At 37.6% G+C, this 69,188-nt stretch overlaps 1 non-coding gene across 1 annotated transcript; it reads right to left on the reverse strand.

Annotated features, from left to right (window-relative positions):
• Positions 1 to 38,758: 38,758 nt before the first annotated feature.
• On the reverse strand, positions 38,759 to 38,865 carry LOC131406688 (U6 spliceosomal RNA). The gene has a single exon (XR_009220314.1). It is a non-coding gene; the product is annotated as a U6 spliceosomal RNA (small nuclear RNA).
• Positions 38,866 to 69,188: the final 30,323 nt, after the last annotated feature.

Genomic DNA, 69,188 nt, shown 5'->3' on the forward strand with positions numbered 1-69,188 from the left:
TTCTTCTGAAATTCTTTGGAGCACTGTAGTAGCCAATGAATAATTGCAATTCGATCTTGTGTGCCTCTCCCTTTTCGAAATCTAGCTTGTACATCAGGCATTTCTTGCTCCGTACAAGGTAAAGGCCTTTGCTGCAGCACCTCAAGCATCACTTTTCTTGCCTGGGAAACTAGAGTAATGGGCCTGCAGCTACTGCCCTCTTTGCCATCTTCTTTCTTGGGATTGAGATAGACATCAAGGGATTCCAGTCTGTAGGCCATTGTTTTGTTTTCCATATTTGTTGGCATATCCTTGTTATTCTTTGAGAGGTTATCTTATCTAAATTACTAGTTACAGTTGAGGCTTTCTTTTGAAGAAATGCATCTCCTTGATCCTATAAATTGATGCAAATCCACTTATCAAGATTTTTCTAGTTATTACTCATTGTTTCTCAAGTCCTACTCTTTGAAAATGGCCAGAGGTTCCCAAGACTCGCCATGCATTAAGTATCAGGTCAGGAAGGCTTTTAAAAGATAAAGATTCCCCACCCCTGACAGGAATTAGCATTTACAGGATGTGGGTCAAGTACTGATAATTTTAACAAAGCTTTCCAGGTGATCCGTGTAATTTCAGCCTGGTCCTGACCCTCAGTTTAGCACTGAGAATCACTGAACTAGAACAGGTAACCTATTGTCCTTGAGAATTTTGGCAAAATCAGGTAAGTGTTCTAAAATTAGAGCTATTCTATGGACTTAATATATCCTGGTATAATGTATTCTTAAATGAACAGAGGAACTATGGCTTAGAGGAAAGGAATCAAAATTACTACTGTCGGAAAAGGTTCCAATCACTAAAGAAAAGTAAATTGTTTAGATGAAAAAACTTAAGGGAAATTTTAGACAGAGTAGTTAATTTGCTGTTTGTTTATCTCTACAGCAGTGAGACTTTAAGAAAATCATTTTAAATTAGATAAAAACGTAAGGCAAAAATACTTCCCTAGAGTAAAAGATTTGGGTTAGTGTCCATCCATTTTTGTATGATCAAGCTGGTTTCATATGTGAGCACGATGTATGCATTTCATTTTAGAATTAAAAGGTTTTATTTTTTTCTTTGTTTTTAATTGAGGTATAACCAATATACATCAACTGCACATATTTAAAGTTCAAATTTGATCTGAGATCCGTTTAACATACAACACGTAAGTCTAAGGTGTACAACATACTGACTTGATACATCTATATTGCCACGTGATTCCCTAGAGGAAGCTCCAGCAAGTGCCGATTAGACCAGTAGAACTAGGAAATCTCTCTCAAACAGGAGAAAAGGCTGAGAGCATTAGCACCGTGAATGACTTGGCAGGTATTAATTTAATAACTGGACAGAAATTTAGGAACATGCGTGTTGGATTAAGCTATGAGAAAACTCAAGAAAGAAAAGCAGGGAAATGAGGACGGGCTGACAGAAATGGATCCTAGAAGAAGATCTGGAAGAACATTGTAGTATTTTTAAATGGTCAGTAAGATTTTTGGTTCTGTCCTTTCCTAGGAAAGGGCGAAGAAAAACTTGGGTAATTCTCAGAAGTTCCTCAAGATATCTAAATGACGTTATTCACAAAATTGCACAGACATGTTCCACAATATGCATAATTTACAAAGTATTGTAACATTTCCTTACTTCCTGCTTGACATCACAAGATTATTTTGAGCTAGGAATATTCAAAATTACAAGCATGGCGTTAATTACAGATTCACATAGCCATCTGATATTATGTTTCAACCCTACACGGACACACTTTAGAAATAGAATATTATTTTTCATTTAAACAAATTCTGAGTTAATCGATTCCTAGGAAAAACCATCTGTTCATGGGCTGAATTGTTGGATGACCACTACAATTGTTTCCTGTTAAATGAAAAGGAGGCTCTATCATATGATTGATTCATTCTAACTAAACTTTTTATGTAGCAAATATTCAACATATTCACGCCATTAACTTTATTCATTGTCTTTAATTTTTCTTTATCTTTATATTCCACATAACCATTTTAACTATAATAATTCTTTTTTCCTCAACTTAGTTTTTCTCATTGAAATAAATGGTCATATAGAGATCCAAACAACACTGAAAAATATAAAGAAGAAGGTTAAATATATAAATACAAGATATAACATTAAAATCACTCAAAATCTCATAAGACAGAAGCCAAGTTTTTAACGATTTTTCTATATACAGTGTAAAATCTGTCCAGAGCCAAACTTCTTTCAAATAACTTGGCCTTAGTGTTAAGTCTGGCTGAAAATGTGGATGTCTTCCTTTACAGTAATTTTCTTCTTAGCGGCCTCTTGAATTTCCCTGCAATCAAGCACATGTCATTACAACTCTAAATATCAAGTATAATTTAATATATTTGAGCTTCTACTGGCATGCTAAGGAGTGTCCATTTCTCAGACAAGTCTTTTGACCTTCACAGATGCATAGAGACAAATGAGAAGAGGAATGTCTCCATATTGCACAGTAGGACCAAAGTCACCTACACAGAGCGTGTCTAAACCATGCCTGGCAGCCGTGGGCAGGGGGACCGTGGGGAGGGGCAGGCGCTGGAATCACTGTTCTCTCTTCCATTGCCCATCTCGCTCCACTATTGACAGTGCCTGAATTTAAGTCTCTTGGAGCATCTTTAATGACTTTGAGAGCGAATGTATCTGTACGTTGCAAATTTATTTATTTATTTATTTATTTATTTATTTATTTTTATAATTTTATTTATTTATTTTTCCCCCAAAGCCCCAGTAGATAGTTGTATGTTATAGTCGCACATCCTTCTAGCTGCCGTATGTGGGACGCAGCCTCAGCGTGGCCAGAGAAGCAGTGAGTCGGTGCGCACCCGGGATCCGCACCGGGGAGCCACACCCGGGCCGCCAGTGGCGGAGAGCGCACGCTTAACCGCTAAGCCACGGGGCCGGCCCAGTAGGTTGCAAATTTAAATCTTACATTTAACTAGCATTTTCGTGAAAGACATCCCAGTGGAGCCATCTTTATTTTCTTTGACTATCTTTGGACAATAATTTTGAAAATCAAAAGAAAGAAGCTCTCTGTTTTGTTCTTTAATTATAACCTGAAGGTTTGGCCAATTTTCCCTAAGGATATTGATTTCCCTAGGAAAATAAAATGAAGGGGTCTTTCTCTTTAGCTATTCACATAAAATCTGTTATTTAATTTATGTTGAATTTAATGAGGAATTAGCCAATGTGTTATAACGTAGTGTCCCATTAATGGGGAATGGCAATTCTGTTTAATGATTATTAAATAGGTTTATTGCCAAAATGCATCATTAGTACACATTATTAAATTGGCATGGAAAGTGAAACACAAGCTGCATTAATCATTTCCTTTTGTCTTCCCCACACTTTCCCTTTTCACCATTGCACAAAAGTGACACCTACAGAGAGCTGGTTGCAAAGTCGCCACCTTCCTTGAAGCAGATGCCCACACAGTTTGGGGGGCACAGCATCCCTCAGGTCCTCCATGTATCCCATTCCAGAAATTAATCACAGAGAATGGGAAAGCAGATTATGTGTGTTTTTTCCTCCCTAGAAAATTTAAGTTCAGAAAGAGAGCCAATACTAACTTTTCACATCATCCTCTCAAATGAACAGGGAAGGCTAATAACTAAATAGAATTGAGAAAGTGAGTTGAGTCTGACCTGCAGCATAACTGCTTCCAAGTTGCAGGAAACTGTTTCCAAAATGTGAGAGTCAGAACAAAATGGAGTTGCAATACTAATTCCTTTCTTTTTCCTGGTACATTATTGGTCCTCTGTTAGAATTCTCAGTATTTTTTTCCCAGGGCTGTCATACTTCTGTATAATGAAAGCAAATAAGAGTCAGTCGAAATAAAACAAGCACAGCCAAAGAGGGTAGCTAAAATGACACGTCAGGAGTGACATGGAGATGTGACTTAAGAAAAAAAAACTTGCTTGCTTTTAAGCAGTCATTGCAGAACAGATTAGCAAACGATGACAGCTCTCCAGTCCTTTCCACGACTCCCACTATGAACTTGATCTGAGCCCCCAACACTCTCAGTGGCTGTTCCCAGGTACGCTTACTCAGGGTATTTCTTTATAATGGGACAGAGGTTTGAATGTATACCCTTCTTATTTTTTTCTAAGATACAAAAGTGCAATAATAAAGTTATATTATAATTCTTTTACAGAAAATAATATATATAAAATTGAGAAACGTTTCCTTTGAGGATCTGAACCTGAAATCTTAGACAGGTCGAAAAAAGCAGTCTGAAATTGATTGCTGGATAATGGTGAATTATGAGCTACTCCTCTGTGTGTATATGATATATAAAATTGTTTATAGCTTTGTTTTCTTTTCATTTCCATATTTCCTTAAAAATGAAGTAGTAGTTTCCCAGAAGACGCTATAGTTTGCTAAAAACTCATAAAGTTAGTGACTAGAAGAACTGAAAACGAAATACAGAGAATCACATTTAGCTCCTCTTTATTGCCTATAACAGCACCGCATAATAACAGTGAGGAAACAGCAGCTCTCATTCTGATCTTTTGAAGTCCTATATGTGCACTGTATCTCAGCTTTAGCAATCAGAGTTGTGTTTGCTAAGGATTCGTTATGTTCTTTTGAGTAAATAAATACTATAATTTCACCTAAAATGTTATTTTATTTGTATCCAATTCTTACTGTCTTCAGTGATATTCTAAAGCCAAAATGGGAAGCTTATTTCTGGGTCAACTGTTGCCCAAATGATAGGATAAAAATACTAGGTATATTTGGCGTGATCTACAGCTCAGTGGTTATCATTGTGTCTCTGATTGCAGCACACCGTTTTGTACATGAGACAACTCATAACTTACAAATGTTGTGAACATTTTACATGTTGGTAGCTTGAATAACTGCTATTTTAGACCACAGACACAAAGAGACACGTTTCTATCTAAAAAACTAAAATTTGTCTCCTGAATAATAGCAACTTACTACCATAAAGTATTGGAGAAAAACTAAAACGTCCTTTAAGATTAATAATATAGATAAATGAGTTGGATTATATATATATACACGTATAGATCTAATTCAGTCTCTCAACCTGGTGACTCTACCTTGCTTTGTAACTTTCTACCTGGGCTAAGCAATTGACCAATGTATCGAGACGACTTGCCATCCAGTGATCAGAGACCGCTTACTTGCCCCTGTCTGCTTTGTTTCTGACTGGTACCCACTGAGTGAGAGCCTGCCTCAGCCCCAGGACACAGATGCCGTCTTGAAAGCACAGTTCCATGACTGAGTACCCCTGTGCCTGCTGCAAGTCTCTCGTGGTCTACCACATGCCCTTCCCCTCAGGTCCTGCCATGCTCTTCTCCACCCATTTTAGGAAGATGCTTATTGCCTGCTAGGATTTGGCCAACCCTAACAGCGGAGATTCTGCCTAGAGCTGGGAGCTCTCTTCCCCACAGAGACTTCTGTGTGACATCCATATTACCGTCCCTGATTAAGTGCCCTGGAGGTGGTGAGAGTTCTGTCTAGACTGTTTTTTAGTGATTTCTACCCTATACCTTTTACCACTTGAGCCAATTGGTAAATTGTCAATTGAGCCTCAATTCTGAAAGAATGTTCGTTTTTTGGTGGAATTGTGACTATGCTGGTCATTATAGTCCCTTATCTTACAAAGATGTTTGTGTTAGCCCTTTTGTTTTAAATTATAATTTGTTTTGGAAAAAGAACTTTTTCAAAGGTATAATCCCATTGCAGAAACCTGTCCCATATTGTTACGCTTTGTCTCCATGTTGTTCTTCCCCAATTTAAATATAAACACCTGTAAAGAAGAGACCACAGCAGATGAATATGAAAATGTACATAGGTTTTGAGTTGGGTCATATGGAAAGGCAGATTTCAGCTCACAGAAGAAGGCACTTTTAAACAGCTAGAGCTACTCCAAACCGAATGAGATGACTCAAGAAAAAGTGAGTGACCTTGAAGGTATTAAAATATAGATTAGCCAATCACTGAATGGTCATGCTACCTGCGAGTTTTAAAATAGCAGAGCTAGGGCCCGGCCCCATGGCATTGTGGTTAAGTGCACGCACTCCGCTGTTGGCAGCCCGGGCTCGGATCCCAGGCGCGCACCGACACACCGCTTGTCCGGCCATGCTGTGGCGGCATCCCACATGAAGTGGAGGAAGATGGGCATGGATGTTATCTCAGGGCCAGGCTTCCTCAGCAAAAAAAAGAGGAGGATTGGCATGGATGTTAGTTCAGGGCTGATCTTCCTCACAAAAATAAATATCAGAGCTACAATGGTTTAGGACATGATCTCTAAGATAACTCCCAACTCCATGATTTCATAATATTGTACACTGGTGAAAGTGTAACCAAGGTTATAACCTAGCTCTTTCCACATGTCATAGGCACAAGAGTTTGGCACAATCTGCCAAACTCTTCTCATCCTCAATATTCTCATGTGTAAAACTAACAACACTTTTGCTCAGGTCTGTGGTGAGAAGTAAAGAGAGAATCTGTAAACTTCTTGGACACTTTATTTGTAGGCAACGTTATAATTTCATTAAAATTGTTATTAAAACAGTGTTCGATGAGACTTTGAAGGCCACCGATTCAAACACTCCTTCAAGCTTAAATTCTCTTTACTGCCCAACAACCAGCTGGTTTTATAATTCAGTGGTTGTAAAATTTTAAAACAGAATTTTTTTCTTTTAATCTTACAAAAGCTGGATACATAAAATATATAAATGGGGAGTTGTTTTTACTGAGTTAGGAGTGGAGGTCTTTTGTCCTACCAACTTGCCTCCTGAGCCCATGTAACATCCACTGAGCTTGAGAATCACTGATTATTAATACATTTTCACAGCAGCATAAGCCTCACTACGTTTTAAGATAGTCCTTTCCTTACTTGAATAGCTACCAGTATCAGAAAACTCTTCCTTATAGTGAAAAAAAAATCTGCCTCTCTGGCACTTCCTCTCCATGATGGCAGTTCAACAATTTGGGGCCGGACAGAGCAAGTCTACATGTTCCTCCAATGGACATTCTCAAATGTTTGAAAACAAAATTAGTTTTCCCCCAAGTCTATTTTTCAAAGGTAAAATTCCCCAATCTTAAGGAACATACTTCATATACATTTTCAAATGTCTTCAAATCTATCAACACTATTTTGCTTTACTTATCTTAATGTTGTCACTCTAACACCCCAGGTTATTTTGAGAGAAAGTATAACAAGTCTTTGTCCTCCCTCATTCTCAAAATATAACCTAAATGTGTATATTTTTAGCAACCATATACCACTATTGACTAATTTTGAGATTTCTGTCAACTAAAAGTCCTAAGACTTTTTTAATACACTCTGCTGCTAAAATCCAGCTCTCATCCTAAATAGGCAGGTTATTTTTTTCTTCTGACCAAAATCTATTTGATTTTTCTCTTGTTAAATCTGTAACTAGTGTAATAAATATGACAACTAATCCAATTTATTGATTAAAAATGTTGAACAAGATGTAAAATGTTGAACAAGTTAAATACATGTTCAACATGAATGTTAAACACAAAGCTGATGGTGGCAACCTTCTCCAGGTTGACAAAGAATGATTCATTTGATGTCTTTGAACAGCATTATTTCAGCCAGTCCAAAGCTGCTATGAGCACTCAGCTTCTGCTTCTTCATCTTGTGCACAAAGGACAGGGAGGACACGTTTACAAGATGATAAAAAAAAGTTCCTATATTAAATTCGCTGTGCCTTCATCTACTGGTGCTGTGATAGCTGATGACAAGAGCAAGAGGTCAGCCCAAGGAAAATCTCCTAACCATTGTTAAATATTCATATCTTGGACTAGCGCAGCGTCAGCACATTGATTTTATGAGTAAAAAGTAAGGATGCTGAGCTTTTGACATCTGCAGGATCTGAGGCATGATCACTGGATGACGTACAAGTGCGTACTTCACATTACAGCACAACATTCAAGTTTAGCTCTTTCTTCTTATATTAATAGTTACAACAAGAAAGGGATGCTGTTTATCATATAAGGGAATGATTTTGCAGTTTCTGTAACTGTCATAAAAGCTTCATGTAAGACAATTGACTTGTTAAAAAGATGTCTATCAAATAAAGTCAGGAATAAAATTTTTACCAGAACAAAAGGATTAAAAACTATAGACAAGATGGTCAATGTCATATACAAAACAGCCTTCGAGTTAATTCTAGGACTGATGAAAATATTGGAAATGTCAGCTCTCAATTTTTGAGCAAGATAGCAGGCTGTGAGAACAATGGTCAATCACTTGAATTTGGATAAATACAGTAGTTCAAAATGCTTCACATTTTGAGTGATAAACATTCATTCTCTTCTAAGGGAAGTAGAGCAAAGCATTTCTAAGGAAAATAGTTGTCAGGATGGAAACAGGTGTCTGGGCTTACTCAAAAGTGTATGTCAAAAATCCAGAAAGAAAAACTGAAAGCATCTGATGCCCCAAAGGATATATGTTTTAAAATCACAAGTGAAGCCATGGAGTTTATTTCCTTCATTAATGATGATCTTTATGCATAATTCATTTCACAAGATCAAAATGTCAGTCAAGCTGTCAGTATGTAGAAACTATACATTATTTCTAAAATTCAGAATGATAAATCTTCACTATCGTTGAATGGTGAAGATTTTAAATCCCATTTTTGAAAAGAATAAGTCACATGTTCTGAATATAATTTCAAAGACAACATTTAAAATGGTTAGATCAACATCATTCCATAAATGTACTTATGTGTAAATACATATGTTTAATCTACTCCTGTTTCCTTTTCCAAAAAGCCTTCAAATGCAGGAGCAGCATATTTTGAAGAAGTGAATTGTCTCTCAAAATACCTTGATACCTTGAAAAACAGTTCTTTTTTAATTGTTCAAGCTTCTGGAAAGTTTGTTTTTAAAAATCATTGGCATTATTTCATGAAAATAATTACTTTAAATACAATTTAAAAATAGTAAACTCTATAGACACAATTTTTTATGGTTGATACACATCCACTCTTCTCTCTTATTATATGCATCAATTTATATTGTCACTAATTTACTTGCTCTTATATTATTATGAAATTAAAGAGTTTATGCCATTTAAAAATTATGGGGCTTTGATAACTATTTATCTCTCTTTAGTTAAATAATTCCTAAAAGGAATTATTTTAATAGACTTCTGTAAAATTAGCTTTTAATGGTCTATTTTTTAACTAGAACTAAAAAGTTTTATTTTTCATTTTATTTTTTAATAATCCATAAAACAGACACAAGTTTCAACATAGTAATTATTCATCTGGCATTCCATTATAAATTCCATTTTATAAGAACTGGCCATTTTATTCTGATGGGCTATTACCATTAGGACAGATAAATTGAGTGTTATTAATAAAAGTGTGTATCTCCATGGAAATAGGGCAGATTAAGGAAAAAAATGTTGCGACATGAATATTTGATGTTTTTATGCAATAGGTCTAAGTAAACTATTTTAGAACCAGAGTGTTTTAAACTGCTCTACTTTGTGGTCTGTCTTTTTTAACCCTATAAGTTACAATATAGTATAATGGGACCTAGAATAATATTTGAACATCAGAGTTCACTTCTCTTGAAATCATACAGTATTTGTTAATTGTTTTGTTTTAATAATCAACAAGATTATGTTTTTAATTCACTCAACAAATCTTATCACTATCTACTACGTGCCAGGCAATGTTTATGGTCTGCAGATACCCCAGTGAAGAAACACTTAACAGCACTCTTGCCGTCAGTCTTACGTTCTAGTGTATATGTGTGAACACACGGGCAGGAAGCGGATGGCACGGTCCTCGTCCACGATGAAGGCTCTGATGCCGCTGACAATCGCACCTTCCTGATGGAGTCTCTCTGGCCATCACTTCTCTGCCAAACCCCATTCGTGGTTCTTTTCTGCCTGCTCGGTATTAGTCTCCCTTGCTAGTCCTTCTTTTAGTTCTTTAAAAATGGGTGTTTCTAAAACAATGTCCCTTGATTCCTTTGTCCTTTCTATTCTTGCCCTGAATATTTCCATTCACTCCCACGGCTTCATCTCCCAGCCTCACGTGTGTGACATCCTCTTCTAATCCCCGCTCTCGCCCGTGTGCTTGAATTCCAGACCATTACTTTAACTGCTTCCTCATCATAATCTCGTCTGTATTAAAAAGTAAAGGTCAAGGCGTAAGCATTGTATGAGGCAAATAGAGTAACTCGACAAATGTAAATTTAATAGAACCTTAGGTACCTGATAACATAGTTTCAAATGTAAAATGCAAGAATTGTTAGAAATATATACATTTATTAACAAACACATGGCAGTAAAGATAGCCTTTAAACATCCCTCAATCTGTGATAGGCTAGATTTATAAATGATCAAAACAATTACAAAACATCTGAACACATTAATTAATTACTGGAAAGATATAGATTTGTCAAATATTGTAATCAAAAGAGTCTAGATTTTTTTCAAGAATTTGCTGTGCTTTTACAAAATTTCAAATGTAGAAAGTGTGCTCAGGCAAAAATCTGTAACTACAACACAGCAAAAACAGAAATTATATGTGAAAATTAATAACAAAATTCTGTTACTTAGAAAGTTTTAAATATTTTCCTAAACAACATCAAAATCATGATTAGAAATCCAAAACCACTAATATACAGTTACAAATTGAATACTACCAAATTTAACTCAACAATAACTTAAAATATTATGATAACATTACTAATTAGAGTTCATTAGTGAAGTCAAATATATTAATACTATTCATCATATCTAGTGTGAAAGTAGAATAATTATATAATTTTTAAAATTCTGAAAATGAATTTGATTAAATTTATTGCCTATTCCTGATAAAACTCTTCATAAACTTGAAGTGGAAGGACACTTCCATAAAATGTAAAAGGATAACATTTCAGACAAATTATTAACCTCATACCAAATGGCAAAAATTTTAAGACATTTTCGTTAATATTAAGAGAAAATAGAGCTCCTGGAGTTCTACAAGAAAATAAAATAAGGCATACAACTAGAAATAGAAATGAAGCTAGCTGATTTTGTCTTTTCTCTTTTTCTTGCCTTTTTTTGGGTTGTCTTTTTGCTCTTAGTAGAACCGTCTATATGAATCAGACAAAATAATCAATTTTAAAGTATTAAGGTAATTATGGAATTCTGTAAAGTATCACTGAAAGCAAATATATAAATGTAAACACTTTCCTTATTATCAGCAATAATTTGATAGAGGATCAAGATTAAATATGCATTTATAATAGCAAATAAAATTTTTAAATACTTAAGAATAAAATACTTCAAAAAAAATTGAGTGAGATCTTTATGAAGAAAAATCTAAACTTAATATGAAAAATATTAAACGAAGATGGTGCAATGGGTTTACTAGGCAGAGATTTGGCTTTCTCATAGGACCAACCCCTTCCACTCCTGGGCCGTCTCTAGCTAACACTAACCACGAGGCCTGTGCTCCTCTCTTTGCCTGGGTCACCTCATCTCTATCACATTAGAAGCTTCATCTTGGAAATTGGGTCTGGCCTCAATGATATCTTCCCAAAGAGGCTTTTCCCAACCACCCAATGTGACCTAGGAACTCCAAATCTCACCCTTACCCCAAATTGCCAGCAGTCACTCTCTAGTTTTCTAGTAATTACCAATATCTACAATTATTCTGAGTCTAAAGTTATTTTCTGGCTTACTATTTGTTTCATGAATATTATTTTTGAGTTTCCCCCAATTAGAACATAAGTTCTGAGAAAGCAGGCTCACACAGTCTTGTCTTCTGCTGCACCCCCAAACCTAGAGTAGTGCCCAACCCCAAGTAGGTTCATAATAAAATCTACTGTTGTAATTGTTGATCAGTACATCTAGACACATCTCATTTCGTGACTGGTTGGTGCTGATCTGCAAATTCACTAGTTGAAGGAATATCCAAGCCTGGGAAGGAAAAGCAGAGACTGGAGAAGAGCAGGGTCTGTTTTGGAAACTGCCCCCCGGCCAGTCCTCATTTCTGCTGGAACCTTAAGGAGACAGAAGCTGAAAGCTGAATCTGAGACGTCTGTTGCTTTGTGGGACTCTGAAACACAGGCCTAGGCACCAGTGCATCAATATTGTGGTGAAAATGTGTGTGTGAGAGAGGAGCTGTCCACGTGTATGCAAAAATATATATATTATGTGTCTTTGGCAGACTGAGAACTCTCAGTATTTGAAAACTGTTTTAGTAGCTTAAGATTTTAAATTTTGCAAGGAATAGTAGACAACATTCCTGGCCTGGAAGTCAATGTTATCAAAGCAAACTTTAGTCAAAATAGGAGTGAGCGCAGGTAGCAGTTAACAGCCACCAAGAGCTTCCAGTGAAGTAGAGCTGGGCAAAGAACCCAAGAAAGCCGAGAACATTATGCCAAAACATCTTAAAAGGTAGATGAAATTAACAAATTCCTAGAAAAAGTCAAGTTAACAAACCACCTTGAAAAGAAATAGATAATTTGAATTATCTATAACTACTAACAAAACTAATTCAGCAAGTTAAAATTTTCCCGCAAAAATACACCGAGCCTACCTGGTTTTACTGGTGAGTGATACCAAATATTAAATAATAGGTGATAAACTTTTCTCCAGAAGAGAAGAGGGGGAAATATCTCATAACTCATTTATGGGGTTAGTAAAATATTGATACCAAACCAGATTCGGGCAGCATGAAAGAGACAATTTTCAGGCTCAATTTCATTTTTGAATATAGATGCAAATATCCAAAAGAAAAATCAGCAAACAATATACAGCATGATCAAGAATTTGATGTTAATATAGAATTTCAGAGTTGGTTTAACACCAAAGAGTCTATTAATGTAATTCACCACATTAAGAAATTAAAGGAGAAAATATAAATAATCATTCTGATAAATGCAGAGAGAAAAATGTAAAATAAAAATCTATATTCTTTCATGTTAAGTCCTTTAATGTAAAGAAAAGGAAACTTTCAAAATATGATAAAGAATACCTACCCAAACTTACACATGAAATATATTAAAGTAATTTATTCCTTTTAAAATCCAGACTAAGACATTATAAATCCAGACTATGTGTGCCAGTTGTGAACAATTTTATTTCATCTTTTACAGAAGGGTCTAGTTGGTGTGAGAGGAGAAGATAAAGAAATAATATGTAAGAATTTGAAAAGATAAAACAAATGTTTCATAATGGGCACATTATGATTGTCTAAATAGAAAACCTCAAAATCTATAGGTAAATAATTATAATTAATACACAATTCAAGGTACAGTCAAGAAAGCAGAAATGACAGAGAGGGATTTCATACCAGTAATTAGTTACTAAATTATAGGATGGACTAGAGAAGCGAAGGGAAGGTGCCCAGCATCATGGAGAGACTGGAAAGACCAGGGACTACAGGAAGCCGCCACTGCTCCAGAAGGAGATCAGATGACCTACCTCAGGGGCAGGCACTATGCAGGAGACTCCAGGCCTTTGCTGGTCACCTGCTCTGTCAAAGCCTACCTTCTTCTGAGCCCACGTGCCTCTGTCCGCAGGCTACTACCAAGTCTCCACAGAACCAGCACTTGCTTCCAGTCACCACCACCACACTGCTAGAATCCTCAGCTCCCTAAAGCCACTGCTCCTGTCTGTGGCTGCTGCCCTTGTGAAAGCCCATAGAGCTACCTGCCAAAGCCAGAACCTGTACAACCCAGTTCTCAAGGCATTCTGGGAAATGTAGTTTTCAAGCATCTACTCCAGCAGCAGAAGGCTAGTATAGAAAGGTGAGGGCGGGTCTCAGAACCAGCAGAAAACAACAGGTGAAATTACTAGGAGAGATGAGGAAGTTTACTAGATTTAAAATCACTATACAAAAATAAATTGAATTTTCATATAAATCATCAATCAGAAATTAAACTTTAAAGTACCATTTATAATATTAATAAAAATAGTATAACTATGAGTGACTCTAAAACATTTAAAATAATAGGACTAAAACTAAAATTACAAAACTTTATTATAAGACATTAAAGAATATCTAAATGAATTTCAAATTATGGCAAGATTAGAAAGAAGAAGTATTTCCAATGTGTCAAATTTCCCCAAATTGATATACACAATCAACGCAATTCCAATCATCACTATACTAGCTGTTTTGCTGGTATTATTTTTGGTTTTTTTAACAACTCTAAAATTTATATGGAAGATCCAGGTCCAAGTCACACCTGAAAAAGAATGTGTGAAATTGCTCTATCATATGTCGAGACTTGATATATACATATGGTAATTAAGACTAAGTAATAAATGGATAAGTGGAACAGACTAAAGTACCTGACTTATGCATATAAGTGATATATTATAGAACTATCCTTGCCATTCAATAGGAAAATTATGGACTGTTAAAAAAATCATGCTAGCAAAATTAGTTGACATTATTTTTAAAAATGAAATGGGATTCCTATCATCTCACATCCTAGACAAAATCATTTCCAGGAAGACCAAATATATAAATAGGAAAAGCAAAATTTAAAACTTTTAAAAGGATATGAGGTAGGAAGTAATGATGTCTGTTAATCAAAAATCACTCTCAGGACAATATCCAAATTGAAAAAATAATATTTCAACATGAGCTGACAAATATTTGCACCTAGAGACTACAGAGAATTTTTACATATTAAATACAAACAGTTAATTCAATAGAAATGCAAAAAAAAAAGCATTTCATAGAAGAAAAAATACATCAGTTCCAATAAACACATAAAAAGATGCTCAACCTAATTAATCATAAATTGCCTCTCACAACCACAGTGTGATACAATTTTACACCCACCAGATGGAAAATATTTAAAAGTCTGACAATACTAAGTGTTTGTGAGGATATGGAACAAATGTTGGTAGAATGTTAATTTGATAAAATAACTTCAGGAAAGGATTTGACATTATCTGATAGAAGTCGAAGATGTGCATATCTCATGACACCAAAATCCAATCCCAGGAACAAAAACACAAGAAACTCTTGCCCATAATCACAGAGACATTATGCACATGTTCAAAGAGGTCTGGTTTGTCTTAGCAAGACTTAGAAACAACCGAAATGTTTACTGAAAGGAGAATGATGAAGTAAATGTTTATACAGTTAATATATTGAATTACCATAAAGCACAGAAAATTAACAATTAAGAAATATTTTAGAAACCTAAGACACTCAAATGCAGGTTTAAAGAAAATATATTTTTCATGCACTGATAGATTTTGGAGAAGCTTCTGCGGTTAAAGAATGGACTTGAAATACTTGATCCTGTGGTCTAGCCATACCAGATAATTTACCCCAATGCCATCTCACCCCATACTCACATCCTGCTCACACTCCAAAATGTACTTTTTCACTTGTGGCAGAAATAAATTCCACCTCATTTTGCAAAGGAAACTACATTTCCCAGCCTCTCTTGTGAGAAGCTTAGTGGCCGTGTGAGTACATTCTTGCCAAAGTCCTTGTAATCGTTTTCAGGACAGTGCATAATCTGACCATCATCTATCTCTCTGTCTCTGATTTCAACTCCAACTATTTCCTGTTTTGCTTTTTCTGTTGTTTATTATTCCTCAAACTCACCAGGCAATCTGCCAGCACAGGGCCTTGGAACTGGTCGTTCCCTGCGGCTAAAGGCTACCCCTGGGCTCACTCGCTCGCTTCATTCAATTCTTTTCTTCATACCACAATAATCCTTCTCTGATTACCAGATATAAAACCGCAACTTTATCTCCATCCTCAGCAGTCCATATCCCTCCATCCACACTTTATTTTCCAGAATGCGACCAGCTTCTAACCAACAATTTTGTTTGCTTTTTTTACTTATTTATTTATTGGCTCTCTCTCCTGAATACAATATATTCTTCATGAAGTCAGGGACACTTTTTTCTTTATGTGTGCTGATGTATCTTCAGTCTATTTAAAAATAAAAATTTCAAATTGAATGAATGAATGATCAAATAGATATGAATTTACTCTTATGGATTCTGGTTGTTATTGCCAAAAAAAAATCCTCATTGTCCCTATTGCTGAGCAAATATGAATATTTTACATGTATATTTAATAACAACCTGTAAATCCACAGAATATGCTCTTAAAATGTAAACCTGGCGAGGCTGGCCCAGTGGCGTAGTAGGTAAATGCACGTGCTACGCTTCAGCAGCCCGGTGTTTGCAGGTTCAGATCCCAGGCACAGACCTATGCACTGCTCATCAAGCCATGCTGTGGCAGCATCCCACATATAAAAAAAAGCAGAGGAAGATGGGCACGGATGTTAGCCCAGGGCCAATCTTCCTCACCAAAAAGAGGAGGATTGGCAACAGATGTTAGCTCAGGGCTAATCTTCCTCATGAAAAAAATAAAAAATAAAATTAAAAAAAGTATAAACCTGGCACAGCTATTTTGGAATGAAAATATCTGCTTGTTTCAGTCTTGCCATGAATCACAGACTCTTCATCCGTAAAGGTGAGCCACAACATTCCTAGCACTACGTGAACTTGTTTCCAAGTTTATTAAAACAGATAATACAGGGTTACAATGCATTCTGTTCATGTGAAGCATTTATTCCAAGAAACAACCATTCTGCTTAAAAATTTTAAGAGAATAACTGGATCATCACATAGCGTTTATTTTTCATCAATTGGAAAATCCTCACAGAAAAAAGTTCAGTACAGCTTGCCCATAGCAGTGAGAAATATCCTGATGTTTGTTTATTCTCTAAAGATAAGAGAAATGAGACCTAAGTTATCAAAAATAGAGGTGCTAGAATGACAGGTGGGAACAAAACGGTCATAAATCTGTGGAAGAGGGCAGCATCCATCTGAGAGTTCTGAAGGTTCTAAAGTACAAACCTCCCACTGAAAATAATTAATATGAGAACAATCATTTTCCAGAAGCACTGCAAGTTGTCTAACCTTGTCCTGAACTTTAAAGATGTTTGTGTCTCTACAGGGAATTATGGGAGAGGAGGACCTACATTAGAAGCCCTCCTCTCTCAAAAAATATTACAAGATAATTGAAAGAAAAAAAAAATCTAGTGATAAAATATGCTAAATGAGTTTAATTACCCAGGAATAAACCATTATTTTTCTGTGAGGGCACAATAAAATTTGGCCACAATACGTGAAAATTAGCATGTTAGCCGTCTCAAAACTCTAAGATACATTTGAAAGAGACCAAAACAATAATGAATCAAGGGAGGAAAGTTAGCCTTTTAAAAATTAAAAGAAACTTTATAGGGGCTGGCCTGGTGGTGTAGTGGTTAAGTTCATGTGCTCTGCTTCAGTGGCCTGGGGTTCGCAGGTTTGGATCCTACGCACGGACCTACACACCGCTCATCAAGCCATGCTGTGGCAGGTGTCCCACATATAAAGTAGAGGAAGATGGGCACGGATATTAGCCCAGGGCCAATCTTCCTCAGCAAAAAGAGGAGGATTGGCAACAGATGTTAGCTCAGGGCTGATCTTCCTCATCAAAAAAAAAAAAAAATTAACAGAAATTTTATAATTCCGTAATGAGAAGATGAGAAAATAATTAACCATGGCATTATAGAAAAGTCATAGATTGAATACCAGGTGAGAGCTAAAACATAAAACTAAATAATCATCACTCAAACTGGAAAAAAAAAATAGTAACATTGGTGCCATAGTCTCCATCCTAGGCCTGCAATTCCTAAATATGATTTTAACAGTTGTATATCTCTCTACAACGTATATTAGATTTTTTTAAACATATATGGTAATATTTGTTTAAAGAATTACAGAACATCATATAAAATCATCTAATTTCTCTTTTATGCATTAAAATTACTCTACAAAGTGGTGGAAATAACAAGTCTAAACATTTTTTAAGTGCCTGTTAGATATAGATGTGGTAGGCAAACTTTTACAATGGATCCCAAGGATCCCTGCCTCCGAGTAGTCACATCCTTCTATAATCCCTCCCCTTGAGCGTGGCTGGACTCAGTGACTTGATTCCAACCAACGGGATACAGCAAAGGTAATGGGATGTCACTCCTATGATTATGTTACAAACATGTGACTTCCATCTTGCTAGCAGCCTCTCTCTCTGTAGTGCCTTCTTGGTATGTGCACTTTGATGAAGCAAGATGCTGTGTTCAAGAGGTCCATGCGGCAAGGAACCAAGGGCAGGCTCATCCGACAATCCACGAGGAAGTACTTCCTCTCAACAACCACACAAGTGACATTGGAAGTGGCTCCTTTCCTGTCAAGCTCTTACATGAGACCTCAGCCCTAGCTGACATCTTGATTGCAGCCTTGTGAGAGAAGCAGACTACCAAGCCAGGCTGTGCTGGGAAGCCTGACCCATAGAAACTGTGAGGTAATAAATGAGTGTTGTTTAAGGCACGAGGTTTTGGGGTGAGTTGTCATGCTCAATTGATAAGTAATACAATAGGAAATATTTATTTAGCACTTACAGTGTGACAGGATTTTTATAAGTGCTTAGCATCTACTAAATTAACTTAATCTTTTAACCTGCCTTCTGAGATAGATGCAATTATTATCCCTAACACATGCTGAAACAAAGACACGTAAATGAAACATTCTCAAAGTTAAAGCATTCTCAGTTAGCGAGCAGAAGATACAGGATGCAAACTCGGAGAGTCTGACTTTGTTCATAAAAATATATATATGCTCTTAACTATTCTATACTGCTTTTCACTTAACTCTGACAACATCTGTCATTTGGATAATTCTTCACGAAAGAAAAATTTATTTAGCTTATTTCATTCAATCCTTGAAACTACTGAGTATTTAAAAAACATCCAGTTTAAAGAAAGATGGACTTGATTTGATTTCAAAGTTTATTTTAAGCTACAGTAATCAAGACAATGTGGTAATGCTGTAAGGATAAATAGATCAATCAGAAACAGAGAGCACAGATATGAATCCACATGTATATGTTCAATTGATTTTTCACAAAGGTACCAGAGGAAGTCAACAGGGAAAGGAAAGTCTTCTCCACACATACATAAAAAATACTTGCATAGCTGCATAACATTACAGAAAAAAATTCTCAATTCCTATCTCATGCCATACCTAAATATTAATTTGAAATGGATTACTGACCTAACATAAAAGTTAAAACTGTAAATCGTCTAAGAAAAAAATAGTGAAGAATGTCTTCACATGTTGGGTAGGTAATGGTTTCTTAGGACACAAAAGTGGTTACCATAAAAAGAAAAAGTGGTAAATCGGACATATATGACATGAAATCTTCTGCTCATCAGAAAATACCACTAAGAATAAATAGTGGAGCCACAGACTGAGAAGAAAAATTTCACAGCACATATGCACGACAAAGGACTTATATCCAGAATATTTAAGAAACTCCTATAACCAAAAATTAAAAGACAAGCAACCCCATTTAAAAGTGGGCAAAAGATTTTAACAGAAACTTCACAATACAAGATGTATGAATGACTAACAAGCACATGATGTGTTCAGCATCATTAATAATCAAGAAAATGTAAATTAAAAACCATATGTACCATTTCACATCTACTAGGTTGGCTAAATTTTCAAAATATTGAAAATACCAAATGTTTCTGGGAGAGTAGGTCACCTTGAATTCTCATGTCTTGCTGGTGGGAGTGTACAACGTACAACTACTTTCACCAAGTGTTTGACGGTTCCTTAGCGATTTGGACCTACACCTACCCTAGGACCCAGCGATTCCGCTCCTAGATACATATCCAAGAGAAATGAGTGCATATGCCCCCCAAATAAAAAAACTTGTGCAAAAATGTTTGTGGCAGTTTTATTCACAATATACCCAACTGGAAACAAACCAAATGTCCCTCCCAACAGGAGAATGAATTAGCAAATTGTGGTGTATTTATGCAATGAAACACTGCTCAATAAAGATAAAGAACAAACCACTGATCACACAACATATATGAATCTCAAACACCTTAAGTTGAGTTTAAGGAGCCATGTGTAAACTAGTAAATATTGTATGATTTCACTTCTATGATTTTTTTAAAAAAGCAAGCTAATCTATGGCAATAGAAATCAAGCCAGAGGTCGCAGGTGGGTGGTATTTACAGAAAAGGGTCATGTGGAAAGTTTCTGGGGTGAGGAAAATATTCTATATCTTGATTGATGTGGTAGTTACATGGTCTGTGCACTTGTCAAAACTCAGTGAAGAGCATATTTAAGGGCCATGTATTTTTATGTATGTTAATAATACAAAAAAGCAAAAACAAAAAAAAAACCACCCTTTATATAGGAAAAAATGAAATGGTGGTGGATTAAGTAATTTACCCAGGATCATACTGTGAACACATGGAAATGCCTACCTGGGCCCCAGATCTGCTATTTCTACTTTATTGACCTTTTTTATTGTGCCAGTTGTTTTCTGTGTTTTAGAATAAATAGTCTTTTTTCAAATGAAATCTTATTTTAACAGTTTGGTAATTTACAGTGTTGGAGAGGAAAACACACATTCACATGTGCGTGTATTTCTGTGTGTGTATGTGAGATGTGTAAATTAGTGTGACCTTTTAGAAGGCATAGGCACAATACCTATCAACGCTAAATATGCACAAACATATTAACCAGAAATTCCACTGTTTGACCTTTATTCCACAGAGAACAATAAAAAAGACAAGTTATTGATAACAGCAAAAGAGTGAAAGTAGTAAATAAATTACGTAACATCAGTGCAATAGAAACTAAGTTACTTGAAACAGTGTTATAGATCTATATATGTGACATAGAGAGATCTCTGAGGCATAATAAGTGTAAAAGTGCGAGCCCTAAGGATTTGTATAACTCTGTTCAACTGAAAATATGAGCATACTCTTACATATGTTTATAAATGCACAGAATACTTCTGAAAAGATACAGAAGTTATTAATGAAAAAAGACTGTAAGTCAGGGATGGAAGGAAGATTCACTTTTCTTTGGATGATTTTTGATCTACTAAATATTTTTTAACGTACTGCATGTACTTTTCTTTTGCAGCAACAAAAAGAGCACACAAAGTTTATGCTAACTCACAGATAATGGTTTACTCTCTATGGGTGAGAGTGTCTTGAGGTGAGCAGAGGGTATGATAGCAAAGGGGTCTGTAGCTTTATCCACAATGATTTACTTCTTCTGAAAACAAATATGAAAGAACTTTAAAGAAGATTGATTGCGGGGCCGGCCCCGTGGCTTAGCGGTTAAGTGCGCGCTCTCGGCTACTGGCAACCCTAGTTCGGATCCCGGGCGCGCACCGACCCACCGCTGAGGCCGCGTCCCACATACAGCAACTAGAAGGATGTGCAGCTATGACATACAACTATCTACTGGGGCTTTGGGGAAAACAAAAAGGAGGAGGATTGGCAATAGATGTTAGCTCAGAGCCGGTCTTCCTCAGCAAAAAGAGGAGGGTTGGCATGGATGTTAGCTCAGGGCTGATCTTCCTCACAAAAAAAACACACAAAAAACCTCACACTGTATAAAACAAAAAAACCTTGTTAAAAAAAAAGAAGATTACTTGTTCTAAATGGTGAGAATATCGGTGATTGGTATTTAATGTTTTATTATTTTACTTCTTTTTCCAAAGTCAGAAAAAGAAGAGAAAGAAGAAATCAGAGAAGAAAAGCAGAGCAAGAACAAGAGGGAGGAGAGAGGCGGAGAGAAGGAATTAAAGAAGAAGGAGAGGCAGGGAGGGAGAGACGTCAGGAGAGAGGGAAGGGGCCATTGTGAAAGGGAGGCCGGAGAGAGAGGGCGGTGGGGGAGGGAGCTTCCGGGAACGCCATGCAGAACAGGAGGAGCTGAGCTGCCTGGGTGACGCTGGGAGGGACCTGGCTCCCCAGACGCTTCGACTTTTGTTCGATTGCAGCCCCCAAGGCATCTATAAGAATCTCAACACTCTTCAGAGCACAGTAAATAACCCCTGTTCTAAACTATAGCAGCCTTCTGGGTTTGCAGGTATTATTATTCACACACCGGGTGTGCAAACTGTAGAGCACGGGGCAATACCCAGTGACATCCAGTGTTTCCGTGCCTTTTCTGGTCTTGAGAGCCACCCTTGGCAGTGCTTACATTCTGCATTTGTTAAGTTTCCTATTTTAAAATTAATAAAGATACAAGGACATACACTCACCTCATGATGCTGGGGTTAGGGTAGAGAGAGAATAGAATTGGACAAAATAAAAAGTATAAATTCCATAATATAGCATCTATAGGAAAATCCATAAAGGAAAGAATGGTTGCCTTTAGTTGTGAGGAATACGTAAGTGAGCATTTTTAATCATGTGCAGTTTAAGGGAGAAATCACAATCAACTGAAGTCCTAAACACTGAATAGTTATAGAAAAGTAAAGAGAAAGAAAATTTATCTCAAGTAAGTGAGTTAAGCTGACTTAGCTGAATTGTCCCCTGAATAATCCTAGGATTCTATCACTTTTAGAAAACTTGTGGAGAAAGCTGTCCTGGGGCCCATTTAAATAGGGTCTGAGAAGGTTTCCTGGAAAGAAGTCATTCTGGGAACATGAATTCACTTTGTACAGCATCTTGCAAGGTGAGTACCTGGCCTGTGGCAGGCGGTGGGGGGATAATTCCGAATAAAGCACCAGTGGTGGCCAGTCAGATCATCATTTGGCCTAACTCCTTGTGTTCTTGCTTGAGGTTTAGGGCAAAAAGGCACAAGTTTAACTTTTCTATTCTGATATTGAGAAAGCAAAGTAAGCAACAACCCCGGATACAGGCAGCTTCTGTGGCAAGAAGTGCCGTCCTGGCAGAATATGCTTTGAAAGACATGAGCCCCAAATGGCTGGCAGCACCCGGGCCTCAGTGACGGACAAGCCACAGGAGGGCTGGGACCAGTGATGGCAGCCTTGTTGCATCCATGGAAACAGAAAGCATCGCTGCAGGATGTTGGCATAAGAGAGGAGTAAAATGCTAGATGCTAAAGGGAAATTAAAAGTTCATATTTGAAAGATTTAAAAAAGTCTTAAGCACCATTCCATGGAGAAAAATTAAAGATATATAGATATAGATACATTCCCTTTCACTTCACATAAGTAAATGAATATCAGGGAAGACTAGTATACAATAGACAGCAAAGAATATTTGGATATAATATAACAGAAATATTAGTTTAGAGTGCGTAGGAAAGAATTTGTTAAGCACTTGTAAACAATAAAGCATTTCACGTCTACCCGTTCTATTTCCTCAAAGCAGACAGGATTTACAGTTAGTATTAGAATTCCTGAGGCTCTGGCCTCCTCCTCTGTATCCTTCACTCTTTCTGTAGGGAAATGCTTCCCTGACCCTGCTTCATTTCCCATCTGTGCTGTGACTCCATTCCAGCCCTCTCCTCTGGGCTTCAGGCCCATATAGCCAAATATCTATGTTTTGGATATCTAAGAAGTGTCTTAAGATGATGTGTTGAATAATTAAGATCTCTCCCACACCTTGAATATAGCCATCTTTGAATGTCCTTCCTCTAGTTACTGATGTCACCATATCTCCAGTTGTTTATGTTATGAACCTACAAGTCACTTTTGGCCCCTCTATCATTTTCACTCATTACAGACTCCCTCGGTACTTTTCAGTCTGTGTTCATGACTGTCTCTTTAGTCTGAGCTATCATCATCTCTCACCAGGAGTCTTTCTCTGGCTTCCCAATTCACCTCCCTCCATCCATTTTGGCCTCTCTCACCAATTTGTTTTCCACAAATTGTAAGATACAGAATGACATTTTCAAAATGCAGATATAATCGTGTCATACCCGTGTTTAAAACCCATCAAGAGCTTCACACCACTTTTTGGATAAAGAGCAAAATCCGTAACCTGGCATGCAAGGTCATGATTGCCTGGCCCCCGACAAGTTTTCAGGACTTACCACCACTTCCTCTTACCTGCTTGCTCTGGACACTGGCTTTCCTTCAGAGCCTTAGAGTCAAGACTTTTCTCTACTGCAAGGCCTTTGCTCAGGCTCCCTCGTCTGCTTGGAACACTCTTCCCTTCCCCAACACCACCCTTGTCCCCTCCGTGCCCCTATTCCCAACTACCTCTACACCTCTTTCAGGGCTTGGCGTAAGGGAAAATATTCCCTGAGCCTCCCATTCTAAGCTAATACTTCAACATACACTTTCAGAGGACAATGTAACTTTCCTCTCGAGCACTCATGCAAGTGTGAATTATACATTTATCAGAGTGATTATTGGTTCAGCGTGTGCCTTCCCCACAAGGCTGGAAGCCTCACAGGGGCAGAGACCTCCTCTGGTGTTTATTTAAGCAACAAATCCCCAATATTATCTAATATTTTTAAAGTAAACCACGGGCAGATACCGTAGAAACTACTTTGTATTAGCATCATAGCAACTGGAATAGCGTACTAGTATGAGCCAGATTCTCTCTTTCTCTTTCTCTCTCTTTGAAGCAGGGCTACACATAGAGTGGATCCTTCAGCACAATCCATCCCAAAGAACCTGGTGGCTTTCCTTTATTCCTCTCTCTAAACCAAACACATCATTTTCTGTTTTGTAGTTTTATATATTTCTTGAGCCACTCAAAATGAGATATCCACATAGGGTGATTTGAATGGTGCTCAGCCATTCTTAAAATTCAAGTAGACACCACTTCTAATGAACAATCCGTATGCAACATGCAGGTGGCTGTTAATGATGGCTGTCCCTAGACTCAACCAGAGCAGCTCTCAAGGCTCCTCAGAACAGGCACAATGCAATGCCAGCCTCCATGACAGTGGGTGGTCTACAGATGTCTCAGCTCCCGACACTGAGAAAAACAGTGCAGAGAAACCTCCCAGGGCTGACTCTGTCTACCCACACAGTCGCTCAGATTCAGCCCCTTTGTTGCCAGCCCTACTGACGATGCAATTCTTGCTCCCTCCCAGGCTATCTCATGCTCACCTGCTCCCCCTGGGTCAGTGTGGTCCTGGTCTTAGTCTACGCTTATTTCCAATCTATCAGAGAACTTGACTTTTTATCTGCAAGGGCATTTTTTCTTTCCCTCTAATCAAATATTTTTTTTAAAAAATCAAGAGCTTTGCCTTTCAGAATAATTTCGGACCCTATTTTGGAATTCTGAAACAAAATATTGACTGGATCTTTGCATTCCTGCCATAACAATTTTATTCCCCTACAAACGTGTGTCTATGACTGCACAGGGAAAGAAAAGTGCATCCCGAGTATTATAGTATATCATTTCATTACACCTGTTAATTAAGCACCTACTCTGCCAGGGAAATGGGACACGCATCTCAGGAATTTCCTCTCAACGAGTTCATCCTCCTTCACCCACAGGGTCAACAAGGAAATACTTGTGTGAATCACTTGGAAAGCGAGAGCAGCCGGCCTGCAATGCCATACGTGTCACGCTTACAGTACAAATAAACTGATATATCAAGAGGATATTCCTCCAAAGAGAAATCTAAAGACCATTTAAGCCACCATAAACAGAAATAACTGTAATCACCAAGAATATTTCACTTTGGTTATGAGGTGGTTTGCTTTATGACTTTTTGTATTAGCTTCATTTTTGGTTTCATTTTACGCTCCTGCCTTTGTTTTTTCATATTTTTTCCCATCTTACCTATTTCTAATTTATGTTGTTGTATATTTTCTGTATTATTGTAAATTGTAAATTTCCTTTATATCTTTTTGGAACAAGATAGTATATAAACAACTAGGCCTTTGATACTTAAGTAGGTGAGTTCAGAAAAAGGTAAAGATATAAGCAGTGGGGTAGCAGATCGGTAGCCAGCTTCATCCTACAAATCTTTGGTATATCTTAGCCAAGTAATTATTGCCCCTGGAGGGTCTATTTATCCTTTCCCAAGTTGTATTCTCAACCAAAAGTTTGCAGTATGCATTCAAAGCAGATGTCAACACACTCATATGGGGGCTGAAATGCATGAAATGGGCTGAGGAAGAATGTCTCCACATTGGGAATCTAGCAGTATCGTAGCTATAAGTATAAATATTTGGATGGGAATTTAGGTCATGGAGAAAGGGAAAGAAATGTTGATACCAGATAATTAATGAGAAGACATCAATGTAGAGAATATACAAGAAAAATAAAATGAAATTCCTGCACTGTCGGCCAGAAGGATGCACAGATTGTACTTACTACTTAAAAGACCAGAGTAAATAGAGAAAAAACAAGTACAGAGAGGACTAAAATCTCTAGTTCTATGTTTTGAATTAAACGATGGGAGATACAACACAGGATTAACAAAAGGAAAATTAATAATAATTGAAAATATTATACAGCATGTCTTAGCTCAGGCCATTACAGCAAATACCATAGACTGGGTGACTCGAATGACATTCATTACTCACAGTTCTGGAGGTTGGGAAGTCCAAGATCAAGATTCCGACAGATTCAGATCTTGGTGAGAGCCCTTTTCCCAGCTTTCAGAAGGCTGCCTTCTCACTGTATCCTCACAGAGAGAAGAAAGAAAGCTCTAGTGCCTCTTCTCTTTCTTGTAAGGGCACTAATCCCATCATGAGGGCTCCACCTACATGATCTCATCTAAATGTAATTACCTTCCAAAGGCCCTACCTCGTAATACCATCACATTAGGGGTTAGGGTTTCAACACCCAAACTTGTGGGGGGTGGGGGGGCAGTGTTCAGTCCAAAACAGAGCATGTTGCAAGAAGATGGGGGAAAGAGAATGCAGCCAAGGAGAGAAGCCCGTGAGACACTCACAGAAAAGGGCTGGAAGAAATACCAAAGCCAGGTAAGACGTCCTAGGATACCAACAGTATGTATTTTCATGGGATCAAATGCCTGAGAACACACTGAAGTCTTTCAGTTGCAAAGAGTTCAAGAATGAGAACAATATTTTTGTCTGTGTGTGTGAGGAAGATCAGCCCTGAGCTAACATCCATGCCCATCTTCCTCCACTTTATATGGGATGCTGCCACAGCATGGCCTGGCAAGCAGTGCATCAGTGCGCACCCGGGATCTGAACCCAGGCCGCCAGCAGCAGAGTCTGCGCACTTAACCGCTATGCCACGGGGCCGGCCCAGAGAACAATATTTCTGAATTTAGACTTTGAGAGGGCATCAAAAGCTTGCTTCAGCAACAGTAATTTCCCTGGAGTGACGCAGGATGCAGCCAAGCTAAAAGAAATTTATAACTGAAAGAAATGTAGCAATATAAGGAAGGAAGATAGAAATGAGAGAACGCTATTTCTTGAGTAACATCTATGTGTCAAGTTCTGTGCTAGATACTTTGCTGTGTTCTCTCCTTCAGGGCTACAAATATTGTAGCAATACTAAAGGGGTGGAATAAAACAAAGACATTTATAAACTAGGAGACCTCAGGAATTCCACCAATCAAAAAGTGTTTTAATCATTTACAAGAGATGATCAGACAAACAAGGTTGACGGTTTACAAAACAATTGGCCTAGGCTCTTCAAAAATGTTAAGGTTTGAAAGACAAAGATAGACCACAGAATGGTTCCAGATTACAGGCGACTAAAGAGACACGACAGGAGGCTAATTATATCGGAGTGTTACATGGAAGTTAAATAACAATACTGGTATTTTTCTAGATTACGTGATATTGCTGGTATTTTTCAACTTCTAAAAATTCATAGTTTGTTATAATTTCTTTTTATTTCTAAATAAATATTCAGTCATGCTTTTTATTTTGTAATGCTGTATTCTTTTTTGTCTATGGGACCCCTAAGAATGTATGTGCTTCAAGCCCCGACAAGCCTTAACCTTCTCCTAGAAAAGACATTTAAAAAAACAAAGGGGGAAAAAAGTTTTTATAGAGTAGGCATGTGCTGTAGTAAAGGAAGGAAGTGGGGGTGTTCATCTAAAATATGCATTCATCTTCTGGCTGAAGTGATTCCAGACCTTTATATGGATACATTTAAACTCTAATCTTGAAGATCAATATACAACATTTAAATGATCAGTTAATGTGTACGGCGAACTTATACATACAATTAAGACTTACCTACCTATATTGTTATAATCAGAGAGGAGTTTCACAGAGTGACTTGCATTTTCACTGAAGCAGAATGAAATTTTAGGACTCTACTGGAATGTTTAATCCGTGACAGAGAATAACTAACGTAAGGAATGCAGAAGTTAAAAATGAAGGACTTTAAAGCTGGATTGCCCTGGATACTTGCATTTAATTTTCTAGGCTCTTTTTTTACCGTGTTCATCTGGTATTAGCCAATTATGGGATGACAAAGTGAGCATCTACACAAACAGGCCCAAGGCAAAGCATTAGATACCTCATGTTTAAAAGACTAAAAGTTCCCATTCATGCATGCAACTACTCGCTTTCCTCTTTTATACAAGTAATTAGAGGACCTGGCTTTCTTCAAATGCCAGCTATTTTTTTTTTTAAATCAACATACACGGTCTTTAACCGTGCTAGTTCTCATATTGCTCAGTGACTTTTTATCCATTTGGATGCTGAAGCTGTATTTTGGTGCTATTGTTCTCAAGACTAGGCACTACTCATTGACAGAACCACAGAACCACAGAAGCATTGATAGAACCACCTATAAAAGTAGGTATGTAATAGATTTTATTCAGTCGTATATTTGTACACAGACCTCTGTGTTCCATCCAAGTAAACAAATATTGTGAGTTTCAATAGCCACTTCAGTGCTTCAGAATGACACATCAGCCCCCAAAAGAAATTTTTACATGATCTTGTGTCTTAGCCACATGCAGGAGAGTTCAAAGGATTTGAGTATAGTTTCTTAGTAACAGTTATTCATTATCTTAAATACATTGTACTAAACTTGAAACTCATCAGCCACTCCATGAATGTTGTCTTATTTAAAGAATGTCTTGTTTCTGGCTTTTTCCGCTGAGTAAATAAGATACAAACAGGGCGTTATTTATACTTATCTGTGACACCGGCCATCAAAGTCACCAACAAACTGACTATGAGGTGAGAGCTGAGCCTTTAGAAAAGAGCATTAAAAGCCTGTCAAAGTTCCATTAACTACTGATTCCTCTGGGAGAGCTGCCTTCTTAGCGCCCACGCCCTGACATGGATTAGAAGCATGAGATCTAAGGGCCACTCACTGTTAGCCCAAAAATTGCCCTCTGGAAAGAGAAACACAGCATCTGGCTGAATTCTGTCAGAAATTCTTCTATAGCAGGGCCAGAAAGAGAGATTCTGTATCTTATTTCTGTGGTCAACACACTGTTAATTTCTAATCTGGTACAAAGATCTGATTAGTCAATGAACATATTTTGTTGATAAAAGTTCCAGAAAACAATTAAAATGCAAACTACTTTGTTTTGGAAACTATTGATGCTGTCTAAAACACTTGCATCTGGCACCCTAAACATTTCAGCTTTCATCAAACCCCGCATGTCCCAGTTTTTGGCCATCCTAGTTCATGATTATTCTCAAATTTTTTGGAAATAACCAAAGGAATAATTAGGTCGCTTGTAGCTTGGCTTCAGTGCCAGGTCCAGGATCCCAGCTGGAAGTGAAGGCACTTAGGAGAGCAATCACCATGTCTAACGCTGCTGCTTGCCTTTGGGGATGATTGACATTTCAAGAGCTGAGCAAGCTTCACATTGAATGAAATGCATTGAGGAAGAGCTGACACTAGGAGATGAACACAGTTTGTTCTACAAATATCTGCCAGGCATTTGCAATGTGCTGTCCATTGTGCTAGGTGCTGGAGAGAGAAAGGTTAAAATTAAATAGCCCCTGCCCAAAGAAACCACAGCCTACGGATCAGACGAGAAGGCAATTGACAATACAGTATGATAAATGCCACAACTGAGACAAAAGAGGGGGATTACTAGAATATAAAGTAGGAGCATAAAATTAGTTTTAAACGAAAAAGAAGGAAAGCTTCGAGGAAGAAGAAATTAGGGGTCATCAGCGGTAGGGAGAGGCTAGGAAAGAACAGCACAGATAAAGAAGCTTGACAGCGGGGAACACGGCGTCTTCTGGGAAATCAAGATGTGTAGAGCATCGAGGAGAAGCACCTCCCCACGGCCCTTAGTCCTCTGCATTATTCGCCTGCTGCTCACTTTTTTAGCATCCTCTACTGTTCACTGCTCTTCAGTAGTTCAGGACTCTGTTCAGATCCCCCAACACTCCACGTCCTTCCCTGGCTCAGAATCTTTGCCCACATGGTTCCACAATGATCAGAAAAGTCTTATCCTTTATCTCAGCTTAAGTATCACCTCCTCAAACACACAACCAAGTGATAACATCTCCTTTATATTATTCTCCATCACAGCAACCTGCAGAATCCCCGTACTAACATGTATCTCATTTCGTAATCACTTCTTTTTGCATTTACTTGTTGATCGCCTGTGTAGTGAAAGTCTATCTGAACCTCGGCCACTTTGCTTTCTTTCTTGCATCTAACTTAGAGGTATTTACATAAATTTTGGAAACTGATTCAATGGTCCCAGATGAAAGTGATCTAATGTTTTATTGTCTGATATAGACAACATTTTGGTTGTATAGTTTACTTAATATTATGTGCATGAAATCATTCACCATAATAAAAAATAGCGATAGACTCCCTGAAAGATTATCAATTTTTTAATATCTAGATAAGCATGAAGAGAAAGTTATAAAACTCTCAGTCATTTGTAATTTCTCTTTGGAAGACCATGCGTATACCACTTAAGTGTGGTAAACAATCAGAATTTCATAGCAAGTCAGCAGTAGAGCTCAAGTTTGAAAATGCAACGCTTGTACGTGAACTTTGGTTTAGTCTCTTCATCTCTCTTCGCTTAGTATCTCTCAGATTAATCAGATGAATGAAAAATAAATGTGCCTCTCAAAGTCGTCCTTATTCAAAGAAGTTCTCTTTGCATTGCAGATCTTAAATTCTTTGCATGAGCATCTTGTATGAGCTGGTGCTTGATTAAGCTGCATTGAACTATGTATTTATACATCTCATTGTCTCATAAAAATCCGCAAGTCCTTAAATGTGATTCAAAAACGAGTAATCAAAGAGAGAAACTTTTAAGTATATACTAAGAAAAAGTGACATAGCAAGTAACTAGCAAAAAAAAGAGTAAAATTTGACACTACCAAACCAAAATAAGATAAAATTGAAAACATCTTTAAGAAGATAATATTTTAATAGCTTTTAATTGTTAGAAATCTTCTGGTAACAAGGAATATTTACTCATTTATTTGTGCTCATATGATCCATAAAAGTGGAATCTGCTTTCCTTAAGCTAAAAAGAAGACATCAAGGAATGAAAATATTGTGACTGCGCACTTTTGATGTCATATGACCTTATTAGAATATCTAATTCTGAAAGGTGAGTTACTTTCATTTACTCCTATTGTTTATACATCATTGATTTCACTTGTCAAGATCAAGTTTATTGGTAGAAATCTTTGCAGGATGGCTGAGCACTCCCTAAGGAATACACCCTGAAGCTGATCCTGTAGGTCTAACACAGTGCATATACAGAAAAGACAGGACCTAAATTTCTAACTGTTTTTTGCCAGGAACAAAATATCATAAGGCAGTTTTTCCTGGAGACAAGAGCATGATCTATTGAAGCAGTAAGCCAGCCACCTCACCGTTCTTTACTTACGGTCCACATTTTATTGCCTGTCCAAATATCTATGAGAACAATAACCTGGATTGGGATTTCTGATCTATTTTCTTGTTGCACTTACTTTCTGGCTTTTTTATGGTCAAATATGAACTTTCATTTCCACTTAATGAAGAACAAATTTCTATTTTCAAGAAAAACATAATTTGCCAAAACGTATTAAGAAAGAATGTGTTTTTCATTGGATAATTGTCTTTATATGTCTCCTATAATCCTCAGTTGTCGTTACGTCACTGATTATTACATTTAAAGATATTAGGCAAATCAGTTGACAATATGGTTTATTTGACAGGAAAAAATCTCGTAGTGTTCCTAAAGCCTGTATCATGAATGAACTGCTATACCACAAGAAAATGTTATGACTGACTCAATATTTACATCTGTCAGTAGTGGAATCTAAAGCGGCAGAGGGCAACGAATGGCCAGAGATCCCCCGTGTGAACTCTCAGCTCCATCCTCTTCCCGGGGGAGAGGCCGAGCCACCAGCCAGCGTGGGTGCTTCCTTCCTCTTATTCTGGGGCTACTTCAGTTCCCAGCTGCTCAGCCAGCAGAGTGCAGTCAAACATATCCATGACAACAACGTTCTCTGAAAAAACAACTGACACACTTCTGCTGCTTTCACAACTGCTGGGTTTAGATGCTGGAGTGTTTAGATGGGTTACTGGTGGGATACAAGGGGGCTTTTATTTTTAACCAAAAGGAGCATTTAACACTATTATTTATGTATTGCTTAATATAGATGTATTTTTCTCTTCCCTTCCGACCATCACCACTACCCACTCCTCACTACACACACACACACACACACACACACACACACTTATTTTGTGGCCCATCTCAGGTCCCATGAATCAGAATTTTAATAGATTGGGCTGAAATTTTACCAAGGAAATAAAAGTTTAAAAATCCACTGCTCCAAGCTCTTAATAGACAACAGGTATCTGTCCATATCATTTTAAGAATCTTAATGATTCTTAAAGGGATATTTACTAACAGACATAGACAGGAAGCATTATCTTACTTCCCCAGTTAAGCTCTGAGAATATTCTAAAATTTATATAACTAATCAATAACTACAACAATTTACACCTTGAGAGAACCAAATTTACTATATAATCTTAATAAAAGCACTACATATATTGTCTTTATTAAAGTTTTCCCAAAATAATAAGATTTAATCACGTGTTCTTTTAAGTTATTAGAAATGTGGATGTTTATCTCTGTCCTAACCACTAACATCTATCAGCTGATAAGTGTATATAATTTTTTATTTTGCACATTTAAGTGTGATCCCATCCGTTTGTCTACCTACTATCCACCATCAGTGCAATACTCCTAAAAGAGGAAACTTAAAATATCCTTTTAAATATTTTAACATCACAAAGTTCATTCTACTTGTAATTAGGGATGTTCTGAGTGGGTATAGAAATAGCTGCTGGCAGAGATTCAGGGTTTCATAAGACACAGAGCAAATGAGAAAAATGGTTTTAAATTTATTTGACTTGACTTGATTTAGATAAATAGGATAGACTAAAAAATTAAAAAGGTGACTTTTAAGTTTATGTGAATTGGCAGGAGAGGTGAAAGGTATCTGACCGAGTCAACCTGCTTTCTGGAATAGACTGATAACATATTGTAGCTGGAATTAATACTTGGCATTCACGAGAGGTTCATAAACCTACGGTGACTTGAGTTTTCATTTTAAAAAAAAAGCAAATGGTATTGTAAAAATGACTCTTTTCAGCTTTTAAATTTAGACTATATAAAAGATTATGAAATGAAAAGCACTCGTTATATAGAAAGAGAGCAAGAAATTGCATTCAGAAGCAACCCACCTCAAAGCCAAATGTATAACCCCCCCAAAAAAGAGTCAGATAAGCATTCTTATAAATTATGGTGGATCAAATAATAATGTTGTGTGTTTTATATTTGTATAACACTACTGGATTATGTACATTTCCTAGTAGTGAACTTAATCTACAAAAGAATTGTCACCATTGTTCCTTGCTTGTTTTGGTTTTTGTTTGTACAACTTGGGAAAATGTTTGAGAAAATTTTCAGAAATTCAGAGAAGGAACTAAGAATAGAATAGTCTTTACTCTTAGAGTGTTTTTTTTGTTTTCTTTCTTTTTTTTTTTTTTTTATTATTCCCTAAAAGGAGTTGAAATTTGGAAATTTGGAAATTTAATTAAAGTCTAAAAACCAAATTTTTTCTTTTGAATCATGAAGTCTTAAGTATGACAAAGGTTAGCTGTGATGTTAATCACAAAGTCATGTGCTAAAGCAATTTTTGAGAAACTCTAAATTATGGCAAAAAATGCCCAACGTGAGAATTAAAGTTTTGGCTTCAAGCCCCACAAGTTGTAAAGATTCTCAGTAGTCAATTTGATCAGCTCATTCTAGGTTTGGGAGATAGGTTTCAGGGCCATCAACTTTGATTCCAAGTCCTCATCTTTCTGTGGATACAAAATAAACCAGGTTAGCCATCAGTCCCACATTTTGTGCCATCATAACTGCAGAACTTCAGCCACCTTCCCGGAGGCTCTCTTCCAGAAACTGCAGAGCACTGGATCATACACCCAACAAGCCATAGCATCATCAGCACCAAGGCCAGCTCCACTTGGAGTTGCCCTCCACACTCTGCATAGCCCACCCCTCTGTCTCCTTCTGTTTCCCACTTAGGTATTCAGAGCACTGTTCAGGCTAATGCTCATGCTGCTACTGAATTGCCCCAGGCAACGGTGTCATCTCCATTATCTGAAGAGGACAATAAAATGTCTCCTTTATGTTTATTCTGCTTCTGCACAGCAGAGCCTCAAATTATTACAGACTTCAGGGACGTGGCTCTTTCAGAATTTCACACGGTCCTTTATCCCCACAGCATATAACTGCTTCCAGAAAGTTTAGGTCAAGGCTGCCAGACAGTACCAGAAGCCTCAGGCTCCGTTGTTAAAGCTGCCTCATCGTGCCACACTTTGCAAGTTCTAAGGTAGAATTCTCTCTGAAAACTCACAGTCTCGCCCTCTGTCTCCATTCTCATATCCCTATCTATTCAGTTTATAAATCTCCATGTGCCACTTTCCTCTGAGACATTTCAACTTCCATGTCAATCAGAAGTTATACATAAACTAGGCATCAGAAGGACAGGGGAGCGCAAGGCATTACCTGTTTCCATAAGCCATGCTTAACATCCAACTATCCTGGTACAAGAGAACTTGCTACAATGTACAGATAATTAAAAACAAGATCTAAGTTGTTATAAACATCATTTCATAGTTTTTTATGAAGGAAAATATTTATCTTTCTCAAAAATTCACCTGGAAATTATTTTCATTATACAGTACCATGATCAGGACTTTGATCATCCTCTCCAACAACATCAATCAGAAAAACAAACTCTCAGGCTTTCCTTACACTCTGCTCTTTTCCTCCATGGCACTAACATTCCCACACATTCCATGGTGGTCAGGATGCTCTGCTTTATTCAACATTCCATTTCCAGATTCCATACTCCAAGAACATATCTGGAGTAGAGTGGACATTTGTAGTAAATATTTGTTGAATAAATAAATAAACTCTATTAGTTTGCTAGGTATGCCATAACAAAATACCACAGACTGGGATGCTTAAGCAACAGAAATGTATTTTCTCACAGGTTTAGTTTCTCCTGAGGCCTCTCTCCTTGGCTTGTAGATGGCCACCTTTTCACTGTGTCCTCACAGTCTTTTCTCAGGTTTTCCTTTGTGTATCCAAATTTCCTCTTCTTATCACTACCCCAGTCATCTTGCATTAGGGCCCACCCTAACAGCCTCATTTTAACTTAATTACCTTTTTAAAGGCCCTATGTCCAAATATAGTCACATTGTGAGGTACTGAGGGTTAGGGCTTCAACATATAAGTTTTAGGAGGATGCAATGGAGCCTATAACATGAACTATGAATATTTACACCATCCACTCAAAATTCAAGAATATGGTATGAGGGGCAAAGGCTAACTTATTTATGTGTAAAATTTCATACCTATCTATTCTGTTAGTCAATATGCATGCATATGATACATGAAATCTAAAATATTTTATTAGCAGAGAAGAAATTCAGTAAACACAATGAATTTAATGGAAAAAATGAAGAAATTAGTTCAAATGCCCATGTTTGTACAAGGAAGCTAGTTAAGAGTGTGCAGCAGTTCTCCTGAGACCCCTTTACGAGTATATTGAGTAAGGAATCTTGGTAGAAAGTGCGAAGAATGAAGAATAGCAGAGAAAAGAGGAAAAATGAAAACAAAACTCTGGAGTATCTACACCCAAAGGCAGCATTCACATTTTAGAACTTAATTATACAGACAGGTTTTGTGAAAACTTTTCATAAAGCATCATACAAGAGAAGCAGAATCCTGCAGCAGTTGAAAGCAGACGCAGGAGCAAAGTGGACCTGTGCCCGAGTCCCTGCCGCCACACCTGGCTGTAACCTGGACAGATATTTAACCTTTAGGAACCTATCTCTTCTTCTGTAAGACAAATAATAATTGGAGATTCAAAGAAATAAGGTAAGTAGAGAGCTTTGTACAGTAGCTAGAGAACAGTAAATATTCAATAAATGACAGTGAAAAAGAAGGATATAAATCAAACTGAATGCTAAATATTTGACTGTCTCACATTAACGTATGATTATGGATATACAGTTCATTGGCACATATTTAGCTGCTGGTTCGGAGCAGGAGATATAACATTGAATCATCATCATCTTCTTCATCATCATTAGCAACCTTTTGTCATTTATATTTATTGAAGATTTATTCTGTGAGACAATATACTTGAAGTTTTATATGCATGATCTCATTTAATGCTCCCTCTACACACACACACACACAGACACACACACACACACACCCCCCACACATCCTTTATGAGGTAGGTATTACCATTATCCACATTTTACAAGTGAGGGAAAGAGATTTTTTCCAAATGTCGTATACTTACCTGTAACTTAGGTCTTTCTGATTCCAGACACTGAACTTTGGCCCAGTATAGTCACTGTCAATTGCTAATAATATTCAGATCTAATCCAGAGAAGCCAAGTGCAGAACTATGTTAATGAGATTATTCAAAATGTTCAGGGTTAAAATATGTTAAAATTATTTATTTATTGGAAATCTGAACAAACAAAAAAGTCAAATGTTTTCTCTTGTGTCCTATTTTATAAAGAAGACATAACTGCCAAGTAGACAAGTTGACTTTGTACATATACTTAAGAAGGTAACTAATCTACAGGCTCTTTCACTTAACTGGTGTGGACCATGGGCTGATCCTTCCAGAGGGACAGCCTTGGCTCCTCACCTTGAAGAGAACCTTTGCACTGATAGAGAAGTAACTGAAGGGAAGCCATGCCCTTTCTTCTCTCCTGCCTTGGCCACTGATGTGGAGAGAGAGGATGCGTGGAGCAGCATGAATGAGCTTGTCACCATGACAGTCAAGCCAGGAGCCTCGGAGGTGTTGAGTTCAACAACTCTGGAACAGCAGACACTAGGGCTTCTTGTTATGACTCTTGAATTAATTGTCCTCATTGTTTGTCATGTTTAATTGAGCTTTCCCTGACGGAGAGCTGAAAGGCTCCCTGAATGACCTATGTTTACTTCTCCATGCAGAAATCTTGAATAATCAAATGTGATAACTTTTTATATCCACTGATTTTCTTTCCAGTTCACATACAAGCTTACTATATTCCTTCCTGGGGGAAAATAGATTATAATTTTAGAATAGAGAATATGGAAAGTTGTTCTTACACAAAAATTATTTTTATGTATGACTAAATTAACAAAAAGGCCCTGGGCAAAAAACGAAAAGTTTGAGCAAAAATAATTTCACAGATGATGTGAAAATTTTCCATGCAGCTCTAATTATGAGTATGTTGCCCATAAAACAACGGTCATTTTCCTTATTCAGATCAATACCATGCCAAAAAATGAAAACTAAAGAATGCCACTTGCAGTAATTTTAAATGATAGTTTTACTAAAAAGAAATTCCTTCACCTTTTGTGTATACTGTTTCATCATGAATAACATAAGAATTGACTCTTTCTGAAAAAATTGTCACACAGTATATTCTCAGTGCAGACAATTCAAAATGTGCAGACTCGGTTGCCTGTGGACAGTACGCAGAGCTGCCGCGGATGCCTCCCTGGTCGTTATTACCCCGACATGCTTTCCGAAGTTTTCAAGCTGTCGTCGCTGAAGCACTCAACACTGCGGCCTCCAATCATCTGTACCGTCACTGAAATTTCTCTTAAAGGCAATAAGATCAAGAGAAAGCATCCAGAAGCCGAAAAGACACTCCTTTTCCCCTAAGGTTCGTATCACAAGATTCTCAAGCAGAGCTGTGCACATACAGATATACATAAGCTCAGAAATGCATCACAGATTTGAAGTGTACCTGCACCCACCAGCTAAAGAGTTGTTTCTTTTAATGTAATTAGTTAATACAGATTAGACACCCATGAGAATCTGCACAATTTATCACTTTTGAAAATGGTAGACTTTCTTCTTTCCTCTCAAACCCTTCACAAACCACATCCATGGTGCGCTGTAAAATCCCCGAAGACAGGAAACATGCTGTTATACAAAATAAAATGTCATGTGTCAGCCAGTCTGCGTAGACGTTTCAAACACTGAGGCTGTATCTTCTTTCTCTATTTAGTTTGACAACTCTTCGTTAGGAGGGATTTCCCTTTATCCTATGATTATATTTTTTCTATTATGTATTCAAACGTAGTCTCCTTTATGTTAAGGATGGCAATACTACACAGTAGTCTGAGGGAATTGAGGCCTGCCCATAACACTTTTTTTGTTTTTGTTTCCATTCTCCCAGCAAGTTGTTTTTCTTTATTGAGGTAACATTCATTTATAACATTATATAAATTTCAGCTGTACATCATTATATTTCAATTTCTGCATAGATTACATCATGTTCACTACCCAAAGACTAATTACAATCCATCACCACACACAGGTGCCTAATCATCCCTTTCGCCCTCCTCCTTCCGCTTGTCCCCTCAGGCAACCACCAATCCAATCTCTGTCTCCACCTGATTGTTTGTTGTTGTTTTTCTCTTCTATTTATGAGTGAAATCATAAGGTGTAAAAACATGGAACGCTTCACGAATTTGCATGTCATCCTTGAGCAGGAGACATGCTAATCTTCTCTGTATCGTTCCAATTTTAGTATATGTGCTGCCAAACTGAGCACTGCAGGTAACGCTTGAGTGAGCTGGAAAGCTGATCCCTCAACCCTGGTCAAGACTTGAGAGGACTGCAGATCTGGGTAACAGCTTGATTACTGAGCCCCTGAGCCACAATCACTCAGCTAAGTTGCTCTAGGGTACCAGAACCCCAGAAACTGCATGAGATAATAAAAGTATTAAGCTGCTAAATTTTGAGGAATTTGTCATAGCAATAAATAACTTATATAGGTACAGACTGAACAAGAACTATTTCCTTGGCCATACTAGTTGAGGGTAAATAAAAAAGGACTTGAAGACTGATAGCAGAATTCACTTTTTAGTATTTTCAATTCACAATGTACGGGTATTGGTAAAAAGTGCTTATTTCAGACTTTAGGCTTGATCATTATCAATATGTTCTCTTGCCTTTGTTCAACAAAGTCCCAAGTTAACAAGGCCTTATCTGTCTGCTTATCTATATAGTTGACTATCTATCTATCTATCTATCTATCTATCCATCCACCCATCTATCCATCTCTCCATCTATCTACCCAACCATCCATTCATTGATCTATTTTTCTCTCTAAAGATTTGAACCAAGTGAACCCTATGTGAATATGAACAGTCAAGATTATTGAGTCTAGAAAGGGCAAAATTTCCCTGCATGGCTGATTCTATCTTCGAGAGTTAAATTTGTTTCTTAATGTGCTATTTATTATATAATGATACTTTATGGCATTAAGAGGTAAAATCATAATATACAATCTCAGGCAAAGAAAATGAAAAAAATAATTGAAGACAGAAAAAAATCTAAGTAAATAATAAAAACATGGCAAATACAGTCTAATCAATCTCTATTGAGGCAGGTATACTGTGGGACTTTTTGCTAAAACAGGAGGTTTTACTTCAATCAAATCACATTTTATTAAAACTTTTCCTGTTTGGACAATGCAAAATGATAGTTTTAGATTTACTAATGTTAAAAGTACGGACAACGAAATCCTGAAACTAAAAATTTTTTTACCACTAACATATTAACTCTTTCGGTTACGTATTGCTGCACAGCAAACCAACCCAAAACTTAATAGAATAAAACAATAGCAATGTGTATTCTATTTCTCATGATTCTGAAAATAAGGCTGGGTGTATCTGGGTTTTTTGTTTAGTTACTTGGTTGGTTGGTTAGTTAGTTAGTTAGTTAGTTAGTTAGTTAGTTAGTTTTGGTCCATGTAGTCTTCATCCAAGATGGTTTTATCATTTAGGGTGAGTGGAAGGGCTGGGAATTGATGGAACCTCTTTCTTTTATCATACTGCCTCTAGCTGTGCTGAACGTCTTCACACAATGACGGTCTTCACACAAGATGTTTTACATGATGGCTGACTTCCAAGAGAAAGGAAACAGAAGCTGTCAACCCTCTTAAAGGCTAGATCTGAAACTCATAGTTTTGTTTTCACTGAATTCTGTTGGTCAAAGAAAGCTACAAAGCCAGACCAGATTCAAGGAAAAGAGTAATAGACTTAACCTCTTGATGTGAGGAGCAGCATGTACATGCAGGGAGGGAAGGAACTGATGGCAACTGTCTTCAGAGGATATCTACTCCAATTCACCCTCTGGCCACACAATTCATGACCCTCCTACGTGCAAAATGCATTCTTTGTATGTACATGTAGAGTACATTCTAAGACCTCGAAAGCATCAGGTCATTGCGGCATCAGGCTCAAACATGAAATCCAGAATCTCAATATCTATGTCAGATCCAGAGACACAGGAGTGCAATCCCTCAGGATCAGAGACCTGGAAAATAAGACAAGTTGTCTTTCCTCCCTGTACCCAATGCACAGCAGTAAGACAGCATTTAGTTTCCAACATCTGCTGTAACAAATTGCCATAAACTTAGTGGTTTAAAACAACACAGATATATTATCTTACCTTTCTGGAGATCAGAAGTACAAAATCAGTTTCACTGGGCTACAATCAAGGTATTGGCAGACCTGTATTTCTTCTGGAGACTGTAGAAGAGAATCTGCTCCCTTGCCTTGTCTGGCTTTGAGAAGCAACTTGCATCTATTTGTTATTGGCCTTTTCCTTCGTCTTCAAGCCAGCAGTGTGAAGTGGGACATGTTCAAATCTTTCTCTCTCTCCTCTCTCTCTCTCTCTCCCCCTCTCTCTCACCAAAACCCCTGCTTCTGTTGTCACATTTCCTTCCCTCTGACTCAGACCCCCTTGCCTCACTCGTAGGAGGACGCGTGATAATATTGGGCCCACGTGGATAATCCAGGATAATCTCCCATCTCAAGATCTTTAACTTAATCACAGCTGCAAAGTTCCTATTGTCATGTAAAGGAAAATAAGATGCCATGTGGTGGAGAGGGTAACTCCCATTCAAGAAGGGGAAAACAGAGAACTTATTTCAGTCATTAGTCCATAGCAATTCTGAAATCCAGCAGGGAGTATTTCCCGAGTCTTCCCTGCCCCAGAGGCAAGGTATGGGTATGTTCCTTGGCTAGGATATATATGTGCTCTCTGGGAATCGTTTTACACGCCTCTTGAGTTCTTCCTGCAGGCTCTCAGCCCTACCCTCTGAATTATTCTTTCTTTTTCCATTAAGAAATGGCTAGTATTTTCAACTGAGTAGCTTTCTCAGTCTGCTTCCTGCCCACAGAAGTTTTCATGCCCAAAGACCTCTTCTCCTTTTTATCTGTCTCTGTTTTTAGTCCACATTTGTGGTAATTTTGCCAATAAAATTCTCTGGAAAACGTTGTGGGTTTTCCATGAACCTTGTCAGGTTTTATTTCATTAGACCAAATCCACACTCACAAATCTTTTTGAGGAAGGACCCCTTACACTTCATCTTGTGAGACCAGGTGCTGTGGGACTATGCTCTTAAGATTCATGACCTGAAGATGGTTAAAAATACTTTCGTCTAGATAAGAGGCTCTAAGTCTAGGCACTGCTTAAATTTTTTCTGAGATCTTAACTCTCATTTTGGAACATGGACCCTGAGTCCAAATTTTATTAGATTTATTAGACCTTGGATTTGGTCTTTGCCCCAAAGTCACTTTTACTTTGAAAATCTTTTGCTGTCTGGAAGAGCTGGTAATGTAACCCAGAAAATTCCTGTTTAGTCTCCTTGAATACCAAAGTCTTTCTTCTTTATTTCATCTGTCTTTTGCAATATGTTATCATAGGCAGCTAAACGAAGACAAATTAATTGCCAAATTCTGCCTGGAAATGTACGTATCCAGATCCACAACTTCATTAGGTCCAGTTTTTATTTTCCATGTCATGGAAGGTGACGGTCTCACTAATTGTTTCAACAGTACACAGCACAGGTGCCCTGCACTCCAGGAATTTCTTCCCTTCCAATCTCAGTCTCTTTGTGCCTTTCAGGCCTGAGTCTGGTCCCAAAACTAATGCCATATGTTTAAGGTTTTTGTCATGGCAGTGTCCCACTTCCAGGTATTAATTTCTATTCCAGTTATCTATTACTAGAGAAATAAACCCAAAATGTAAGGTTTACATGTGAGAAACAAACCCAAAGCTTAGTTCATTTTTTAAAAAAGTACAATTTATTATTTCTCATGATTCTGCAATCTGAGATAGGCTCAGCTGTGCAGCTGGTCTGTTCTACATGGTACCTCCTGGGGCTGGATCATTCAAGATGCCTTCTTCATTCCCAAGTCTGGGGCCTCAACTGGAAAGGATGATACATTTGCAGTTGACCAGTCATCTTTCTCTCCCCACCTGGACTCTTCACATGGCTAGCTTAGGATTCCTTACAGTGTGGTGGTATCAGACTTCTCGCGTGGTGGTCGACTTCCAAGATTGCAGAAATTGAAGCAGCCAGTGTTCTTAAGGGCTAGGCACAGAACTGGCACAGTATCACTTCCATCTCATGTGATTCCTCAAACAAGTCAAGGCCAGCCTAGATTCAAAGAAAATAGGAGTAGACTCAACCTTTTGGTGTGACGTAGAGCATACACACATGGGGGAAAGAAGAAACTAATAATTGCCCTATTTGGAAACTAGCATATTCATTTATATTTTGCCCATTCACATTATAATTTTCTAATAGAAAGTACTTAAAATCACCACAACTTCAAATTATGCCAGTAATTTTTTTAATAGACTTTATTTTTTAGAGCAGTTTTAGGTTCACAGCAATGGTGAGCAGAAGGTACAGAGATTTCCCATCCACCCTGTTGGGGAGGAAAAATTTCCCTTCTCCTCTTCTAGGTTCTTTGGCTGGTCTAATAATTAAATTGACATAAAACAGATCAACAGGAGAAAAACAAACAAAAGTTTAATAACATGTTGCATGGGAAAGACTCAGGAAAACTGAGCAACTCTCTGAAGTGGTGGAAACCATCACCTTAAATACCCTCTTTAGCTAAAGACAAAAGGTGTTGGGGGTGGGGAGTTAGTTATGGGTGGTGACCAGGAAAAGCAAAATAAACAAAGATATGGTTGTTATGCAGATTTAAGTCCTTGCCTTCTCCATTGATGGAAGTTTCTAGAGATATGGTCATCCTCCTCTTCCTGGTACAGAGAGGGACTCACCCTTACAAATGGAGATTTCTCTCATAAATGCAAATATCTCTTACAAAAGGGTAACTTTAACTCAGTTTTCAGAGCTTCTCCTGTGTCTGAAATTTCTTAAAAATAACCAGCTTAAAATAATTCTTACGCCAAAGAGGCATATTTTGGGGTGGCAAATTCTGCTCCCCTACAATACCCTGCCCCCACACGCACACAGCCTCCCCCACTATCAACATCCCCCATCAGAGTGGTACATGTGTTACAATGGACACATCGTAATCACCCAAAGCCAAAGTTTACATTAGAGTTCACAGACCCTGTGCCTTCTATGGATTTGGACAAATTCATGATGATGTATATCCACCATTATAGTATCACACAGAGTAGTTTCATTGCCCTAAAAATCCTGTGCTCTGCAGTAGTAATTTTTTCAGTGTTCAACACCATGTGGTTATAATTTACATCTAAAAAACATTTGGCTCTAAAAAGCTTCTGTGGGCTAGGTGTTAGATTCTAAAATTGTAATAAACCATATAAAATCAAATTACATAAAAATAGGATATTTTATAATATTTTAAATTCTTATTTTAGTAAGTAACCTTTATTACAGTGGGACATAGAATATACGATCCTCTAATTTCCATAGTTTCTAATTTTCTTAGACTTTAAGAGAAATATATGTGGTGTATGAGCAAAACCAAAAGAGAACTAACCCCAAAATCCGACCCACTGATGGTGATCAAAGTGGTTTTGAAGAAAGTCCTATACGTCATCAAGCTTCTGTTTCACATAATTGATTAAGACCCTCACTTTGATAGCTGCCAGGTGGTATCTTCCATTTTAGCTCGAGTCCTGGAGTTTATAGGCCACAGGTGTTGAAAATAAATCTGAGAAGTTGTTTTATTTTTTATTTTTCTGTAAGTTTGAGTGAGTTTGTTGATTTTTTTTTTTTTAAGTTAAGCAATATCTGGACACTTTTCCTATTTTGGGTGAGTCTTCATGAGAAGCAGGGACTGTGACCAATCAGATGTTTCCACCTGGAAGTTGAATCTTGAAACCAAAGTCTCAGGGATAGTAAAGATAAATTCTCAAGTGGTGGCCATTCTGGTGACAACTCAAGGGGCAGCATTTGATGTATCCGTGCAGCAGCAATGTCCTAACCAGATTATTTCTGTGACGAGGCCTGAAGCATGACCTCTGCTACTGGTCTCCATTGGTCTTGACCAATTTCTGAACTTAACTCCCCAAGTTTTTTTCAGTTTTGCTGAACAACCCAATAATCTTCCAATAAACTGATTTTCTGTTTAGGTTACTAAAGATCAGTCTTTCTTAGCTTGCAACCAACTCTAACTAATACACATGCTTAATCATAGTTTGACCCAATTTTATATATTAATGCATAACCAGAGTACACCCGAGATGTTTCTTTTAATAGTTACACATTGTTTTCCAAATACCGTTAATATGTTCTCCAATGGGTACTCTGTTGTATCAGCAGAGCCATTGCTAAATGTGATGAAGATTTTTTTCTTACTACTCTTGGTGATTTCATTTATTATACAGTGTTCTTAGATGAAAAGACCTCAATTGCTCCTGTAAACTAGTGATCAACAACAGGATCAAAGGAGAAGCTATCCTTTGGCAAGTCACATAAACTCAAAAACAATAACAAAAAATCCTTGTTTATCTAGATATTTAAGAAATTAATCATTCAAATTAGAAATTTCTAGAAAGCTGAGTATTCATCTTTTCAAAAGCCAAAAATAATACTATTTTTTTTATTATTACTACTTATTATTTGTTTTCAAGTTTTTATTGAAAAGTACACCAATCATGAATGTTTAGGTCAGTGAATTTTTACAAAGTGATCCCATCTGTGTAACCAGCATCCAAATAAAGAAGCAGCCTATTCCACCGTGTAGTACCCTTCATGTAATCCTTGCTTATTTCCATGTGTGTGTTTTTATTCCTGTGGTTGTTTACTTAATTTTAATTTGTTTTTTTCCCTGCTTAACTATATTTGAGAAAAATGACATTTTGCTTTATCATTGTTTTCTTCACTGCCTTTCAAATAGGAAGTGTTCAATAAATGATTAGTAAATGAGTGAATGCATGGAAAGTGCATGAATATTATAAATTCCCTATTACTGTTAAAAGAGTATTTGATTCCCAATTTTTACCTGAGTTCCTAATAACCAACTGCTATTTCAGTGTTTTATCCATGGGTAACCCTGTTTCTCTGGCCACCATATAGTATCAGTTGTTCTTTGCAGACAGGTTTATGTGGTCTATGAACCTGTTGTCTCTTGGTCCGCAGCAATGACTTTCTCTCCCTCCAGCCAACCCTTAAAAGCCATGAACAGTGGGTGCATTTCAGTTAGTGCTTTTAACCTTCCCCTAGAAAGTCAATATTTTCTTCAGATTTCCAGAAGTAGCTGTTTCCTCTAAGGCCTTTTTTTCTTAATCCCTAGATCTTCAGTTGCATTGAGAAGAGCGGAATATAAGTTAGAAAGCATGCTTCATAGGAAACACTCTCATTGTAATAAGTAAATAGCAAAATCGGTTATCATTATTGTGATATCATTTTCTCTGATACCATTGTCTCTTTTGATTATTTCCAACACTAATGTATTTCATTTTGGTCATAGCAGGTAAATAGCTATGTTTGTCAAAAGTGAGAGGAGTACGAGCCAGCATTTTACATTGTCCACAAAAAAATTACATTGATTCGCATTGATATCCCTAAAAACAAAATATATTAAAATATGTCACCCTAAATCATTCAGGATTATATTAGTCAATTAATCGTTTATCTAATTAACCTCCCTAGTAATGAGACCAGGTATACTGGAACCATAGAACGCAGTGATTAAGCGACACTCGTATTAATAACAAGTGTGGCTAAAAGTTTGTTCATACTTTATTTGACTAATAAGCCCATACCTTAGAGATCTGAATAGAATATATTCAATATTTCTGTAAAACTTTTCCAAAACTAATATACTATGTGCATAGCAGACATTTTAATATTTGGGGAGCCACCTAGTCCTTGAGCCCGCTTCCTGTTTGGAGAACTCTCCACTTGATGAGTCCTAACTGGAAGTAAATTCCTATTCCAATTGTGGAAGATGAAAGCATCAGGGTCTAACTTGCCCATTTCTTCTGACAGCTTGGATTCAGGAATCTGATCTAGATTTGGCCAAGCTTTGTAGCTCCTCCGTGTATGAGTTTTGGACTAATAACACAAGGACGTGGAACTAGTAGAGAATCCTTTATAGCAGAGGCAGCAGGTCTAGGATTCTAAGAGCAAAAGCGTTCAGTGCCCAGTGTTTCCAGCGTTGGTGACATGAATTGTGGAATGATGTTTTTACCAGTGAAAGTAGTAATTCTGTTAGGAAAGAATTTAGGCTATGGGAGTAGCTTCTTTTCTTTCTTATCGATTTTAGGAGAATAGGCTGCCCCTTTCCTGGTATTTCTGTGAGCAACTTTACATCCTATCAAATAAAGTTATTTTGTTTGTTTGTTTAAATTGTCAAAATCAGATTATGATGGTTGAACATAAGGAACCTAACTGATAACTTAGTACCTAAAGTGGCAGCAGAACTCTGGGAAAATGAAAGCATCTGGGAATAGTTATTCGGCGGGACATAAGTCAAGCGCGGCAGAAGTAACACTGTTTCAGGCAGATCCCTTAACTGGTTTGATATTTTTCATTTCCTTCCCCTTGGAAAGTTTGCTTTTAGGATTATAGCTCTAGGAACCCACCTTCCATGCTGGAAGAAACACAAGACCCACAGGGAGGCCACATGTAGATGCCGAGCTCCCAGCATCAACTACCAGCTGTGCCAGTGCGCCATCTTGGATGCCCAGAAGAGTAAAGCCTTCACGTAACTGCAGCCCCATCTGACATATTGCTACAACTGCAGGAGACTCTCCAAGAGAGAGTCATCCAGCTGACCCCTGTCGGACCACTAAACCATGACAGAGAGCAGTAAATTGTTGTTGTAACTATTAAGTTTTGGGGAGTATTGTTATATAGCAATAGATACCTAGAAGACATTACGTCTTATTCAGGGTCCAGCAGCAGGTAGAAACCACAACAGCAGGTTGAACAGGGAAAGTGTAATATAAATATCTGTTAACTAGTAAAAAGTGGTTAATTACCAAAAAGTAAACATAAACTCAGAGGGCTATAGAAGTGACAACTACATACAGAAATCTGTTCCTACACTAGGACTGAGGGAGGGTGAACAAAACAACCACACATTTCCACCTAACAAGATGCAGTCATACTTCATACAACTAAAGAAGTTCTCTCTCTCTCTCCAAAATGAGGGGACATGAAGTACCCTGTATCTATGGTTGGTTATACTAGTTAATTCTCGAACTCACTCACAGTCCCGTTGGATTTACCTTAAAGATTTGTGAAGACATATGTATATATTTTATATATTCTTTCTCCTTATCATTCTATACACGTTTGTTGGAGGTTCATTTTACAAATCTTTAAGGTATATATATTTTATATTAGCATTTCTGTAATTGGTTATTAAGAAGTATCTATGACTTTCTTCTTCCAACATTATTTTATATTTAAATTTCCTTTCTAAACTTGGGTGGTTGTGGTGCTTTATCTCATAGGGTAAATCACACCATCATTTCTGAAGGGTCTGCGTCCATAACGGTTTTGACTTGTTGTCATCTCTGTGGCACCTTAGAGAATCGCCTTGGTTCCAGACATGATCCTTTTTGCCCTGTTGTGTAGCAGCAAACCTATTTCCCCTTAATAATTAGGATCAATTCAATCACTCCACTCAGTGATGCAAGAAACCCAAATGTGTAGGCAACAGTCTTCTCTTCAAAGTGAATGGAAGCGTTATTGTGTTACCTGGTGGAAACTTTCTCTCTTTGGGAACTAAGATCTCTATACTAGTAGACCTCAAGGTTTTTGGGATGGGAAGCAAACATTCTGTGACTGTGTTATTACATAAAGTAGAGAAAGGAGCCTCTTCTTACTCTTGATTCTCAGACCCTATATTCTGGCTATGAGGGAGACAAAATCACATGATGTTGTCTCCAATTCAAAGTATATACTACACCCATGAGCCCACATCCTGAAAGGATGTTGTCTCACAACTGCCATCATAAATGTCTCTTCACTAAGCCATTCCATCTTTGTATTAGGCCAACTGCTTCTGGGTGACAGACTAAGTATTAAGACCAATTAACTTCACAAGACCATCACAGCTCATGCTGAGAAATTAGTTTCTTGATCAGAATCCATGGTGTGTAAAATCTCATGACGGTGATTAAAGTGCTCCGTTGAGTCTGCAGATGGCGGTGCTGGGAGAAGAACCATGGGCATTGAAGGCAACTCCATATTCAGAATATATTTCTATTCCAGTGAAGTTAAATCTCTACCTCCTTCCTCATGGCAAAAGTCTAATATAATCAACCTGCTTCCAAGTGGTGGGCTCCCCATGAGGAATGGTGCCATATAGAAAACTCAGTGTTGGCCTACGTCACTGGCACACTGGGCACCCAGCAGTAGTGTTAGCAATGTCAACCTTGGTGAAAGGATGTCCATATTGTTGAAGTCCATATTTCATCCCTACTGCTAAGGCATCTTTGTTCATAGGCCCCTTGAGTGAGCACTGGGATGGCTGGGGAAGAGGCCACTGACATCCATCCAGTGAGTCATTTGTCCACCTTATTATTTTGAGCTTCCTCCAAAGTATATGCCTTTGAGTAGGTATTCACAAGGAAAAAATTCTCTTCACAGTGTGTGCTCGTTCAGAGAGGTCCTCCACATCCTTCTTCCAAGAGCTCCTTCTCACCAATCTTCCATTCTTATTCCTTCCAAGTGCCTATCTACCCAAGCAAACCATTAACAACTATTTCATCAATCGGTGTAATCCATACTTCTGGTTAACTCTCAGTCCATCCAAAGTAGACAGTAAGACATACTGTTTGAAATTCTGCCTAATGAAAGGTTACACTTCACTGCTGTCTTCCAGGGTCATCTCTGTGGGGACTGTAAATCTGAAGTGTTCACTTTCAGGTGATATGAGCATATTATCTAGAACCATCTACAAAATGGCATAAAGTTTTCTTTTTTTCCCCTTATTCCATGGATCTTAAAAAACTCATGAGGCCAGAAGTGTGGATTGAGAGAGAGGAAGCATGCAGTAGGAGCTGGTTTCAAATAAGTCTGAGCCACCTGCTCATACAACTGAATTGTACTTTGGGATCTGCCTGAGCCCAGTATCTTATATGCTATTCCACTTGATGATGTATTGCTTTTGCTCATTCCCAACCTTTAGTTTGACAGATCAGAAAACAACATGATGGACAGCTGCAACTTCACGGTCCCCTGAAATCCCACGGTTAGCATTGTCTTTACCAAGGCCAAGTAGCAAGTCAGAAGCTGTTTCTCAAAAGGGGAATAGTTACTGGCCAAAGAAAGTATGGGTTTTCTCCAAAATCCTTGAGAAAGTTCTTCCCAGATTCTCCATACAGCATTCTTATTGCCACAGATAATTCAAGTATCATTTGATCTCCTGGATTATAAGGGGAAAAGCAGGTTGCACTGAAGCCTAGACTTGCTTCAGAGCCTTCTTTTGCACTGGGAGAGCAAACTTACAGGTAATTTGGTGTATAGATTAAACTAGAACATACAAATGCAATATATGTTGCTTTCAAATTCGAAAAATCACACCTTTTTTTTTTTTGCATGTGGTAGGTGGTACGAAGCACAGTAATCTGTGCTTCACTTTGAAGGATATATCTTGTGTTCCAGACAATTGGATCTCCAGAAACTTCATTGAGTTGAAATCTCCTAAAAGTTTGTGGGGTTTATTTGTGACTCTGGCTCACAGATGTCTTACTAAGGCATCTAAAGTATCTACTATTTCTAGCTCATCTTATCCAGTCAGAATAGTATCATCAATTTATGGAAATAGTGTGATGTTTTGTGGAATGTAAAGATGATAAGATCTGTGCTGACTATCTTATGGCAGAGAGCCAGAGGGTAGACACAGCCCTGAGATATGACTGTGAGGATGTGCTGTTGGTCCTGCCAGAAAAGACAAACTTCCTGGTGATCCTTGAGATTTTTTTAATGGAGAAAAATTGATTGGCCAGGTTAATATTTGCAAACCAAGTCCCAAGGGCTGTGTTGATTTGCTTCAGTAAAAATACAATATCTATATTATTGGCTGCAAACAAAGCCACCAAAATCATTCTTCAAGATCCATCCAACTTTGGCACAGGCCAAATAGTCAAGTTAAATGAGGATGTGAGAATTAGCCCCACTCTGTATCTTTACCATCTTTGATGACAGTACAAATCTTTGCAATTCCTTCAAGTATGTAGAATTACTTCTGGTTTAATATCTGAATAGGAAGGGAGAGGTCCAGGGACTTTCACTTAGATCTTGCCACCATTGTGGCCGTTACTCATGGATCACAAAGCTAACATAGAGATTCTGCCAGTTGCCAAGTGTATCTACTCCAGTTATATATTTAAGACCTGGAAAAATAGCTGTGGAATCAATCTGTTGACCAAGTGCCCGCTGTGACTTAAACTTGGGCTAAGACTCTGGCTTTCTCCTAACTACCAACAGGTTCTGCTTTGACTAGTGAACCATAGTGGTATTTTGGGTGGAGGGGAAATTTCTTAGAGAGCGCAGGCTTTAAGGAGCCATGAGGGCTGCTGCTATGAGATGGAGAAACTTTCCAGAAGGCATGGACTTCTAATCCCTGCGAGTTGATGCTGTGGTGAATAGTACCAGGCCCCCTGCATACCAACTCACTGGCTGTCATGTTGAAAAAGGCACACAGGTAAAGGAAAGAAGCCCCCTCCTGCTCTGGTCTTGCAATGGCCTTCCAGCGCCCTCTATCAGCAAAGTCTAACATCAAGCCACCTGGCAAAGGAGAAATGTTCAGAAGGTCCAGCACCAGGATCACAAAGCCAGGCAAGGCAAGGCAAGGTGGATTTGGAGCTAAGTCATAAGTAAATAACTGACAAAGGTGACAAGGTTAACTGAATGAAAGGCTTGTGGGTAGATCTCGCATAATAGATTTTAGAAGGCAAAAACATCTATATCCTTTGTGAGAAAAACCCAAAAGTCTCCCATAGCAATAATTATCAAGTACAAAAAGTAAACTTCACGGATGTCTTTTGACCTCCTTCCCCTGCCAACATGGTATTTTATGAAATTTTAAGTTCTTTTTGTAGGAGAGAATTCAAGATGGTGGCGTAAGCAGACTCTGAACTCACCTCCTCCCGCGGACACAGACAATTTACAACTACTGGTGGAAAAATTACCCGTGAGACAGAACTGAAAACTGGATAAGAGGACCTCCTGCAACAAAGGACAATCCTAATTGAAGTAGAGGAGGCAGAAACTCCCTTCTGGAGAGGAAAAACGCCACCTTCACAAGCCACAGCGCCTCATGGCCGCCCGGGAGCCGCCCACAGGTCCACAGCCCTCCCTGGAGAAGCGGGGCCCTGAACCGGGGAGCACCCCCGCTGTGGGCATTTTGTGGACCCAGCACAATCAAGACAAGTGGCATAATATCTGACTTTGCCGACTACTAAAACATTGGGGAATACCCCCAGAAAAGCTGGTTCACAAAGAAATTAAAACCGGCTCTTAAATGGCCCACACGCAAACTCACCCATTTCAGAAAGCAACCTAAAATCACCAGAAAGAAAGGTGCACAGTGCTTTGGTGAAAAGAGACTCACCTAATAGGCCCTGTGTGCATCTCGATGAGAGGTGAGACCTCTCCAGGGACTGGGACATTGGCAGCGGCCATTGTTGTGGCCTGGTGTGGGTGTGCTGACATAGACGCCGCCATTGGAGTTCTCCCTGAGGCCTGCTAGCCCAGGGTCTGCCCCACCCACTTGAGCACCGATTTAATCCAGCTCAGCCAGGGCAGGCAGCCCACCCTAGGGACTGGCCCCACCCAATAACAAGCCCTCAGGCAACTTGTGGGCCTGCATAGATTGGTGACTGGATTCTCTGCAGCCTGGCAACTGAGCCCACTTCAGTGGGGCAGGGCGTGCACAAGGAGCGGGTGGAGAGTGTGGGGCAGTGGTGGAGTACGTGGGGCTCCCGCCATGGAGACTCTGGGTCTGCTTCAGGAGGTCGGGGCGCACACACGGGGCAAGATTGTGTTGACTGTGTGTGTGGACCTGTGGGCAGCAGGGCTTGTCAGGTGCAGAAGACTTGTGTTTTTCAAAGACCCACAGAGGGGGTTTGCCCCACCTTCCAAAGCTTGAAACAATTGGGTGCTCCCGTGCCTGAGGCCAGCCCCACCCAGCTGCAATCCTCAGAGAGCTGACAAGAGACCTAAAGGCTGGAGGCTTATAGCAATTGTAAGGCCCTGAGCCTAACAACCTGCCACGCTGGGGGCCTACTCACTTAAAAGAAATACTGCAACACAAATGTGGTATTAGAACTTGCAGCCAACTGTGCTGGGGCTCCCCACACCTGATAAAGAGACTGAAGGGCCCACAACAACTACAAGCAGCTAAGCATTACAACAGCTGGCCAGGAGCATAACTCGGCCTCCCTGGGCGCCTACAGGGAGAGCAAACAGGCCACAACAGAAGGACACATGTAGCCCAGATAGGGGTCACCCATGGGACATTGAGAACTGAGGGAAGCACACCACAGGACTCCTAAGGCAACACTTACATAAGGTCACCTATCCAAGAGCAGGAGACGTAGCTGACCTACCTAATACGTAGACACAAGCACAGGGAAAGAGGCAAAATGAGGAGGCAAAGGAATATGTTCCAAGTAAGGGAACAGGACAAGACCCCAGAAAAGGAACTAAGTGAAACAGAAATGAGCAACCTACCCAACAGAGAGTTCAAACAAAGAGTGTTAAGGATGCTCACTGATCTGGGGAGAAGAATAGATGAACTCAGTGAGAATGTCAACAAAGAAATGGAAGATATAGAAAAGAACCAATCAGAAATGAAGAATACAATACTGGAAATGAAAAATTCACTAGAGGGACTCAAAAGCAGAGTAGAGGATACAGAAGAACGGATCTGTGAGCTGGACGAAAGACTAGAAGAAATTACCCAAGCTGAACAGGTAAAAGAGAAAAGAATTAAAAAGAGTGAGGACAGCCTAAGGGACCTCTGGGACAACACCAAGCACACTAACATCCGTGTTATAGGTGTCCCAGAAGGAGAAGAGCAAGACAAAGGGGCAGAGAATCTATTTCAAGAAATAATAGATGAAAACTTCCCTAACCTAAGGAAGGAAACCGACATCCAGGTACAGGAAGCACAGACAGCCCCAAACAAGATAAACCCAAAGAGGCCTACACCAAGACACACCATAATCAAAATGTCCAGAATTAAAGATAAAGAGAGAATCCTAAAAGCCACAAGAGAAAGTCAAGTTACATACAAAGGAAACCCCATAAGGCTATCAGATGACTTCTCAGCAGAAACCTGACAGGCTAGAAGAGAGTGGTACCATATATTTAAAGGGCTAAAAGGAAAAAACTTACAGCCAAGAATACTCTACCCAGCAAGGTTATCATTCAAAATGGAAGGAGAGATCAAAAATTTCCCAGACAAGCAAAAATTAAAGGAGTTTGTCACGAAGAAACCAGTGCCACAAGAAATGTTAAAGGGACTGATTTAAGGGGAAAAGAGAAGACCACAAATAGGAAAAATTATCTATTTCCCTGATAAGAGGGTAATGGATACAAATGCACAAAAAAGAGGCTAGATATGATATAAAAAGATAAAATGAGGGAGGAGGGGAGTGAAAGAGTAGAGCTTTCAGACAGAGGTCAAACTAAAGAGACCATCAATTCTGTATAGAAGAAGAAAGGAACAGAGAAGGACTACTAAAACACTGAGAAATAAAAGGTTTAAAAATGGCTGTAAGTACATACTTATCAATAGCTAATTTAAACGTCAATGGAATAAATGCTCCAATTGAAAGGCATAGGGTGGCCGATTGGATAAAAAAACAAGACCCATATATATGCTGCATACAAGAGACACACTTCAGACCTAAAGACATTCACAAACTGAAAGTGAAGGGATGGAAAAAGATACTCCATGCAAATGGCAATGAAAAGAAAGCTGGGGTAGCAGTACTCATATCAGACAAAATAGACTTTAAAACAAAAACTGTAAAAAGAGACAAAGAAGGGCATTACATAATGATCAAGGGAACAATCCAACAAGAGGATATAACACTTGTAAATATCTACGCATCCAATGTAGGTGCACCTAAATATATAAAGCAATTATTAACAGACATAAAAACAGAAATAGATAGTAACACAATAATAGTAGGGGACTTTAACACTCCACTTACTCCAACGGATAGCTCATCCAAACAGAAGATGAATATGGAAACATTGGCCTTAAATGACACAAAAGAACAGATGGACCTAGTAGATATATACAGAGCATTCCATCCAAAAACCAAAGAATACACGTTCTTTTCAAATGCGCATGGAACATTCTCCAGGACTGATCACCTATTAGGCCACAAAACAAGTCTCCATAAATTTAAGAAGATGGAAATAATACCAAGCATCTTTTCTGACCACAACGGTATGAAACTAGAAATCAATTATAGGAAGAAAATTAGAAAAGCCACAAATACGTGGAGATTAAACAAAATGCTACTGAACAATGACTGGGTCAACGAAGAAATCAAAGAAGAAATCAAAAAATACCTGGAGACAAATGAAAATGAAAATACGACATGCCAGAATTTATGGGATACAGCAGAAGCGGTTCTAAGAGGGAATTTTATAGCAATACAGGCCTATCTCAACAAACAAGAAAAATCTCAAATAAACAATCTAACAATGCACCTAAAGGTACTGGAAAAAGAAGAACAAACAAAGCCCCAAATCAGTAGAAGAAGGGAAATAATAAAAATAAGAGCAGAAATAAATGAAATAGAGACCAAAAAAAAAAATAGAAAAAATTAATAAAACCAAGAGCTGGTTCTTTGAAAAGATCAACAAAATTGACAAACCTTTAGCTAGACTCACCAAGAACAAAAGAGAGAAGGCACAAATAAGTAAAATCAGAAATGAAAGAGGAGAAATGACAACAGACACCTCAGAAATACAAAAGATTATAAGAGAATACTATGAAAAGCTATATGCCAACCAATTCGACAATCTGGAAGAAATGGATAAATTCTTAGAATCCTACAACCTTCCAAACCTGGATCAAGAAGAAGTAGAGAATTTAAATAGACCAATCACCAGTAAGGAGATCGAAATAGTAATCAAAAACCTCCCCAAAAATAAAAGTCCAGGACCAGACGGCTTCCCTGGTGAATTCTACCAAACATTCAAAGACTTAATACCTATCCTTCTCAAACTCTTCCAAAAAATTGAGGAGTGGGGGGAAGCTCCCTAACTCATTCTGCGAAGCCGACATTACCCTGATACCAAAACCAGACAAGGACAACACAAAGAAAGAAAATTACAGGACAATATCACTGATGAACAGCGATGCAAAAATCCTCAACAAACTACTAGCAAGTTGCATACAACAATACGTTAAAAAGATTATACACCATGATCAAGTGGGATTTATTCCAGGTATGCAGGGATGGTTCAACATTCGCAAATCAATCAACGTAATACACCACATTAATAAAATGAAGAATAAAAATCACATGATCATCTCAATAGATGCAGAGAAAGCATTTGACAAGATATAGCATCCATTTATGATAAAAACTCTGAATAAAATGGGTATAGGAGGAAAGTACCTCAACATAATAAAGGCCATATATGAGAAACCCACAGCTAATATCATCCTCAATGGTGAAACACTGAAAGCTATCCCTCTAAGAACAGGAACCAGACAAGGATGCCCACTGTCACCACTCCTATTTAACATAGTACTGGAAGTCCTAGCCAGAGCAATCAGGCAAGAGAAAGAAATAAAAGGGATCCAAATTGGAAAGGAAGAAATGAAACTGTCACTATTTGCAGATGACATGATTTTATATACAGAAAACCCTAAAGAATCCACCAGAAAACTTTTAGAAGTAATAAACGAATATGGTAAAGTTGCAGGATACAAAATCAACATACAAAAATCAGTTGCATTTCTATACACTAACAATGAAGTAGCAGAAAGAGAAATTAAGAATACCATCCCACTTACAATTGCAACAAAAAGAATAAAATACCTAGGAATAAACTTAACCAAAGAGGTGAAAGAGCTTTACACGGAAAAGTATAAAACATTGCTGAGGGCCGGCCCCGTGGCTTGGTGATTAAGTGCTCGTGCTCCGATGCTGGTGGCCCGGGTTCGGATCCCGGGCGTGCACCCAGGCACCACTTCTCCGTCCATCCTGAGGCCGAGTCCCACATACAGCAACTAGAAGGATGTGCAGCTATGACATACAACTATCTACTGGGGCTTTGGGGGGAAAAATAAATAAATAAAATCTTTAAAAAAAAAAAAAACATTGCTGAAAGAAATTGTAGAAGACACAAAGAAATGCAAAGATATTCTGTGCTCTTGCACTGGAAGAATTAACACAGTTAAGATGTCCATACTTCCTAAAGCAATCTACAGATTCAATGCAATCCCTATCAAAGTTCCAACAACATTTTTCACAGAAATAGAACAAAGAATCCTAAAATTTATAAGGAAAAACAAAAGACCCCGAACAGGTAAAGGAATTCTGAGAAAAAAGAACAAAGCTGGAGGTATCACACTCTGTGTTTTCAAAATATACTACAAAGCTATAATAACCAAAACAGCATGGTACTGGCGCAAAAACAGACACACAGATCAATGGAATAGAATTGAAAGCCCAGAAATAAACCCACACATCTATGGACAGCTAATCTTTGACAAAGGAGCCGAGAACATACAATGGAGAAAAGAAAGTCTCTTCAACAAATGGTGTTGGGAAAACTGGATAGTCACATGTAAAAAAATGAAAGTAGACCCTTACCTTACACCATACACAAAAACTAAATCCAAATGGATTAAACACTGGAATGTAAGACCTGAAACTTCTAGAAGAAAACATAGGCAGTACGCTCTTCGACATCGGTCTTAGCAACATATTTTCAAGCACCATGTCTGACCGGGCAAGAGAAACAATAGAAAAAATAAACAAATGGGACTACATCAAACTAAAAAGCTTCTGCACAGCAAAGGAAACCATCAACAAAATGAAAAGACAACCTAACAATTGGGAGAAGATATTTGCAAACCATACATCTGATAAGGGCTTAATCTCCAAAATATATAAAGAACTCATGCATCTCAACAACAAAAAAACTAACAACCCAATTAATAAATGGGCAAAAGACCTGAACAGACATTTCTCCAAAGAAGATATACAGATGGCCAACAGGCACATGAAAAGATGTTCAAAATCATTAACTATCAGGGAAATGCAAATCAAAACTACAATGAGATATCACCTCAAGCCCGTCAGAATGGCTATAATTAACATGACAGGAAACAACATATGTTGGAGAGGATGTAGAGAGAAGGGAACTCTCATACACTGCTGGTGGGAGTGCAAACTGGTGCAGCCACTATGGGAAACAGTACGGAGATCCCTCAAAAAATCAAGGATAGAACTCCCATATGATCCAACTATTCCACTGCTGGGTATTTATCCAAAGAACTTGAAAATACCAATGCATAAAGAAACATGCACCCCTGTGTTCATTGCAGCGTTATTCACAATAGCCAAGACTTGGAAGCAACGTAATCCCTAATCGTCCCCATCAAGGGACGAATGGATAAAGAAGATGTGGTATATACACAATGGAATACTACTCAGCCATAAGAAACGATGAAATCCAGCCATTTGTGACAACATGGATGGACATTGAGGGTATTATGCAAAGTGAAATAAGTCAGAAGGAGAAGGTCAAATACCGTATGATCTCCCTCATTAAGTAGTAGATAATAACAACAATAAACAAACACATAGAAACAGAGATTGGATTGGTGGTTACCAGAGGGGAAGGGGGGTGGGAGGAGGGTGAAAGGGATAATTCGGCACATGTGTGTGGTGATGGGTTGTAATTAGTATTTGAGTGGTGAACTTGATGTAATCTATGCAGAAATAGAAGTATAGTGATGTACACCTGAAATTTATACAATGTTATAACCCAATGTTACTACAATAAACAAAAAATTTAAAACAAAAACAAAGTTCTTTTTGTATAATATACACAAATGGAATTTCTTTTTCAATCCTTTAACTTTGAATCTATTTACCTCTTTGTATGTACAGCAAGTCTCTTGTTGACAGCATATAGTTGGATGACATTTTTATTCATTTTTGCATTTAATTCAGAGAGTTTAATTCATAGATATTTAATATCATTATTGATTAAAAAAACTTACTTCTGTCATTTTGCTGTTTGTTTTCTATAAGTTTTATATTTTTTTGTTTTTTCATTTCCTCTCTTACTGCTTTCTTTTGATTAAACAGATATCTTCTAGTGTACTATTTTAATTCCCTTGTCAGTCTCCTACTATTTAAGAAACTAGAAAAAAAAGACCAAACTAAACACAAAACAAGCAGAAGGAAGGCAGTAATAAAGGTTAAAGAATTAACACCAATCTTTCTGAAACTCTTCCAAAAAATAGAAGAGAAAGAACACTTCCTAATTCATTCTATGAGGCCTAGCAAACCAAATATAGCAATATATTAAAAGGAGTAAACACCATGATCAAGTAGGATTTGCCCCAAGAATGCTAAGGTAGTTCAAAATACGAAAATCAATCAATGTAATACATCATATTAATAGAATAAAGGAAAAATCCACATGATTATCTCAATAGATATAGAAAAAGAATTTTACAACATACAACATTCTTTCTTGATAAAAACATTCCACAAACTAGGAATGGCAGGGAACTTCTTCAATTGGATAACGGGCTCTATGAAAATGTTACTAACAACACACTTAACAGTGAAAAACTGAAAGCTTTCCTATTAAGCTAGGGGACAAGACAAGGCTGTCTATTCTCACCACTTTTAGTCAGCATTGTACTAAAAGTTCTAGCCAGGGCAATTAGGCAAGTAAAAGAAATAAAAGACACCCAGATGGAAAAGGAAGAAAAAAAATCCCTGTTTGCACTGACATGATCTTTTTATAGAAAACTCTAAAGAATTCACAAAAAAACATTAGAGCTAACAAATAAGTTCAACACATTTTCAGGACAGAAGATCAATATACAAAAGTCAGTCATATTGCTACACAATTTCAACAAACAATCTGAAAATTAAATTAAGAAAACAATTCCATTTACAATAGCATCTAAAAGAATAAAATATTTGGGAAAAGAATTAACCAAGGAAGTGCAAAACTTGTACATCAAAAACTATAAAACTGCTGGAAAAAATTAAGAAGGCTTAAATAAATGGAAAGACATCTCATGTTTTGAAAAAGAACAAAGACTCACACTTCTGATTTCAAATTTTACTTCAAAACTATAATAACAAAAACACTGTGACTCTGGCAAAGGGATAGATATATAGGTCAAAGGAATAGAATTGAGGGTCTACAAATAAACCCCTACCTCTAAGGTTAACTAATTTTCAAGAAGGATGCTAAGATCAGTCAATGAGGAAAGAACATTCTTTTCAACAAGTGGTGAAGGGACAACTGGCAATCTACATGCAAAAGAATGAATTTGGATCCCCACCTGACACCATATACAAAAAATTAACTCAATACAGATCAAAGTCCTAAATGTAAGAGGTAAAACTATAAAACTCTTAGATGGAAACATAGGTGTAAATCTTCATGACCTTGGATTAGGCAATAGTTTCTTAAATATGAGACCAAAAGCACAAGCAACAAAAGAAAAAAATAGATAAATTAGACTTCGTCAAAATTTAAAACTTTTGTGTACTAAAGGACACTATCAAGAAAGTGAAAAGACAGTCCTCATAATGAGAGAAAATATCTGTGAATCATATATCTTATAAGTGTTTAGTATCCAGAATACATAAAGAATTCTCACGACTCAAAAAAAGATGAACAACTCAATGAAAAAGTGGGCAAAGGATCTGAATAGACATTTCTCTGAGGAAGATATACAAGTGGTCAATAAGCCCATGAGAAGATGCTCAACATCATTAGACATCAGGGAAATTCAAATCAAAATCATAATGAGATACCAATTTACACTCAGTAGGATAGTTATAATTTTTTTTTACAGCAAAATAAAAAGTGTTGTTCAGGATATGGAGAAATTGGAACCCTCGCACATTGCTAATTGGAATGTAAAATTGTGCAGGTTCTGTGGAAGGCAGATGGATGAGCTTTGGCAGCTCAAAGAGTTAAACATAGAGTTACCACAGGACATGGCGATTCCACGCCTAGGCATATAGCTAGGAGAACTAGAAACATACATCTACACAAAAACATGTACGTGGATGTTCACGAAGCATCATTCATAATAGTCCAAAGTGGAAACAACCCAAATGTCCATCAACTGATAAATTTATATTAAAAATGTGGTATGTGGGGCCAGCCTGGTGGCGCAGTGGTTAAGTGAGTGCGCTCCACTTCGGCAGCCTGGGGTTTGCAGGTTCAGATCCCGGGTGGGCAACGATGCACCACTTGTCAAGCCACGCTGTGGTGGCGTCCCATATAAAGTAGAAGAAGGTGGGCACAGATGTTAGCCCAGGGCCAGTCTTCCTCAGCAAAGAGAGGAGGATTGGCATCGGATGTCAGCTCAGGGCTGATCTTCCTCACAGAAAAAAAAAATGTGGTACATATATACAATGGAATATTACTCATCCACAAAAAGGAATGAAGTACTGATTCATGCTACAACACGGATGAGCCTTGAAAACATTATGCTAACTGAAAGTGAGACACAAAAGGCCTCATATTGTATGATGCAACTTATATGAAATGTCCAGAATAGGCAAATACACATAGACAAAAAATATTAGTAATTTCCAGGGAGTGGGAAGAAGTGGGGAATGGGGAATGACTGCTTAACATGCATGGGATTTCTTTTGGGGGTGATGAAAACACTCTGGAATTAGATGATGATAGTTGTATAACATTTTGAACATACTAAAGGCCATTGAATCATACACTTTAATAAGGTGAATTTTATGTTATGTAAATTTTATCTCAGTAAAAAGTGAAGGGGCCAGCCCTGTGGCTGAGTGGTTAAAGTTCCGAGTGCTCTGCTTCGGTAGCCTGGGTTCATGGGTTGAGATCCCAGGCACAGACATACACCACTTGTCAAGCCATGTTGTGGCGGTGACCCACACACAAAGTAGAGGAAGACTGGCACAGACATTAGCTAAGGGCTAATCTTCCTCAGCAAAAAAAAAAGAAAAGAAAGGAAAAGAAAAGTGAAAAAAACTGATGAAGATAGTTTTTGCTATATACATAATTATATCAACTTAATGAAGATAGCATTATTTCTTCTTTACAGATCCTTCTATATTTTTAAGTAGACTTTATTTTTTTGTTTTACATTTACAGAAAAATTAAGAAGATATTGCTCTCATATACATCACACCTACTTTCTCCTACTATTAACATCCTACATTAGTATAGTACATTTGTGAAAATTAATAAATGAGATTGATACATTATTATTAACTTAAGTTCATACTTTATTCAGGTTTCTTTAATTTTTACCTAACGTCCTTTTTCTATTCCAGGATCCCATTCAGGATACCACATTACATTTAGTTGTCATGCTTCCTTAGATTTCTCTTGGCTGTAAGTTGCACAGATTTTCCTTGTTTTTGATGACCCTGACAGTTTTGAGGTGTACTAGTCAGGTATTTTGTAGCATGCTCCTCTATTAAAATTTGCTGATGTTTTTCTCAGGATTAGATTGGCAGTGTTTTTGCTGGTATAAAAATTTCAAAAACTTTCTGTCTCCTGTGTATGTCACAGGAATTCACTCCGTTAAACAATAGGCTCAGCAAGAGATTTTTCTTTCAGCTTTATCAAGGTATAATTGACAAATAAAATTGTAAGATATTTAAAGTGTTCATTGTGATGATCTGATATACATACACCTTGTGAAAGGAGTCCCCCAGAGATCTTACCTAAATAATACCTTCTCAATTTCCTGCTTCTGCTGACATAGCTGAGGAACATCACCCTCAAGGTTCCTAGCGGCCACCTAGTTTAACTGAGGGGATGTTTGAGTCAAACCCTTAATCTCTCAGTCATTTTGTGTGACTAAATACTCTGATGTTCTGATCTTCTGAGGTTCCAGGGGAGGATTTTAGGGTCACACCCTCAGCATTTTCTCTAGAGCACTTTCCTGATACTGAATTTCTTAATCTTAGCATCTGTTGCTGTCTGGGTAGACTGAGAATTTCCCAAATCATCAGTTCTTGTTCTGTTCTGTTTAACAATTCTTCCTTCAATTTATCTCTCTCATTTCAAATTTTACTCTAAGTAGCAAGAATAAACCAAGCCGCATCTTCAACACTTAGCTTCGAAATCCCCTCAACGAAATATCATGCCATAGTTTATTTAATCAGTCCCTATTAATGGATATTTGGGTTATATTCTATTCTTCTGCTATTACAAATAGTAGTGCAATAGATTTTCTTGTACGTATGTCTTTTTATATATTTTATCAGTATATATTTGAGATGGATTCCTAGATGAAGAATTGCTGGATAAAAAGGAAAACACCTACGTAAAATTTGCCAAATTACCTAATTTCTCTCCATAGTTTTTGAGTGATTTCTGTGCTATACAAGAGTGCCTGTTCTCCAAGTCTTGATAACATAGCATTTCCCAACTTCAACGTTTACCACTCTGATACGTGAGAAATGGCATTTCAGTGCAGTTTTATTTTGCATTTTTGCTATTGAGAGTAAGAGTGAGCATTTTTTTCTGTTTTCAAGACCTCTCCTTTCATTTTTGAAGAATATCTTCTCTAGGTATAGAATGTTTAACTTCTTTTAATACTTTGAAGATGTTATTCTATTGCCATATGGCTTCAATTTTATTTTTCTGTTTGAGGAATCTGGCTTCAATCCTATTGTAACTTCTTTGTAGGTAATTCATCTTTTTTCCCTGGATACTTTTGTCATTTCTTTGCCTTTTTTGTTATTGTTATTTTTAGCACATTTATCTTGTGTGTGTAGGCACATTTTCTTCATTTGCTTCTTAATCTGAGGCTTTATATAATCATCAGTTTTTAAAAATCTCAGCTATTATATCTTTAAATATTTAATATTTCTCCCTTTCCTCCTTGGAATCCAATTATATTTGCACAGATATTTTTCCCCCTTAATCTCATGTCTCATATGCTCTGTTCTGTATTTTTCATCCTTTTAAATTTTCACAATGTATTCTGGATAATTTCTTCTGACTTTTCATCCAGTGCAATATTCTCTCTTTATCTGTATCAAATATGTTATTAAACTGATCTTTGACTTCTTGATTTCAGTTTCTGAATTTTTCAGTTGTAGTAATTCCATTTAGTTTATTATAATAGTTTCTATTTCTGTGTCAAACATGTCTTTTATTTCCTTGAATATATTAAGCATAACCTTGGTTTTTTGTTTTTTGTTTTGTTTATATTTATTGTTTAGGTTTTTTTTTTTTGGAGGAAGATTGGCTCTGTGCTAACATTTGTTCCCAATCTTCCTTTTTTTTCCTTTTTTCTTCTCTCTCCAAAGCCCCAGTACATAGTTGTGTACCATACTTGTAGAGTTGTAGCTCTTCTATGTGGGATGCTGCCCCAGCATGGCCTGATGGGTGGTGAGTAGGTCCGTGCCCAGGATCCAAACCGGCAAACCCTAGGCCACTGATTGGAATGCATGAACTTAACCACTACACCGTCAGGCCGGCCCCATAAGCTTGTTTTTTCGTTTTTGTTTTTTTAAGTCAGTGGTTAATAACTCTACTGTCTGGATTCCCTGTAGATATTTCTATTTCATGTTGTTTCTCCTGCACTTTAATCACTGTATTAGTGTTAGGGCTGCCGTGACAAAGTATCACAGACTGAGTGGCTTAAAGAACAGACATCGATCGTTTCATAGTCATGGAGGCTAGAAGTCCAAGATCAAGGTGTTGGCAGGGTTGGTTTCTTCTAAAGCCTCTGTCCTTAGCTTGTAGATGGCCGTCTTCCTCTGGTGTCTTCACCTGCTCTTCTCTTTGTGTGTGTCTATGTCCTAATCTCCTCTTCTCACAAGGATGTCAATCATATTGGATTAGGGCCCAACCATATGACCTCAATTGACCTTCATTACCTCTTTACAAGTCCTATCTCCAAACACAGTTACATTCTGAGGTACTGGGGGCTAGAACTTGAACATATGAATTTGCAGGGGACACAATTCAGCCCATAACAATCACTTTGTCTTATTTTCTTATATCTTTGGTTATTTTGGATTAAGTAATCAGTATTATTTATAAAAAACTGCAGGACTTCTTTGAGACCTAAGATGACGTTATCTTTTTTTTAGAGAAGATTTATAGTTCCTTCTGGCATGCAGCCTGTGCATAAGCAATTCTAGATCACTTTAATTTAATATGTGCTGGAGTTGATTCAAAGCTGTAATTCAGACCCAGTGAGAGCTGGTATATTTCATTTTCATCCTTACTCCTAACTTGCATTCCTTTGGGGTTCCAACTCAAACTTGGTATTTTACTAGACTCTATTTTTTTGGTGGGTCCTAAATCACAAATTCTGCCCCTCTAGGTTCTTGAATATGTTGACAATTTTGCTTTGCTTTTCAGATTCTCAGCCACTTCTTCAGGAATATGCTCACTCTTCTCAGGGAAAAGTGGTTGCAAATGCTGGGTTTGCTACACCGCGTTTTCATCTTCCCTCAGTTCTTGGCCTTGCAAGTCTCACTGCACTTTTAGTTCTCTGTAGTCTACATAGACAGACAAATAGATGTAGATAAAGGTGTAGCCATAGAGAAATTCATATGTGAGCTTCCTGATTGTGCTCTCAGTGGAAGTGTTGGTCAAAATTACCAAGTCTACCACACTGATATTTCTTAACAGGCTCAAACTGGCCGTGACAGGCAATGACATTTGAAAAAAGAACAAATAAAGTTAAAAATTAGTTTTATTTTTCTTGATAGATAATTCATGTGTTTGGAACTATTATTTGAGAGCTAGAAGATTAATGCTAGACACTTTTACTATATTACACTTTTTTGCAACGTCCCTAGAAATTTATGCTCTTAAATATTTTTGTCAGGAGCCAGCCTGGTGGCGTAGTGGTTAAGTTCGCACTCTCTGCTTCAGCGGCCCTGGGTTCACAGGTTCGGATCCCAGGCATGGACTGGCACACCACTTTCGAAGCCATGTCCCATGTGTGTAGAGTAGAGGAAGATGGGCACAGAGGCCAATGTTCTTCAGCAAAAAGAGGAGGATGGTGGCAGATGTTGGCTCAGGGCTAATTTTCCTCACCAAAAAATATATATATATATTTTCTTCAAAGTTTGATTTAGCCAGATAGATTAGACATCTTTGAGTAAGTGAATTTGGTAAAGAAATGCATACATTTTAAATGCTTGATAAATTAGAAAAATAAATGGCAAGTATATGCTATCTGCAGAATAAACAAGGCAGACAAGAGCATTTTCAATTCTGCATGCTGGAAGTCAGTGTCTCTGAGAATGAAGTCTTGAGGTAGTTTGAAAATTAAGGTCAAAATAATAGACAGTATAAATTATTTTCAATAATATGTCACAACTTTAAGATTCTTGTATGTTATTTTATTTTGTACTTATTAATTTTTTAATAATTGGTCATAAATCAGTATTTTGTGCTTACTTGAATGTTTTATTAACTAAATATGATTGTTATTATTTGAATAGTCAGAATATATATTTCCTCCATACCATTAAAGGAAGAAAAGCATGAAAATTTTATTACAAACCTAGAACTTCTCAAAGAATGGTAATTACCCAGATATATTTTATCAATTTCCTATTTACAATTTAATTTTTTCTTTTAAAAAAATGGTTAATTTAAGATGGAAAATGAACATAAAAGCCAGGCATTATTTTGAAATGCAAACAAGAAGCTTGATGAAGTTCACTATCAGCTCTTTATTTCTGTGTTAACAAGAAGAGGGCTACATTTTAGCTGAAAAGATAGTACAGTGAGTCACACACTCCAATAATTGTCTCCTTCAGGCATTTGTCTGTCAAATAAGGAAGTATCTAATGAATACGGAATTATTCGGTATTGTAGGAAAAGACTGTTCCAGAAATACATTGCATTATGTCACTGTTGAAATTAATTACTTTGAGCACTTTATAAATTCAAAACTAGTTTTTTAATCAACAGATGTATCCTAATAAAAAGTAAATTATTATTCTGAAATGCCTCTAGTCATCCTAAAATAAAGCTTTCATCATAGATTATGAATTAATCCAAATAAAACAATTACTTGCAAACCTGGGTTAAAGTTAGAATGTAATGTTCCAGTATAAGGATATTATTAATGGAAATGAAGGGTTTCTTAGCAAATTAATCCAGGTCAAGGTGGGGAGGGGTAGCCACTCTCAACATCAGTGAGTTTCTTATATGATCTTTGAACATAGGGCACTACTTTCCTACTTAGTCCAAACCCATATAGGGAAAATATGCCTTTTACTCTCTTATTATACATTTCTCTCTGATTCACTAAATCCAGGATTTAGTTCATTTCTATTCGAGGAAAGCATTTTCTAATGAAGTTTTTGGAAAAATTTTATGCGTGTTTTCGTGTAAAGTATGGTGGGGTTAGGAAGCAGTTATGTCTTTAGATTAGATTTAATATACAATAGAGCAGGGTAGACGCAGGGGTGAAATGATAAGATGTGTGTTATGTGCTAGTGTTTACCTTTGTTAGTGTGAATAGTAACCTTTGTTAGTGTGAGTAATAACTGAAGAGGAATGTGTATGCGTGTGGGGGGTAGTTTGGGAGTGCTGGTAATATTTTATTTGTTTTATCTAGGTCCTGGTTACATGGGTGCCTTCAGTTTGAGAAAATTCATTTTGCTATACACTTAGAATATGTGCACTTTTCTGTATGTATATTACAATTTCATGAAGATTCAAAAAAATAAATAGGATAGGATATGTAAAACAAGTATAGTAAAAACTGATATTTATTGAAATTGGATGACAGTTGCAGCATTATTCACAATAGTCAAGATATGGAAATAATCTAAGTGTCCGTCAACAGATGAGTGGATAAAAAAATCATGGCATATATACACAATGGAATACTATTCAGTCTTAAAAAAGAGAAGGAGATCTGGCCATTTGCAACAACATGGATGAACCTGGCAGACACTATGCTAAGTGAACTAAGCCAGACACAGACAGAAAAAAACTGCATGACCTCACTTATATGTGGCATCTAAAAACGTCGAATCTGTAGATTGAACCACTGTAGAACAGTGGTTAGCAGAGGCTAGGGGGTGGGGAGGAGAAATGGGGAGATGTTGGTCAAAGGGCACAAAGTTGCAGTTATGTAGAATGAATAAGTCTAGAGATCTAATATAGAGCATGATGACTGTAGTTAACAATACTGTGTTGAATACAGGAAATTTGCTAAGAGTAGATTTCAGGTGCTCTCATCACAAAAAACATGGTAGCTATGTGAGGAGATGATATATCAATTAGCACGTCTGCAGTAATCATTTCATTATGTATATGTGTATCAAATCATCATGTTGTACACCCTAAATATATGCAATTATTATTAAAAATAAGAGAAAAGAGAAAAGAGTGAAAAAAGAAATAGAATGACAATATATGGGCTTTTATACTCTACATTTAGAATTTTGAAGTATTTTTAAATTTTCAAAATAAAAAGATTTTTTAAATGAAGTAAAATGACATGAGACAGCTGATTTACCAACTACTGCTGACTTCCTGACGCAAAGCTTTATACGGAAAACTAGCACTGTTATAATTATGTAAAACAAGCAATTTGATGAAACATTTAATTGGATAGAATCAATTTCTAATTAAATACTACCACTTGCACGATAAGCGTTGATTGATTCCTCTCCCTAATGTTTATCTGCTATCGTAGACACTTCTGGGACTTTCCTCCTTTCTTAGATTGGGTTCCCCCTAAAGCAGGAGCAGGTCCTAGGAAACTCTATTAGGAAAGGGAGATCAGAAAGGGAGGAAAGCCAGTAAAAGACGTGTTAATGGTGGGCTCTGCTGTGGGCAACTGGACTCTGACCTGCTGACTATCCACTGAGAGAATTTTCCCACCAAGGGGCAAGGAAGCTGAGGCATTTATCTACCAACGTGTCCCTTATTGTTTGAAGGCTGCTTCTGGGGGCATTAACTTCTCCCCATCTCTGACCTGCTCCTTGAGCAGACTCCTAATGTATTTCTACAGCTAGAGAAAGCTCTCAGACTGAGGTGTTTGAGGTAGGAAGCCATTCATTCATTCATTCATTCATGAATTCTTCATAGAAACTGCAGGCGACCTCCAGGATGGACCAGGAGAGTAAGGACAGAGCCTTGTACAAATGCGGCACTTTCCTAATCTGGATTTAACGAACGTTTGAAGTGAATTAATATTACTACTCATCTAATAACTTCTAATCCATACTTTGTGGTATTGATTCCTTTTCTTTCATATGAAGTTGCTTATAAATGAAATAAGAATGCACAATATATTGAATGCAGGGATTTTGTACGCCCTCATGGTTCTGAGCATTTTCTCTAGGATTTTGAAACAAGAATTCTCCCACTCTTAAAGCTGATGACATGTGTTGAATCCATCTCAGTTTCATTTCTGTTGCTCTAGAGTGAGA

Source organism: Diceros bicornis, chromosome 5 (genome assembly GCF_020826845.1).
Source record: "Diceros bicornis minor isolate mBicDic1 chromosome 5, mDicBic1.mat.cur, whole genome shotgun sequence".
NCBI lineage: Eukaryota > Metazoa > Chordata > Mammalia > Perissodactyla > Rhinocerotidae > Diceros > Diceros bicornis.